The following is a 72,089-nucleotide window of genomic DNA, read 5'->3' as shown; positions in this document are numbered from 1 at the left end:
AAGTCTGAGGAGCCAAGGAAGGTTCGCATCTGTGGGGACTTCAAGGTGACTGTGAACCCAATCCTTCACACAGTACAGTATCCTCTTCCGAGGATAGAAGATACTTTTGCCTCACTATCTGGAGGGAAACGTTTTACAAAAATTGACCTAGTGCAAGCATATTTGCAGATGGAGGTTGAAGAATCCTCTAGGAAATATCTCACGATAACCACTCACAAAGGTCTTTACCAGTATAATCGACTGGTATTCGGAGTTGCATCAGCTCCGGCTATATGGCAAAGAGCGATGGAACAAGTCCTGCAAGGGATTCCGGGGACTCAGTGTTACTTGGACAACATCCTAGTGACAGGTGAAAATGACAGTGAACACCTTGCCAACGTAGAGCAGGTGCTCACTAGACTAAGAGAACATGGGCTACGAGCCAATCGCCCCAAGTGCGAGTTTTTTAAGAAACAAATATCGTATTGTGGCCACGTGATTGATGAAAAGGGGTTACATAAGTCCCCTGACAAAATTGAAGCGGTAGTTAAGGCTCCAGCGCCTGAAAATGTGTCGCAACTGAGGTCATTCCTCGGATTGGTGAATTACTACCATAAGTTTCTGCCGAATTTGTCCACAATTCTGCACCCACTGAATGCCCTGCTACAAACTGGAGTAGCATGGAAATGGAGTGATGAATGTAAGCGGGCCTTTCAGAAGTGTAAAGGCCTGATCACTTCAAGAGAAGTATTGGCTCACTACAACCCATCACTACCGATAAGACTGGCGCGCGATGCATCTCCCTACGGCGTTGGAGCGGTACTGTCACATAAATCCCTTGATGGTTCAGAGAGGCTGATAGCTTTTGCGTCACGCTCGTTAACTGCAGCCGAGCATAACTACACCCAGATTGACAGAGAGACCCTCAGCCTGGTGTGGGGGGTGAAGAAGTTCAATCACTACCTGCACGGACAGAAATTTACTCTACTAACTGATCATCAACCTCTTGTCTCCATTTTCAACCCTAAGAAGGGCGTCCCGATAATGACAGCACAACGGCTACAGAGGTGGTCCCTTTTCCTAGGGGCACACCAATATGACATCGAGTACAAAGGAACTAAACAGCATGGGAATGCTGATGGATTGTCGCACCTACCGTTGCCGACGGTTGAAGAAGCACCTGCAGTGGATCCTGTGGAGATATTCCACTCGACCATAGTCGAATGTCTACCTGTGACGAATGCAAACATAGAAAAGGAAACACGAAATGACCCGACACTCTCCAGGGTCTATGATTTAACGGTGAAGGGATGGCCAGCACATGGCGAACCACTGTTGCCAGCATTCTCGCCGAGAAGAGAACAGCTGTCAGTGTGCCGAGGAACCTTGATGTGTGGACCCAGAGTAGTAATTCCACCCAAATTGAAGGATAGAGTGCTCAATGAGCTTCATGAGGGTCATCTGGGTGGGGTAAAAATGAAGAACTTAGCCAGAGCGTTTATGTGGTGGCCGGGAATCGATAGAGAAATCGAAGAGATGACCAAGAGCTGTACAGGATGCCAGAAGGTCCAAAACGCCCCACCACAAGCCCCTCTACATCCATGGGAGTGGCCCTCATCTCCATGGCAAAGGGTATGTATTGACTTGTATGTGGGCTCAATGACGACACATTCATGAAAGAGAATGAGTTTTAATCTAAAGTCTGTTCAACTCTTTTTAACAGCTTTACAGGAGACATCATGCTAGTGATCCATCTAGAACGAAACTGAAACCAAACTCAACTGCTTGTCTCTGTCACATGCCCTCTGCTGGTCAGGCATAAGTAATCAATACATGCAAACATGCTGGTAAGGCATGATAATCAAATAGGCAAATAACATCACTATTTGCTGATATCATTACAGGGTACACATTGATTTTGCTGGTCCATTTATGGACTCGATGTTTTTAATTGCGGTGGATGCACATTCAAAGTGGCCAGAGGTAATAAAAATGTCCTCAACCACCACAGAAAAAATTATCACAGTCTTACGAACCATATTCGCCAGAAATGGGCTGCCTGAACAGATTTGCTCCGACAATGGACCACAGTTTGTGTCTGAAGAGTTCCAGAGGTTCTTAAAGAACAATGGTGTTAAGCATTACACATCCGCCCCATATCATCCAGCCACCAATGGATTGGCTGAGAGGTTCGTCAAACATTCAAGAAGGCTATCAAGGCAATGTGTAATGAAGACATACCCCTACAACACAAGGTGGATAACTTCTTGTTTGCCTACCGGAATGCGACACATGCGGTTACCAACCAAACTCCAGCCATGATGTTCTTCAATCGAAGACTAAGATACCACTTGGATTTCGTTAAGCCAAACATCAGAAGAGATGTGGAGAACAGGCAGTTTCAGAATATGAATGAAAGGCCAACCAGGAGTTTCAGGATAGGTCAACCAGTTTTGGCCCGGGACTACCGCACAGAGAAATGGCAGCCAGGAACGATCTGCACACAGCAAGGACCTCTAGTGTATGCCGTGGACGTTGGAGAGAGCATTGTAAGACGCCATGCTGACCAGATTCTAGAGTCACTGGAAAACATCAAATCTACACCATGATCCTATACACCTGGTGATGAAACCGAAGTACCAATTGCATCTACCTCAGAATCGGTGATATTGGAAGCAGACGAACCAAACAACGACGTTGATCCCGAATCAACTTTGCCAGAAGAACCTGATACCCCAAAGAGGCGTTATCTGGACAGAATCAGGGAGCCTCCTCAAAGACTGAATTTATAATTGATTAACTTCAGCTAATGTATATAGCAACTGTAATTGTAAATATGTTATTTAATTATTAATCAAATGTTATGTACTGTTTAGCTAAAAGGGGAGGAATTGTAGTGTATGTACCTTGAAGAAGGAACTGTATTCTGCAGCCCCTGTATACTGCAGTACCAGTAGTGACCACCCCTGTATATAAGCCTGTGTAGTAACTTTGTATAGTAGTTCCAGTTTTGTCTCCATTCAGTAAACACCTGTTATAACCAACTTCTGCAGTCCGTGTCTCAATTACACACGGACGTTACATTTTCATGAGAGCCTGTATGTGTATTTGTGTTAGATTGTTCTGGTGGTGAGTGACAAGATTCAGTTGCGGCATTGTCATCGATTTGCTCTTCGATAGTCTCTTGTGTTTTTAGGAGGGAACGGCGGTTCCTCCTGAGAATCTGTCCATCCTCAGTTCTAACAGTGTATGACCTTGGTCCTACTTCCTCAAGACCTGTAGCTTTCCTGTTCCATGCATCTGGATCTTCAATCCTGACAACATCATCCCTTGTCAATGGTTTCAGAGTTTTGGATGACTTGTCATAGTATGATTTCTGCTTCAGCTTTAACAGTTGAAGTCTCTGTCTCAGTTCCTTACTCTGCTTTTCTTTTGTACAGCAGGGTAGCGTGGTACGCAACTTGCGACCCATTAGGAGTTCAGCAGGTGAAGAACCAGAGTCTAAAGTTGAGGCTCGGTAGCTCAGCAGGCCGAGATAAGGATCAGACTTGCTTTCTGTCACTTTCTTCAGTAGCTGCTTGAGAACTTGAATACCTTTCTCTGCCTTACCATTCGACTGAGCATACAAAGGACTGGATGTGATGTGTTGAAAGTCATAATGTGCTGCAAACTGTTGCCACTCCTTACAGTTGAAGCACGGACCATTGTCACTAACGGCAATCCTGGGAATTCCATGTCTGGCGAAGATGGATTTCACATGCATTATGACATTGCTTGCTGTGGTGCTTGAGAGCAGCGCCATCTCAGGATAGTTAGAATAGTAGTCAATCACTATTAGATAGTCTTTACCATTTAAATGAAAAAGGTCCATACCAACCTTTTGCATGGTGCTGTTGGTATGTCAGCTTCTATCATTGGTTCCTTTGCTTGTTTGTTTTGGTGTTTCTGACATGTCTCACATTTGCCTATCATGTTCTCAATGTCCTTATTTATGCCAGGCCAATAAACAGTGTCTCTTGCTCTCCTTTTGCATTTTTCAATTCCGAGGTGTCCCTCATGAATCCTTTTGAGCATGTCTTGACGTAGAGCCTGTGGAATGACTATTCTGTTCTGTTTTAGTAATAGTCCAATTGCGACACTCAATTCTGACCTTATGTGAAAATATTTTGGACAGGAACCTTTTGGCCAACCATGATGAATGTTCTCTATTACTGTTTGTAATATTGTATCTTTTACTGTTTCTTCTGCTATTTGCTTTGATTTTGTGTCTGACACGGGCAGCGCAGCAGTGACCATACTCACATGAACATCCACGTCTTCTTCAGTAGAGCTCACATGACTCATTGTGGGTGCTCGGGATAGTGCATCTGCTAACACTATGTATTTGCCTGGTGTGTAGATCAGTTCAAAGTCATATCTTTGCAGCTTCATCATGAGTCGTTGAATCCTTGGAGACATCTCATTCAGGTTCTTTTTTATGATGGCGACCAGCGGGCTGTGGTCTGTCTCAACTGTGAAGGTGGGGAGTCCATATATGTAGCCATGAAACTTTTCTAGTCCAACTACCAAGCCTAGACATTCCTTTTCAATCTGGGCGTATCGACACTCAGTATCGGTCATAGACCTGGAGGCATAGGCAACAGGCTTCCAACCTTCACCCTCTGCTTGTAGCAAGACCGTACCTAGGCCATCTTTTGATGCATCCGTTGACACTTTGATTCTTTTTGTTGGGTCAAAGAAGGTGAGTACAGGTGTGGTTGTCAGCACTGTTTTGAGGTTTATCCACTCTTGTTCATGTCTTTCTGTCCATGCGAACTCATTTGTTTTACATAGCAGGTCTCGCAGACAGGCTGTCTTGGCTGACAAGTTAGGAATGAGCTTTCCAATGAAGTTTATCATCCCCATGATGCGTAGCACTCCTTTTTTGTCAGTGGGTCGGGGCATTTGAGTATGGCATTTACTTTTTCCATATCTGGCTCTATTCCTTTACCAGATAGATTATCTCCTAGGAAAGTGACTTCCTGGACGCCAAACTGACACTTGGCTTTGTTGAGCTTCAGTCCATTCCGGCGTATGCTCTGTAGCACTTTAGTCAGTCTCTCATTGTGTTCTTTCAGTGTGGAGCCCCAGATGATGATGTCATCAACATAGACCCGAACTCCTTCCAGACCTTCAATTATGTGTTCCATCGCTCTATGAAAGATTTCAGATGCAGATATTATCCCGAAAGGCATTCTGAGGAAACAATACCTGCCAAATGGTGTGTTGAAGGTACAGTATTTGGTGCTCTCTTCATCCAGTTTTAGTTGCCAAAATCCTTGTGAGGCATCGAGGTTTGTAAAGTATCTGGCACCTGACATTTCACTGGTGATTTCTTCTCGCTTGGGAATCTGGTAGTGTTCACGTTTCATGTTTGCATTTAAGTCCTTTGGATCCATGCATATTCTTAGATCATTGTTCTTTTTCTTTACACATACCATGGAGTTAACCCAGTCTGTTGGCTCTTCGACTTTCCTGATGACTCCTAGTGTGGTCATTCTGTCCAGTTCTTTCTTGAGCCGGTCACGCAGGGGTGCTGGAACTCTTCGTGGAGCAAGTACCACTGGCTGTGCATCCTCCTTTAGCTGGATCTTGCAAGTGAATGGTAGAACTCCAAATCCTTTGAACACATCCTGGAAATTACTCACTACAGAATCCAGTGAGTCATCTGGTCTGTTTATGGCACAGTTTATACGGTAGACTCTCTTGACCAGTTCTAAGTCCTCACAAGCTTTGTCACCCAGTAGTGAATCAAGTCCTTCAGCCACAACAGAAAACATGAGATAATGCACTTTGTCTTTGACTGTCACTTTAAGTCTGCATACACCTAAGCTATCTATTTTCTGTCCCTTATAGCTCTTCAGTAGTACTGACTTTTTCTGTATTTTGGGCTTTTCTTTCATGTTTTTAATGTCACTCATACTGATTAAATTTGCTTTTGCCCCAGTGTCGAGTTTCAATGTAACTAATGCTCCATTTACCTGCAGTGGGATCATCCATTTGTCCTCTTTTACTGCATTGACGTTATGTTCAGCATTGTTTATTCCTGAGGGCTGCACATTTTCTGTATCCTTTTCTATATTGTCACATGACACCATTCTTACAAAAAATGTCTCACTTAAATCAGTGTCCTCAATCACATTAACTCGTTGCCCTTTCTTTGTTTTTACTTTTGAAAAGCATTGTTTGGCAAAGTGATTCTTTCCATTACACTTTGTGCACATTTTTCCAAATGCTGGGCATTGTCTTAACTGGTGTTTGTAACCACAGCATTTACAATTAAAAATTTCATCCTCCGATTGCTTTTCATTTCGGTTCTGCCCACGTTTCTTCCCCTTGTAGGACACAGCACCGACAGCAGCATTATCACTCATTAGAATCGCATCATTATTGATTTCACTGAAAGTCTTCGCATGCTTTCGCGCTCGCTCACTGGCTTGGCATATTTTCACACCAATTTCCAATGTTAGTTTGGTTTCTCTCAACAGATGTTCCCTGACATTTTTATCATGAATACCAAACATAATCTGGTCATGAATCATGGATGCTTTCAGCTCAGAGAAATTACATGTCTGTGCTTTCAGTTTCAGATCAGTCATAAAGCTATCAAAAGTCTCATTTTGCTGCTGTGTCTGAGAACAGAAGATGTACCTCTCATAGGTTTCATTCTTTTTGGGAGAACAATGTGTATCAAACTTCTTTAGCACATCGTCTAATTTTTCTCTGTTCTCCTCTGGATTAAATACAAATGTATTAAATACCTCTCTCGCCTGTGGGCCTGCAACCGTAAGCAGCAATGCTATTTTCCTTGCATCTGGCTTCGTACCGTACCCGATGGCAGCAATGTAGAGTTCGAATTGTTGTTTAAAATCTGCCAATTGTAGTCGATATTTCCTGTGAGTTTCAAACGCTCTGGTGGCTTCAAATTCTCCATGTCGCATTGCACAATATTCAGCAGATCTTACCCCACTCCTGGTACCATGTTATGTTCATTAATAAATAGTCGTTTTTATTAAGAACAGCTAGCTTTTGCTAAACACTTTATTGAGCACATGTGGACTAGGTACAGTATCTGTAGAGGCATCCATCTTGACTGCTGCCTTGTGGGCTGCCTGGTGCATCATGGGTAGCCCACTCTTATAGCACCACCTAGTGTACCATTCCAGAATGACAGGTTACTGATCATTACAGGTACAGCACGGGTTAGATAAAGCTCCCACTACACTTTCCCATCAAACACTCCCAGGGCAGGAACAGCACAAGTGTGCTACACAGTATAGCTCCCTCTACACTGTCCCATCAAACACTCCCACGGCAGGTAGAGGGCAGATTAGATACAGCGTAAAGTTTCGTCTACACTATCCCATCAAACACTCCCAGGGCAGGTACAGCATGGGGTAAATACAGAGTAAAGCTCCCTCTACACTGTCCCATCAAACAATCCCACAGCAGGTACAGTATGGGTTAGCTACAGAGTAAAGCTCACTTTACACTGTCCCATCAAACACTCCCACGGGAGGTACAGCACGGGTTAGATACAGAGCAAAACTCCCTCTACACTGTCCCATCAAGCACTCCCAGGCCTGGTACATCATGGGTTAGATACAGAGTGATGCTCCCTTTACACTGTCCCATCAAACACTCCCAAGGCAGGTCCAGTATGGGTTGGCTACAGAGTAAATCTCCTTCTACACTGCCCCATCAAACACTCCCAGGGGACGTACAGAACGGGTTAGATACAGAGTAAAGATCCCTCTACACTGTCCCATCAAACACTCCCAGGGCAGATACAGCACAGGTTAGATACAGAGTAAAGCACCCTCTACACTGTCCCATCAAACACTCCAAGGGCAGGTACAAAACAGGTTAGATACAGAATAAAGCTCCCTCTACATTGTCCCATCAAACACTCCCAGGGCAGGCACAGCATGGGTTAGATACAGAGTAAAGCTCCCTCTACACTGCCCCATCAAACACTCCCAGGGTAGGCACAGCACGGGTTAGATACAGAGTAAAGCTCCAAGTACACTGTCCCATCAAACATTCCCAGTGCAGGTACAGCACGGGTTAGATACAGAGTAAAGCTCCCTCCATACTGTCCCATCAAACACTCCCAGGGCAGGTACAAAATGGGTTAGATACAGAATAATGCTCCCTCTACACGATCCAATCAAAGTCTCCCAAGGCAGGTACAGCAGGGTTAGATACAGAGTAAATCTCACTCTACACTGTCCCATCAAACACTCCCAGGGCAGGGACAGCACGTGTGTGCTACATCGTACAGCTCCCTCCACACTGACCCATCAAATACTCCCACGGCAGGTACAGCACAGGTTAGATACAGAGTAAATTATTGTCTACACGGTCCAATCAAACACTCCCAGGGCAGAGACAGCATGTGTGTGTTACATAGTATAGCTCCCTCTATGCTGTCCCATCAAACACTCCCAGGGCAGGTACAGAATGGGTTAGATACAGAGTAAAGCTCCCTCTACACGATCCAATCAAAGTCTCCCAGGGCAGGTACAGCAGGGTTAGATACAGAGTAAAGCTCCCTCTACACTGTCCCATCAAACAGTACCAGGGCAGGTACATCATGTTTCAGATACAGAGTAAAGCTCCGTCTACACTGTCCCATCAGACACTCCCACTGCAGGTACAGAACAAGTGAGATACAGAGTAAAGCTTCGTCTACACTGTCCCATCAAACACTCCATGCGCAGGCACAGCAAGGGTTAGATACAGAATAAAGCACCCCCTACACATTCCAATCAATCACTCCCACGGCAGGAGCAGGACAGGTTTGATAGAGTAAAGCTCCCTCTACTCTGTCCCATCAAACACTCCCAGGGCAGTTACAGCACCAGTTTGATACACAGTAAAGTTCTCTCTACACTGTGCCATTGAGCACTCCCAGGGCACATACAGTATGGGTCAGATACAGAATAAAGCTCACTCTACACTGTCCCATCAAACGCTCCCAAGGCAGGTACAGCACGTGTTAGATATAGAGTAATGCTCCCTCTACACTGTCCCATCAAACACTCCCAGGGCAGGTACAGCACGGGTTAGATACAGAGTAAATCTCACGCTACACTGTCCCATGAAACACTCCCAGGGCAGGTACAGAACGGGTTAGATGCAGAGTAAAGCTCTCTCTACATGCTCCCATCAAACACACCCAGGGCAGGTACAGCACGGGTTAGATACAGAGAAAAGCTCCCTCTACACTGTCCCATCAAACACCCCCAGGGCAGACAGAGCACGGATTAGATACAGAGTATAGCCCCAAGTACACTGTCCCATCAAACACTCCCAGGGCAGGTGCACCACATGTTAGACATAGAGTAAAGCTCCCTCTACACTGTCCAATCAAACTCTCCCAGGGGGGCACGGTGGCATAGTGGTTAGCACTGTTGCCTCACAGCGCCAGGGACCCGGGTTCAAATCTGGCCTCGGGCGACTGTCTGTGTGGAGTTTGCACATTCTCCCTGTGTCTGCATGGGTTTTCTCCGGGTGCTCCGGTTTCCTCCCACAGTCCAAAAATGTGCAGGTTAGGCTGATTTGGCTATGATAAATTGACCCTTAGTGTTAGGGGATTAAATACGTGGGGTTACGGGGATAGGGTGGGATATGTGTCGGTGCAGGCTTGATGGGCCGAAATGGCCTCTATCTGCACTGTTGTTTCTGTGAATCTGTGAACCAGGTACAGCAGGGTTAGATACAGAGTAAAGCTCCCTCTACACTGTCCCATCAAGCACTCCCAGGGCAGGTACAGCATGAGTTAGATACAGAGTAAAGCTCCCTCTACACTGTCCCATCAAACACTCCCAGGGTAGGCACAGCACGGGTTAGATCCAGAGTAATGCTCCAAGTACACTGTCCCATCAAACATTCCCAGCGCAGGTACAGCACGGGTTAGATACAGAGTAAAGCTCCCTCTACACTATCCAATCAAAGTCTCCCAGTGCAGGTACAGCAGGGTGAGATACAGAGTAAAGCTCCCTCTACACTGTCCCATCAAACACTCCCACGGCAGGGACAGCACGTGTGTGCTGTATAGTGTAGCTCCCTCTACACTGACCCATCAAACACTCCCACGGCAGATACAGCACGCGTGTGCTACATATTATAGCTCCCTCTACACTGACCCATCAAACACTCCCACAGCAGGTACAGCACAGGTTAAATACAGAGTAAAGTTTTGTCGACACGGTCCCATCAAACACTCCCATGGGAGGTACAGCACGGGTAAGAGACACATTAATGCTCCCTCTACACTGTCCCATCAAACACTTCCAAGGCATGTACAGTATGGGTTAGCTACACAGTAAAGCACCCTCTACACTGCCCCATCAAACAATCCCAGGGCAGGTACAGCACGGGTTAGATACAGAGTAAAGCTCCCTCTACACTGTCCCATGAAACAATCCCAGGGCAGGTACAACACGGGTCAGATACAGAGTAAAGCTCCCTGAACAATGTCCCATCAAATACTCACAGGGCAGGGACATCACGGGTTAGATACAGAGTAAAGCTCCCTCTACACTGTCCCATCAAACACTCCCAGGGCAGGAACAGCACAAGTGTGCTACATAGTATAGCTCCCTCAAAACTGTCCCATCAAATACTCCCATTGCAGGTACAGCACAGATTAGATAAAGAGTAAATCTCCCTCTAAACTGTCCCATCAAATACTCCCAGGTCAGGGACATTATGGGTCAGATACAGCGTAAAGCTCCATCTAAACTGTCCCATCAAACACTCCCAGAGTTGCAGCAGCACGGGTCAGGTACAGAGTAAAGGTCCCACTACACTGTCCCAACAAACACTCCCAGGGCAGGTACAGCACATGCTAGATATAGAGTAAAGCTCCCTCTACACTGTCCCATCCAACAGTCCCACGGCATGTACAGCAGGTGTTAGAAACAGAGTAAATCTCCCTTTACATTGTCCCATCAAACACCACCATGGCAGGCACAGCACAGGTTGATACAGAGCAAAGATTGCTCTACGCTGTCTCATCAAACATTCCCAGGGCAGCTACAGCATGGTTAGATACAGAGTAAAGCTCCCTCTACACTGTCCCATGAAACAATCTCAGGGCAGGTACAACACGTGTCAGATACAGAGTAAAGCTCCCTTAACACTGTCCCATCAAACACCCCCAGGGCAGGTACAGCGCAGATCAGATACAGAGTAAAGGTCCCAATACTCTGTCCCAACAAACACTCCCAGGGCAGGTACAGAATGGGTTAGGTACAGAGTAAAGCTCCCTCTACACTGTCCCAGCAAACACTCTCAGGGCAGCTACAGCACAGATTACATACAGAGTAAAGCTTCGTCTACACTGTCCCAGCAAACAATACCAGGGCAGGTACAGCACGGGTTAGATACAGAGTAAAGCTACCTTTACACTGTCCCATCAAACAATACCAGGGCAGGTAAATCACGTTTCAGATACAGAGTAAAGCTACGTCTACACTGTCCCATCAAACAATACCAGGGCAGGTAAATCACGTTTCAGATACAGAGTAAAGCTACGTCTACACTGTCCCATCAAACAATACCAGGGCAGGTACATCATGTTTCAGATACAGAGTAAAGCTCCGTCTACACTGTCCCATCAGACACTCCCACTGCAGGTACAGAACAAGTGAGATACAGAGTAAAGCTTCGTCTACACTGTCCCATCAAACACTCCATGCGTAGGCACAGCAAGGGTTAGATACAGAATAAAGCACCCCCTACACATTCCAATCAATCACTCCCACGGCAGGAGCAGGACAGGTTTGATAGAGTAAAGCTCCCTCTACTCTGTCTCATCAAACACTGCCAGGGTAGGAACAGCACAAGTGTGATACATAGTATATCTCCCTCTACACTGTCCCATCAAACACTCCCACGACAGGTACAGCAAAGGTTAGATACAGAGTAAAGCTCCCTTTTCACTGTCCCTTCAAGTACTCCCAGGTCAGGGACATTACGATTCAGATACAGAGTAAAGCTACCTTAACAATGTCCGATCAAACTCTCCCAGGGCAGGTACAGCACGATTCAAATACAGATTAAAGCTCCATCTAAACTGTCCCATCAAACACTCCCAGAGTTGGAACAGCACGGCTCTGATACAGAGTAAAAATCCCACTAAACTGTCCCAACAAACACTCCCAGTGCAGGTACAGAACGGGTTAGATACAGAGTGAAGCTCCCTCTACACTGTCCCATAAAACACTCTGAGGGCAGGTACAGCCGGTGTTAGGTATAGAGTAAAGCTCCCTCTAAACTGTTGCATCAAACACTCCCAGGCCAGGTACAGCACAGGTAAGATACAGAGTAATGCTCCCTCTACACTGTCCCATCAAACACACGCAAGGCAGGTACAGTATGGGTTAGCTACAGAGTATAGCTCCCTCTACTCTGTCCCATCAAACACTCCCAGGGCAGTTACAGCACCAGTTTTGTGGTGTATGTAACCTGTTCCACCTTAAGAGAACTTAAGCCTGTTCCACCTTAAGAGATGTACTACTTTCTCTGGCTGCTGTATACGTAATACCGGTGGTGACCACCGGTATATAAGCACTGTGTAGTAAGATTGTATTTCATATAGTCCTGACCTCCAACCAGTAAAGACCTGTTGAACTTTAATCTTGTAGTCTGTGTGTTATTAATTACAACTGGAACACACAGACTTTACAGTGGCGACGAGTCAGATTCTTACCCTGTGGCAGTTATATCCACGGCGGCTTCGTCCACAGAACGGACGTCGAAGAGAGGCTTCCACACTCATCACCCTGCTGGAAGACACGTCGCGCGGCAGACATCGAGAAACCAGAGTGCAGAAGACATCCTGAACTTGAAGCCTTCATCAGCGGCTGTCAGCTATCTTCTTTCTACCTCGGTAGTGGGTAAGCCGGGCAGCGACGCGACCAGAAAGTCGGCCGTGTTGGCTGTACAGATGGGGAGGGAAGACGGAGGAATAAGGGCGGTGAGATCGATCGCGACCGGAGATAAGGGCCGGGCCGCATTCGGGCCGAAAGGCGCAACGCGGGGACATCGATCGCGGCTGGTGATAAGGGCCGGGCCGCATTCGGGCTAAAAAGGCACAGCGTCTGGGGGCAACTGAAGGCGCGAGAGCCGCGGTGAAGCGGAGACAGCGTCGGGGGAAGGGTGAAGACCGCCAAGCGCGGGAAAACCGCCATTTTGTAGGCGGAGGACGAAGACAAGAGCGCGGAAGCCGCAATCGTGGATAAAAATAAAAAAATTAAATTGCAACGATGCCTAAACATGGGAACATTAATACCTTTGATAGCGACATCAAAGATTGGGCTATGTATGTAGAACGCATACAAAATTATTGTAAAGCAAATAAAATCCCAGATGAAGAGAAAGCACTAACATTATTAAACTTAATGGGTGCAAAGACATACGGGCAATTGAAACACCTTTTATCACCAGATGAACCGGCGGATAAGACGTTCGGGGAGATTGTTACTGTCCTGAAAAATCACCTAAACCCCACGCCGCTGATGCTCGCGGAACGATTTAAATTTTACAGCAGAAGGCAGCTGAAGGATGAAAGCAATGCTGAATATTTAATGGAATTGCGTAAGCTAGCAAAGTACTGTCAATTCGGACCGAGATTGACAGAGGCGCTACGAGATAAATTTGTGTGTGGGTTATTAAAAGAAGATACACAAAAGCGATTGCTCGAGGAGAATGAGCTGATGCTTGAGAAAGCGGTCACTATGGCAGCAGCACACGAAGCCGCAGCGAGAGGCACGGCAGTAATGCAGCTACGGTCACCGGAACTCAGTACAAATAAATTGAGTTTGAGTACTGTAAAATGTTATCGTTGCGGAAAGACAACGCACGATCAGAACCAGTGTTGGTTTAAAAACCAAGAATGCAGAACGTGTGGCAGGCTTGGCCACATAGCTAAAGTATGCCGGTCAGGGAAGAAGGCCAGCAACAAAAAGTCACCGCAAGGAAAATACATAAAGGTACACAAGGTGACAAAGAACAGTTCGACCGAACAGAAGTCAGATTCAGACGCTAGCAGTAATGAACTGGGTAGCTTAAGAGTACACAACGTTGGTAAGGATGCAGATCTCCAGACAATTTGGGTCACCCTTCAGATAGCAGGAGTCCAAGTAAAGATGGAATTGGACACTGGATCGACATTGACGGTCATGAATAAGAAAGATTACAAAAGGTTATTCCAACATATTCCCCTATGGGATACGGAGATTATATTGAAAACATACACGGGGCAAAGAGTGTACCCCATCGGAAAGATAGAGGTAAAAGTGGTCCACAAGGGCGAAGAAAGCCAAGTAATGGACTTATATGTGCTACCTGAAGGAGGTCCACCACTACTGGGACGGGAGTGGATTAGGAAAATGAATATGGACTGGCACTCCTTGAAGGCACTAACGGTAGGTTCCGGGGAAACAGATGTCAAACCTAAACGATTGTCCAGAATATTGGATGATGCTAAAGAGGTGTTCCAGCAGGGACTGGGAACACTGAGAGGAATTACGGCAAACATCAAGATTGATGAACATGCACACCCAAAATTTTTTAAAGCCAGACCGGTACCCTATGCAATACGACCTACTGTAGAAGTGGAACTGGAAGCGCTAGAACGTTCAGGTGTACTGTCTAAGGTAGATTGGAGTGAGTGGGCTACGCCCATTATTCCCGTTATGAAACGTCCTTCGAGCAACAAGCCAGGAGAACCAGGGAAGGTTCGCATATGTGGAGATTTCAAAATCACCGTTAATCCGGTGCTTCACACGGTGCAGTATCCGCTTCCGCGGATTGAGGACATTTTTGCTTCGTTGTCTGGCGGGAAACACTTCACCAAGATAGACCTGGCGCAGACGTACTTGCAGATGGAGGTTGAAGAAGAGTCACGCCAATACCTCACGATCAACACGCATCGAGGTTTGTACCGGTACAATAGGCTGGTTTTTTGAGTGGCATCGGCTCCAGCAATTTGGCAGAGGGCCATGGAGCAGGTATTACAGGGAATTCCAGGCACACAATGTTACCTGGATGATATTCTGATTACAGGTGATGGTGATGAAGAACACCTCGCAAACTTGGAACTGGTGCTCAACAGACTGAAAGAGTATGGACTTAGAGTTAATCGGCAGAAATGTGAGTTCTTCCAGAAGCAGATCTCGTACTGTGGTCATGTCATTGACCGGGAGGGGCTTCATAAGTCTCCTGACAAGATAGAGGCAGTTGTAAAGGCTCCCGCTCCGGATAATGTCTCTCAGTTGAGGTCGTTTCTAGGATTGATTAATTATTACCATAAATTTCTACCAAATCTATCCACGGTACTGCACCCGCTAAACGCTCTTTTACAGAAGGGGGTACCATGGGAATGGAGCGAAAACTGTAAGAAGGCATTTCGCAAAAGCAAAGAATTGATCACCTCAGACGAAGTGTTGGCTCACTTCAACCCGACACTGCCTATTCGGTTGGCTTGTGATGCTTCTCCATATGGTATTGGGGCAGTACTCTCACACAAGTTGCCAAATGGCACGGAAAGGCCAGTCGCGTTTGCATCCAGATCATTGACCTCCGCTGAGCGCAACTATGCGCAGATCGATAGGGAGGCTCTCAGCCTTGTATGGGGAGTGAAGAAGTTACCTGCAGGGCCAAAAATTCACACTTCTGACAGACCATCAGCCGTTGGTATCCATTTTTAACCCTAAGAAGGGTGCTTCAGTGATGACAGCACAGCGTCTCCAGAGATGGTCCCTTTTCCTAGGGGCACATCAATATCAAATAGAATTCAAAGGTATGAAGCAGCATGGCAATGCTGATGGGCTGTCGTGCCTGCCACTACCTGAAGAAGAAGAAACGACGAAAGTTGACCCTGTTGAGTTATTTCATTCGACCATCATCGAGTGTTTACCAGTCACCAATGCAAGTATTGAAAGAGAAACCAGGAACGACCCGACACTGTCCAGAGTCTACGAGGTGACAGTGAAAGGATGGCCAACACGTGGTGATCCTCTGTTACCGGCATTCTCGGCAAGGCGAGACCAGCTGTCCGTCTGCCATGGTACTTTGATGTACGGGACAAGAGTGATTATTCCTCCCAAGTTAAGGGAAAGAGTTCTAAAAGAACTGCATGAAGGTCATCTGGGGGGAGTTAAGATGAAAAGTCTTGCTAGGGCTTATGTATGGTGGCCGGGTATTGACCAACAGATAGAGGAGTTGACGAAAAGCTGCGCTGGGTGCCAAAAAGTGCAAAATGCACCTCCGATCGCACCACTACACCCATGGGAATGGCCTTCAGCCCCATGGCAACGCGTACATATTGACTTTGCTGGTCCATTCATGGACTCCATGTTCCTAATTGCGGTGGACGCACATTCCAAATGGCCAGAAGTGATCAAGATGAATACCACTACTTCAGAAAAGACAATTGCGGTGTTAAGAACAATATTCGCAAGGAACGGATTGCCAGAACAGATCTGTTCGGACAACGGACCACAGTTCGTGTCGGAAGAATTCCAAAAATTCTTAAAGAAGAATGGGGTGAAACATTATACCTCGCCCCATATCATCCGGCGACAAACGGGTTGGCCGAGAGATTTGCCCAAACATTCAAAAAGGCAATAAAGGCCATGAACGATGGCCAGATTCCGCTACAGCACAAGGTGGACAATTTCCTAATGGCGTATCGAAACACCGCTCATGCAGTGACTAACCAAAGTCCTGCCATGAAGTTTTATAACAGGAGGTTGCGGTCCAGGTTGGACTTGTTAAAACCAAATGTGCGGAGGGAAGTGGAAAACAAACAGTTCCGGCATATTAATAACAAGTCCACTCGAAGTTTCGAAGTAGGACAACCAGTGTTGGCAAGGGGCTATGGAAACAAAAAATGGCAGTCCGGAACAATTCGGGCCAGACAAGGACCTCTGATGTACACAGTAGATATTGGTAACAATGTGATAAGGCGTCATGCGGATCAACTGGTAGAATCAAGAGCAAGGGTCGAACCCATGGTTGCGACAGAGACAACTGTGGAAGACGTTAATGAACCTGAAGCATCTACCTCGGCAGGGACTGTACCTGATGATGACGTCCAATGCATAGGAAACCAACAAGAAGAGTCACCTCAGCAACAAGAATCAGAGACCACTGAAAGGCGTTATCCAGACCGAATCAGAAGGCCTCCTGAGAGACTGAACCTTTGAACTGTTTATACCTGAAGTTATATATGTATATATGTTATGATGTTATGTTAAATGGGGATATGACTATTAAGCTAAAAAGGGAGGATTGTGGTGTATGTAACCTTTTCCACCTTAAGAGAACTTAAGCCTGTTCCACCTTAAGAGATGTACTACTTTCTCTGGCTGCTGTATACGTAATACCGGTGGTGACCACCGGTATATAAGCACTGTGTAGTAAGATTGTATTTCATATAGTCCTGACCTCCAACCAGTAAAGACCTGTTGAACATTAATCTTGTAGTCTGTGTGTTATTAATTACAACTAGAACACACAAACTTTACAAGTTTGATACACAGTAAAGTTCTCTCTACACTGTGCCATTGAGCACTCCCAGGGCACATACAGTATGGGTCAGATACAGAATAAAGCTCACTCTACACTGTCCCATCAAACGCTCCCAAGGCAGGTACAGCAAATGTTAGATATACAGTAAAGCACCCTCTACACTGTCCCATCAAACACTCCCAGGGCAGGTACAGCACGGGTTAGATACAGAGTAAATCTCACGCTACACTGTCCCATGAAACACTCCCAGGGCAGGTACAGAACGGGTTAGATGCAGAGTAAAGCTCTCTCTACATGCTCCCATCAAACACACCCAGGGCAGGTACAGCACGGGTTAGATACAGAGAAAAGCTCCCTCTACACTGTCCCATCAAACACTCCCAGGGCAGACACAGCACGGATTAGATACAGAGGATAGTCCCAAGTACACTGTCCCATCAAACACTCCCAGGGCAGGTGCACCACATGTTAGACATAGAGTAAAGCTCCCTCTACACTGTCCAATCAAACTCTCCCAGGGCAGGTACAGCAGGGTTAGATACAGAGTAACGCTTCCTCTACACTGTCCATTCAATCACTCCCAGGGCAGGTACAGCATGGATTAGATAGAGTAAAGCTCCCTCTACACTGTCTCATCAAACACTCCCAGGGCAGGTACAGCACGTGTGTGCTACATAGTATAGCTCCCTCTAAACTGACCCATCAAACACTCCCACGGCAGGTACAACACAGGTTAGATACAGAGTAAAGCTCCCTCTACACTGTCCCATCAAACACTCCCTGGACAGGTACAGCACGGGTCAGATACAGAGTAAAGCATCCTCTAAACTGTCGATTCAATCACTCCCAGGGCAGGTACAGCACGGGTTAAATAGAGTAAAGCTCCCTCTACACTGTCCCATCAAACACTCCCAGGGCAGGAACAGCACGAGGGTGCTACATAGTATAGCTCCCTATACACTGTCCCATTAAACACTCCCACGGCAGGTAGAGCGCAGATTAGATACAGCTTAAAGTTTTGTCTACACTGTCCCATCAAACACTCCCAGGGCAGGTACAGCATGGGGTAAATACAGAGTAAAGCTCCCGCTACACTGTCCCATCAAACAATCCCACGGCAGGTACAGTATGGGTTAGCTACAGAGTAAAGCTCACTCTACACTGTCCCATCAAACACTCCCGCGGGAGGTACAGCACGGGTTAGATACAGAGTAAAGCTCCCTCTACACTGTCCCATCAAACACTCCCAGGGCAGGTACAGCACGGGTTAGATACAGAGTAAAGCTCCCTCTACACTGTCCCATCAAGCACTCCCAGGGCAGGTACAGCATGAGTTAGATACAGAGTAAAGCTCCCTCTACACTGTCCCATCAAACACTCCCAGGGTAGGCACAGCACGGGTTAGATCCAGAGTAAAGCTCCAAGTACACTGTCCCATCAAACATTCCCAGCGCAGGTACAGCACGGGTTAGATACAGAGTAAAGCTCCCTCTATACTGTCCCATCAAACACTCCCAGGGCAGGTACAGAATGGGTTAGATACAGAGTAAAGCTCCCTCTACACTATCCAATCAAAGTCTCCCAGGGCAGGTACAGCAGGGTGAGATACAGAGTAAACTCACTCTACACTGTCCCATCAAACACTCCCAGGGCAGGGACAGCACGTGTGTGCTGTATAGTATACCTCCCTCTACACTGACCCATCAAACACTCCCACGGCAGATACAGCACAGGTTAGATACAGAGTAAAGTATTGTCTACACGGTCCAATCAAACACTCCCAGGGCAAAGACAGCACGTGTGTGCTACATATTATAGCTCCCTCTACACTGACCATCAAACACTCCCACAGCAGGTACAGCACAGGTTAAATACAGAGTAAAGTTTTGTCGACACGGTCCCATCAAACACTCCCATGGGAGGTACAGCACGGGTAAGAGACACATTAATGCTCGCTCTACACTGTCCCATCAAACACTCCCAAGGCAGGTACAGTATGGGTTAGCTACACAGTAAAGCACCCTCTACACTGCCCCATCAAACACTCCCAGCGGAGTTACAGAACGGGTTAGATTAGAGAAAAGCTCCCTCTACACTGTCCCATCAAACAATCCCAGGGCAGGTACAGCACGGGTTAGATACAGAGTAAAGCTCCCTCTACACTGTCACATGAAACAATCCCAGGGCAGGTACAATACGGGTCAGATACAGAGTAAAGCTCCCTTAACAATGTCCCATCAAACACCCCCGGGGCAGGTACAGCACAGAGTAGATACAGAGTAAAGCTCTCTCTGCACTGTCCCATCAAACACTCCCAGGTCAGGGACATTACGGGTCAGATACAGAGTAAAACTCCCTTAACACTGTCCGATCAAACACTCCCAGTGCAGGTACAGCACAGTTCAAATACAGATTAAAGCTCCATCGAAACTTTCCCATCAAACACTCCCAGAGTAGGAACACCACGGGTCAGATACAGAGTGAAGCTCCGTCTACATTCTCCCATCAAATACTCACAGGGCAGGGACATCACGGGTTAGATACAGAGTAAAGCTCCCTCTACACTGTCCCATCAAACACTCCCAGGGCAGGAACAGCACAAGTGTGCTACATAGTATAGCTCCCTCAAAACTGTCCCATCAAATACTCCCATTGCAGGTACAGCACAGATTAGATAAAGAGTAAATCTCCCTCTAAACTGTCCCATCAAATACTCCCAGGTCAGGGACATTATGGGTCAGATACAGCGTAAAGCTCCATCTAAACTGTCCCATCAAACACTCCCAGAGTTGCACCAGCAGGTGTTAGAAACAGAGTAAATCTCCCTTTACATTGTCCCATCAAACACCACCATGGCAGGCACAGCACAGGTTGATACAGAGCAAAGATTGCTCTACGCTGTCTCATCAAACATTCCCAGGGCAGGTACAGCACATGCTAGATATAGAGTAAAGCTCGCTCTACACTGTCCCATGAAACAATCTCAGGGCAGGTACAACACGTGTCAGATACAGAGTAAAGCTCCCTTAACACTGTCCCATCAAACACCCCCAGGGCAGGTACAGCACAGATCAGATACAGAGTAAAGGTCCCAATACTCTGTCCCAACAAACACTCCCAGGGCAGGTACAGAATGGGTTAGGTACAGAGTAAAGCTCCCTCTACACTGTCCCAGCAAACACTCTCAGGGCAGCTACAGCACAGGTTACATACAGAGTAAAGCTTCGTCTACACTGTCCCAGCAAACAATACCAGGGCAGGTACAGCACGGGTTAGATACAGAGTAAAGCTACCTTTACACTGTCCCATCAAACAATACCAGGGCAGGTAAATCACGTTTCAGATACACAGTAAAGCTACGTCTACACTGTCCCATCAAACAATACCAGGGCAGGTACATCATGTTTCAGATACAGAGTAAAGCTCCGTCTACACTGTCCCATCAGACACTCCCACTGCAGGTACAGAACAAGTGAGATACAGAGTAAAGCTTCGTCTACACTGTCCCATCAAACACTCCATGCGCAGGCACAGCAAGGGTTAGATACAGAATAAAGCACCCCCTACACATTCCAATCAATCACTCCCAAGGCAGGTGCAGCACAGGATAGATAGAGTAAATCACCCTCTACTCTGTCCCATCAAACACTAACAGGGTAGGAACAGCACAAGTGTGATACATAGTATAGCTCCCTCTACACTGTCCCATCAAACACTCCCACGGCAGGTACAGCAAAGGTTAGAGACAGAGTAAAGCTTCCTCTACACTGTCCCATCAAATACTCCCAGGTCAGGGACATTACGTGTCAGATACAGAGTAAAGCTACCTTAACACTGTCCGATCAAACACTCCCAGGGCAGGTACAGCACGGCTCAGATACAGAGTAAAAGTCCCACTACACTGTCCCAACAAACACTCCCAGGCCAGGTACAGAACGGGTTAGATACAGAGTGAAGCTCCCTCTACACTGTCCCATCAAAAACTCTGAGGGCAGGTACAGCACGTGTTAGATATATAGTAAAGCTCCCTCTAAATTGTTGCATCAGACACTCCCAGGAAAGGTACAGCACGGGTTAGATACAGCGTAAAGCTCCCTCTACACAGTCCCATCAAACACTCCCAAGGCAACTGCAGTATGGGTTAGCTACAGAGTAAAGCTCCCTCTCCACTGTCCCATCAAACACTCCCACGGGAGGTACAGCACGGGTTAGATACAGTGTAAAGCTCCCGCTACACTGTCCCATCAAACACTCCCACGGCAGGTACAGAACGGGTTAGATACAGAGTAAAGCTCCCTCTACACTGTCCCATCAAACACTACCAGGGCAGGTACAGCACGGGTTAGATACAGAGTAAAGCTCCCTCTACACTGTCCCATCAAGCACTCACAGGCCAGGTACAGCACGGGTTAGATACAGAGTAATGCTCCCTCTACACTGTCCCATCAAACACTCCCAAGGCAGGTACAGTATGGGTTAGCGACAGAGTAAATCTCCCTCTACACTGCCGCATCAAACACTCCCAGGGACATACAGAACAGGTTAGATACAATGTAACGATCCCTCTACACTGTCCCATCAAACACTCCCAGGGCAGCTACAGCACGGGTTAGATACAGAGTAAAGCACCCTCTACACTGTCCCATCAAACACTCCAAGGGCAGGTACAGAACAGGTCAGATACTGAGTAAAACTCCCTCTACACTGTCCCATCAAACACTCCCAGGGCAGGTACAGCATGGGTTAGATACAGGGTAAAGCTCCCTCTACACTGTCCCATCAAACACTCCCAGTGCAGGAACAGCACAAGTGTGCTACATAGTGTAGCTTCCTCTACACTGTCCCATCAAACACTCCCAGGGCAGGTACAGCATGGGTTAGGTACAGAGTAAAGCTCCATCTAAACTGTCCCATCAAACACTCCCAGAGTTGGAACAGCACGGGTCAGATACAGAGCAAAAGTCCCACTACACTGTCCCAACAAACACTCCCAGGGCAGGCACAGCACATGCTAGATATAGAGTAAAGCTACCTCTACACTGTCCCATCAAACAATCCCACGGCATGTACAGCAGGTGTTAGAAACAGAGTAAATCTCCCTTTACATTGTCCCATCAAACACCACCATGGCAGGCACAGCACAGGTTGATACAGAACAAAGATTGCTCTACGCTGTCTCATCAAACATTCCCAGGGCAGCTACAGCATGGTTAGATACAGAGTAAAGCTGGCACTACACTGTCCCATGAAAGAATCTCAGGGCAGGTACAACACGTGTCAGATACAGAGTAAAGCTCCCTTAACACTGTCCCATCAAACACCCCCAGGGCAGGTACATCACAGGTCAGATACAGTGTAAAGGTCCCAATACCCTGTCCCAACAAACACTCCCAGGGCAGGTACAGAATGGGTTAGATACAGAGTAAAGCTCCCTCTACACTGTCCCAGCAAACACTCTCAGGGCAGGTGCAGCACGTGTTAGATATAGAGTAAAGCTCCCTCTGCACTGTCCCATCAAACAGTCTCAAGGCATGTTCAGCACAGGTTACATACAGAGTAAAGCTTCATCTACACTGTCCCAGCAAACAGTACTGTTGTGTCCGTCAGTAGTAAGACACAGACTGCAGGAGAACGGTACAACAGGTGTTTACTCAACGTGGCTCACTCTGGAACTGAACTGTACAGATTACTACTCAGTGCTATATACAGGTGTGGTCACTGCCGGTACTACAGTGTACATGAGCTGTAAAAAGTAGTTCCCCCCTTAAAGGTATATACATTACAGTTCCTCCCCTTTTAGATTAACAGTACCATAACACTGATTTAACAATTAAATATCAAACTAATTACAATTAACACTTTTAACATACAACGTTAGCTGAAAATAGTCCATTTATATATTCAGTCTTTGGGGAGGCTTTCTGATCCTTTCTGGATAGCGCCTTTCCCGAGTGCCTCGCTCTTGGTGCGGAGGCGATTCTGGCACCCTGTCGTCGGTTGGGTCATCAGCTTCCGATGCAACTGTTTCTGGGGTAGATGCGACCTGTACGTCGGGTTCCTCACCAGGCACGTATGGGCGAGGCATGGGTCGACTTGTTCCTGTGACTCTAGGATCTGGTCAGCGTGGCATCTCACGATGTTCTCCCCAACGTCCACTGTGTACATTAGTGGGCCCTGCCGTGTGCATATCGTTCCTGGCTGCCATTTTTCTGTTCGGTAGTCGCGGGCCAAGACTGGTTGCCCTACATTGAAGCTCCTTGTTGGCTTCTCATGGATGTGCTGGAATTGCTTATCAACATCTCTTCGTACGTTTGGCCTGAGCAAATCCAGGTGAGATCTTAACATTCGGTTAAAGAACATCATGGCCGGGGCCTGGTTGGTGACTGCATGTGTCGCATTCCGGTAGACAAACAGGAAATTGTCCACCTTGTGCTGCAGCGGAATGTTGTCATTGTACATAGCCTTTATTGCCTTCTTAAAGGTTTGTACGAACCTCTCAGCCAATCCATTTGTGGCTGGATGATACGGGGCGGATGTGTAATGCCTTACCCCATTCTTCTGCATAAACCTCCGGAACTCTTCGGACACAAACTGTGGTCCGTTATCGGAGCAAATCTGTTCTGGCAAGCCGTTCCTGGCAAAAATGGTCCATAGGACTGCAATAGTTTTCTCCGTGGTGGTGGAGGACATTTTGATGACCTCAGGCCATTTCGAGTGCACATCCACGGCTATTAAAAACATTGAGTCCATGAATGGACCAGCAAAATCAATATGCACCCGTTGCCATGGAGGGCCACTCCCATGGGTGTAGAGGGGCATGTGGTGGTGCATTTTGGACTTTCTGGCATCCTGAGCAGCTCTTGGTCAGGTCCTCGATTTGTTTATCGATTCCCGGCCACCACACATAAGCCCTGGCAAGGCTTCCCAGATGACCCTCATGAAGCTCATCGAGCACTCTCTCCCTTAACTTGGGTGGAATTACCACTCGGGATCCACACATCAAGGTCCCCTGGCACACTGACAGCTGTTCTCTTCTTGTCGAGAATGCTGGCAACAGTGAGTTGCCATGTGCTGGCCATCCCTTCACCATCAAATCATATACCCGAGACAGTGTCGGGTCATTTCGGGTCTCCTTTTCTATACGAGCGTTAGTTACCGGTAGGTATTCAACTATAGTCGAATGAAATATTTCAACAGGATCCACTGCTGGTGCTTCCTCCGCAGTAGGCAGTGGCAGGCGTGATAGCCCATCAGCATTTCCATGCTGTTTCATGCCCTTATATTCAATCTCATAGTGGTGCACCCCTAGAAAGAGTGAACATCTTTGTAGTCGTTGCGCAGTCATCACCGGAACGCCCTTCTTCAGATTAAAAATGGAGACAAGAGGCTGGTGGTCAGTCAGCAAGGTGAGTTTCTGCCCGTGCAGATAGTGATTGAACTTTTTCACTCCCCACACTAGGCTGAGGGCCTCCCTGTCAATCTGGGCGTAGTTACGCTCGGCTGAGGTTAGTGATCGTGACGCAAAGGCTATTGGCCTCTCTGAGCCGTCCGAGAATTTGTGCGACGGCACCGCTCCAATGCCGTAAGGTGACGCATCACACGCCAACCGAATTGGTAGTGCTGGGTTGAAATGGGCCAATACCTCTTTTGATGTGATTAGTGTTTTGCTCTTCTGGAAAGCTCGTTTACATTCGTCACTCCACTTCCATGGCACTCCAGTTTGCAGTAGGGTGTTCAGTGGGTGTAGTATTGTAGACAAATTTGGCAAGAACTTATGGTAGTAGTTTACCAGCCCGAGGAACGACTTCAGTTGTGACACGTTTTCCAGTGCTGGAGCCTTGACTACTGCCTCAATCTTTTCTGGGGACTTATGTAACCCCTCTTTATCGATAACGTGGCCACAATACAAGATCTGTTTTTTAAGAAACTAGCATTTGTGGCAGTTAGCTCGGAGCCCATATTCCTTCAATCTAGTGCGCACCTGCTCCAGGTTGGCGAGGTGATCACTGTCATTTTCGCCCATGACCAGGATGTCGTCCAAATAACACTGGGTCCCTGGGATCCCTTGCAGGGCTTGTTCCATTGCCCTTTGCCAAATAGCCAGAGCTGATGCTACCCCGAATACCAGCCGGTTGTATTGGTAGAGACCTTTATGGGTGTTGATTGTGAGGTATTTTTTTGATGCTTCTTCTACCTCCATTTGCAGATACGCCTGGGCCAGATCAATCTTAGTGAAACGTTTCCCTCCAGATAGCGAGGCGAAAATACCTTCAATCCGCGGAAGTGGATATTGCACGGTGTGAAGGACTGGGTTCACTGTTACCTTAAAGTCCCCACAGACGCGAACCTTCCTTGGTTCCCCAGGCATCCTGCTCAACGACTTTTTCATCACAGGGATGATGGGTGTAGCCCACTCACTCCAGTCTACCTTGGACAGTACTCCTGAACGTTCCAAACTCTCCAGCTCTGCTTCGACAGCTGGCCTTAAAAAATTTTGGGCTTGTGTTTTCTTCGCTTTTAATTGTTGCTGTCATGCCTTTTAGTGTTCCGAGTCCTTGCTGGAACACTTCTTGCGCGTCGGTTAGGATCTTTGACAGTCTCCCAGGTGTGACGTCATCATCCTTTTTGGCAGCCACAGTCAGTGCTTGTATGGAATGCCAATCCAGCTGAATTTTCCGGATCCATTCACGGCGCAGTAATGGTGGTCCTCCATCTTGCAATACATACAGGTCTAGTTTTGGTGTTTCCTTACCATTATATATAACGGTCACCCTTATTTTTCCTTTGGGGTAGACTTTTTGCCCCGTGCACGCCTTCAAAATAATTTTTGTATCTCTCAAGGGTATGTGTAAGAATAGCCGCTCATAGTCCCGTCGGTTTATGACTGTTAGGGCTGATCCTGTGTCCAATTCCATTTTTTCCTGGACTCCTGCTATCTTGAGAGTGACCCAAATGGTTCGGTGATCCTCCGTTTTGATCACATTATGTAGTTTCAGTCAACTCAGCTCCCTGTTTTCGGAGTCGGTATCACTCTTTTGTTTGTCTGAACTATTCTCCGTCACCTTATGTACCTTCTTGTACTTTTCTTTTGGAGATTTCTTATTGCTTGTTTACTTTCCCAACCTGCAGACTCGTGCTATGTGTCCTACTTTTCCACACTGTCTGCACACTTTGTCTTTGAACCAGCAATCATTGTGGTCATGTGTTGTTCTGCCGCAGCGATAGCGCTTCTCTGCTCTGTATGACATTTCGTTTGTGCCATATTCTTGCGGTCTCTGTTGTATCTCTGCAGCACCCCGTGCTGCTGCTTCATATGATACCGCAATGCTGAAAGCCTTGTCCAGTGTAAGGTCCTTTTCAGATAAAAGCCATTTCTGGGTTCCCTCACTTTGAAGCCCACACACAAACTTGTCCCTTAAGGTATCTGCCAATCCCATTCCAAACTGGCACTGTTTCGATAGTTTGCGCAGTTCTGTTAAATATTCAGCATTGCTTTCAGCCTTATGCTGGTTCCGTTTGTGAAACTTGAATCTTTCTGCTATCAGCAGCGGTGTGGGATTTAAATGTTCCTGTAGTATCATCACTATGTCTCCAAAACTCTTTTCCACTGGCTTCGCTCGGGTTACTAGATTTTGTAATAAGCCATACGTCTTTGCACCCATTAAATTTAACAATACCGGCACTTTCTTGTCATCTGACACCTCATTTGCCTTGCAGTGTACCTCTATTCGTTCGACATATGTAGTCCAATCATTGTCAAATGCGGTGATACTGCCACTCTTCCGCATTTTGGGTGTGGTTTAAAATGGCTTAAAATGGCGTCTCCCGCACTTTCCTTCCTCCCCCGCTGCTCCCAACGCCGCTTTCGGCGGTCCTCGTGGCAATGGCGGCGCCCTGTAGGTTTCGCGCGCTTCTCCTGCGCTGCTGCCAAAGCCGCTCTCAGTGGTCCTAGTGGCAATGGCGGCACCTCGCGGGTTTCTGCGCGTCTCTCTCTCTCTGCTCGACGCTGCTCAGCCCCTGAACACCGGCTGCGCCCTATGCGCTCTGCCCTCTCTCTCTCTCTCTCTCGTCGATGCTGCTCGGCCCTTTGCTGTGCCGCTCGGTCGGGCTCTAGCCCGCCGCTGTTCGGGAAGGGTCTGCGCACTACCTGTTGCCAGCCCGTTTCGCTGGACCACCGCGACTGGAAAGCCAAGCCTAGCTCTCAACAGCCTCCCCCACAATTCTCGAGTCTCTGCTGGATGACAGGGTGGTTGCCCATGGTCGACGCCCGTGTCTCTGGCCTTGACCTCCAATCTACTGGTCTCCAGGAACGAATCCCTGGGAGGTGATGCAGAGTTGCAGCTAGGATCGAACTTGCCTCGTCGCCAATGTTGTGTCCGTCAGTAGTAAGACACAGACTGCAGGAGAACGGTACAATGGGTGTTTACTCAACGTGGCTCACTCTGGAACTGAACTGTACTGATTACTACTCAGTGCTATATACAGGTGTGGTCACTGCCGGTACTACAGTATACATGAGCTGTAAAAAGTAGTTCCCCCCTTCAAGGTATATACATTACAATTACCAGGGCAGGTACAGCACGGGTTAGATACAGAGTAAAGCTACCTTTACACTGTCCCATCAAACAATACCAGCGCAGGTAAATCAGGTTTCAGATAGAGAGTAAAGCTACATCTACGCTGTCCCATCAAATACTCCCACAGCAGGTACAGCAAAGGTTAGATACAGAGTAATGCTTCCTCTACACTGTCCCATCAAATACTCCCAGGCCAGGGACATTATTTGTCAGATACAGAGTAAAGCTACCTTAACACTGTCCGATCAAACACTCCCAAGGCAGGTACAGCACGGGTTAGGTACAGAGTAACGCACCCTCTACACTGTCCCATCAAACACTCCAAGGGCAGGTACAGCATGATTCAAATATAGATTAAAGCTCCATCTAAACTGTCCCATCAAACAATCCCAGAGTTGGAACAGCACGGCTCAGATACAGAGTAAAAGTCCCACTACACTGTCCCAACAAACACTCCCAGGCAAGGTACGCAACGGGTTAGATACAGAGTGAAGCTCCCTCTACAATGTCCCATCAAAAACTCTGACGGCAGGTGCAGCACGTGTTAGATATAGAGTAAAGCTCCCTCTAAACTGTTGCATCAGACACTCCCAGGAATGGTACAGCACGGGTTAGATACAGCGTAAAGCTCCCTCTACACAGTCCCATCAAACACTCTCAAGGCAACTACAGTATGGGTTAGCTACAGAGTAAAGCTCCCTCTCCACTGTCCCATCAAACACTCCCACGGGAGGTACAGCACGGGTTAGATACAGCGTAAAGCTCCCGCTACACTGTCCCATCAAACACTCCCACGGCAGGTACAGAACGGGTTAGATACAGAGTAAAGCTCCCTCTACACTGTCCCATCAAACACTTCCAGGGCAGGTACAGCACGAGTTAGATATAGAGTAAAGCTCCCTCTACACTGTCCCATCAACACTCCCAGGCCAGGTACGGCACGGGTTAGATACAGAGTAATGCTCCCTCTACACTGTCCCATCAAACACTCCCAAGGCAGGTACAGTATGGGTTAGCGACAGAGTAAATCTCCCTCTACACTGCCCCATCAAACACTCCCAGGGGACGTAGAGAATGGGTTAGATACAGTGTAAAGATCGCTCTACACTGTCCCATCAAACACTCCCAGGGCAGGTACAGCACGGGTTAGATACAGAGTAAATCACCCTCTACACTGTCCCATCAAACACTCCAAGGGCAGGTACAGAACAGGTCAGATACTGAGTAAAGCTGCCTCTACACTGTCCCATCAAACACTCACAGGGCAGGTGCAGCATGGGTTAGATACAGAGTAAAGCACCCTCTACACTGCCCCATCAAACACTCCCAGGGAAGGTACAGCACATGCGAGATATAGAGTGAAGCTCCCTCTACACTGTCACATCAAACAATCCCACGGCATGTACAGCAGGGGTTAGAAACAGAGTAAATCTCCCTTTACATTTGTTCCATTAAACACCACCATGGCAGGCACAGCACAGGTTGATACATAGCAAAGATGGTCCTACGCTGTCCCATCAAACATTCCCAGGGCAGCTACAGCATGGTTAGATACAGAGTAAAGCTGGCACTACACTGTCCCATGAAACAATCTCAGGGCAGGTACAACACTTGTCAGATACAGAGTAAAGCTCCCTTAACACTGTCCCATCAAACACCCCCAGGGCAGGTACAGCACAGGTCAGATACACAGTAAAGGTCCCAATACTCTCTCCCAACAAACATTCCCAGGGCAGGTACAGAATGGGTCAGATACAGAGTAAAGCTCCCTCTACACTGTCCCAGCAAACACTCTCAGGGCAGGTACAGCATGTGTTAGATATAGAGTAAAGCTCACTCTACACTGTCCCAGCAAACAATAACAGGGCAGGTACAGCACGGGTTATATACAGAGTAAAGCTACCTTTACACTGTCCCATCAAACAATACCAAGGCAGGTACATCATGTTTCAGATACAGAGTAAAGCTACGTCTACACTGTCCCATCAAATACTCCCACAGCAGGTACAGCACAAGTTAGATACAGAGTAAAGCTTCGTCTACACTGTCCCATCAAACACTCCATGGGCAGGTACAGCAAGGGTAAGATACAGAGTAAGGCACCCCCTACACATTCCAATCAATCACTCCCAGGGCAGGTGCAGCACAGGATAGAGAGAGTAAATCACCCTCTACTCTGTCCCATCAAACACTAACAGGGTTGGAACAGCACAAGTGTCATACATAGTATAGCACCCTCCACACTGTCCCATCAAACACTCCCACGGCAGGTACAGCAAAGGTTAGATACAGAGTAAAGCTCCCTCTACACTGTCCCATCAAATACTCCCAGGTCAAGGACATTACGTGTCAGATACAGAGTAAAACTACCTTAACACTGTCCGATCAAACACTCCCAGGGCAGGTACAGCATGATGCAAATAAAGATTAAATCTCCATCTAAACTGTCCCATCAAACACTCCCAGAGTTGGAACAGCACGGCTCAGACACAGAGTAAAGTCCCACTACACTGTCCCAACAAACACTCCCAGGGCAGGTACAGAACGGGTTAGATACAGAGTGAAGCTCCCTCTACACTGTCCCATCAGAACTCTGAGGGCAGGTACAGCACGTGTTAGATATAGAGTGAAGCTCCTTCTAAACTGTTGCATCAGACACTCCCAGGAAAGGTACAGCACGGGTTAGATACAGCGTAAAGCTCCCTCTACACAGTCCCATCAAGCACTCCCAAGGCAACTACAGTATGGGTTAGCTACAGAGTAAAGCTCCCTCTCCACTGTCCCATCAAACACTCCCACGGGAGGTACAGCATGGATTAGATACAGCATAAACCTCCCGCTACACTGTCCCATCAAACACTCCCACGGCAGGTACAGAACGGGTTAGATAGAGAGTAAAGCTCCCTCTCCACTGTCCCATCAAACACTCCCAAGGGAGTTACAGCACGGGTTAGATACAGCGTAAAGCTCCCGCTACACTGTCCCATCAAACACTCCCAAGGCAGGTACAGTAAGGGTTAGCGACAGAGTAAAGCGCCATCTAAACTGCCCCATCAAAAACTCCCAGGGGACGTACAGAACTGATTAGATACAGTGTAAAGATCCCTCTACACTGTCCCATCAAACACTCCCAGGGCAGGTACAGCACGGGTTACATACAGAGTAAAGCTCCCTCTACACTGTCCCATCAAACACTCCCAGGGTAGGCACAGTACGGGTTAGGTACAGAGTAAAGCTCCAAGTACACTGTCCCATCAAACATGCCCAGGGCAGGTACAGAACGGGTTAGATACAGAGTAAAGCTCCCGCTACACTATCCAATCAAACTCTCCCAGGGCAGGCATAGCAGGGTTAGATACAGAGTCATGCGCCCTCTACACTGTCCATTCAATCACTCCCAGGGCAGGTACGGCACGGGTGAGATAGAGTAAAGCTCACTCTACACTGTCCCATCAAATACTCCCAGGGCAGGGACAGCACGTGTGTGCTACATAGTATTGCTCCCTCTAAACTGACCCATCAAACACTCCCATGGCAGGTACCGCACAGGTCAGATACAGAGTAAGGTTTTGTCAACACTGTCCCATCAAACACTCCCAAGGCAGAGACAGCACGTGTGTGCTACATAGTACAGCTCCCTCTACACTGACCCATCAAACACTCCCACGGCAGGTACAGCACAGGTTAGATACAGAGTAAAGTTTTGTCGACATGGTCCCATCAAACACTCCCAACGGAGGTACAGCACGGGTAAGATATACATTAATGCTCCCTCTACACTGCCCCATCAAACACTCCCAGTGGATTTACAGAAAGGGTTAGGTTAGAGAAAAGCTCCCTCTACACTGTCCCATCGAACACTCCCGGGGCAGATACAGCACGGGTTAGATACAGAGTAAAGCTCCCGCTACACTGTCCCATCAAACACTCCCAGGGCAGACACAGCTCGGGTTAGATACATAGTAAATCTCCAAGTACACTGTCCCATCAGACACTCCCAGGGCACGTACAGAGCGGGTTAGATACAGAATAAAGCTTCCTCTACACTGTCCCATCAAACACTCCCAGGGCAGGCACAGTATGGGTTAGATACAGAGTAAAGCTCCCTCTACACTGTCCCATCAAACACTCCCACGGCAGGTACACAACGGGTTAGATACAGAGTAAATCTCCCTCTCCACTGTCCCATCAAACGGTCCCAGGGCAGGCACATCACGTGTTAGATATAGAGTAAAGCTGCCTCTACACTGTCCCATCAAGCACTCCCAGGCCAGGTACAGCACGGGTTAGATACAGAGTAATGCTCCCTCTACACTGTCCCATCAAACACTCCCAAGGCAGGTACAGTATGGGTTAGCTACAGAGTAAATCTCCCTCTGCACTGCCCCATCAAACACTCCCAGTGGAGTTACAGAAAGGGTTAGATTAGAGAAAAGCTCCCTCTACACTGTCCCATCGAACACTGCCAGGGCAGATACAGCATGGGTTAGATACAGAGTAAAGTTCCCTCTACACTGTCCCATCAAACACTCCCAGGGCAGACACAGCTCGGGTTAGATACATAGTAAATCTCCAAGTACACTGTCCCATCAGGCACTCCCAGGGCAGGTACAGAACGGGTTAGATACAGAGTAAAGCTTCCTCTACACTGTCCCATCAAACACTCCCAGGGCAGGCACAGCATGGGTTAGATACATAGTAAATCTCCAAGTATACTGTCCCATCAGACACTCCCAGGGCAGGTACAGAACGGGTTAGATACAGAGTAAAGCTTCCTCTACACTGTCCCATCAAACACTCCCAGGGCAGACACAGCTCTGGTTAGATACATAGTAAATCTCCAAGTACACTGTCCCATCAGACACTCCCAGGGCAGGTACAGAATGGGTTAGATACAGAGTAAAGATTCCTCTACACTGTCCCATCAAACACTCCCAGGGCAGGCACAGCATGGGTTAGATACAGAGTAAAGCTCCCTCTACACTGTCCAATCAAACACTCCCACGGGAGGTACAGCACCGGTTAGATACAGAGTAAAGCTCCCTCTACACTGTCCCATCAAACGCTCCCAGGGCAGGTACAGCACGAGTTAGATATAGAGTAAAGCTCCCTCTACACCGTCCCATCAAGCACTCCCAGGCCAGGTACAGCATGGGTTAGATACAGAGTGATGCTCCCTCTACACTGTCCCATCAAACACTCCCAAGGCAGGTACAGTATGGGTGAGCTACAGAGTAAATCTCCGTCTACACTGCCCCATCAAACAATCCCAGGGGACTGTAATGATCAGTAACCTGTCATTCTGGAATGGTACACTAAGTGGTGCTGTATGTATATAAGAGTGGGCTACCCACGATGCACTAGGCTACCAAAAGGCAGCAGTCAAGATGGAGGCCTCTACAGATACTGTACCTAGTCCACATGTGCTCAATAAAGTGTCTAGCAAAAGCTAGCTGTTCTTAATAAAAATGACTAGTTATTAATGAACATAACATGGTACCAGGATTGGTAAGATCTGCTGAATATTGTGCAACGCGACATGGAGAATTTGAAGCCACCAGAGCGTTTGAAGCTCACAGGAAATGTCGACAACAATTGGCAGACTTTTAAAAAACAATTCGAACTCTACATTGCTGCCATCGGGTACGGTACGAAGCCAGACACAAGGAAAATAGCGTTGCTGCTCATGGTTGCAGGCCCACAGGTGATAGAGGTATTTAACACATTTGTATTTAATCCAGAGGAGAACAGAGAAAAATTAGACGATGTGCTAAAGAAGTTTGATACACATTGTTCTCCCAAAAAGAATGAAACGTATGAGAGGTACATCTTCTGTTCTCGGACACAGCAGCAAAATGAGACTTTTGATAGCTTTTTGACTGATCTGAAACTGAAAGTACAGACATGTAATTTCTCTGAGCTGAAAGCATCCATGATTCTTGACCAGATTGTGTTTGGTATTCATGATAAAAAAGTCAGGGAACGTCTGTTGAGAGAAACCGAACATTGGAAATTGCTGTGAAAATATGCCAAGCTAGCGAGCTAGCTCAAAAGCATGCCAAGACTTTCAGTGAAATCAATGATGATGCGATTGTAGTAAGTGCTGCTGTCGGTGCTGTGTCCTACAAGGGGAAGAAACATGGGCAGAACAGAAGTGAAAAGCAATCGGAGGAAGGAATTTTTAATTGTAAACACTGTGGTTACAAACACCAGTTAAAACAATGTCCAGCGTTTGGAAAAATGTGCACAAAATGTCATGGAAAGAATCACTTTGCCAAACAATGCTTTTCAAAAGTAAAAACTACGAAACGGCAACGAGTTAATGTGATTGAGCACACTGATGTTTTGTAGGAATGGTGTCATGTGACAATATCAAAAAGGATACAGAAAATGTGCAGCTCTCAGGAATTAACAATGCTGAACATAAAGTTAATGCAGTAAAAGAGGACAAATGGATGATCCCACTGCAGGTAAATGGAGCATTAGTTACATTGAAACTAGACACTTGGGCAAAAGCAAACTTAATCAGTATGAGTGACATTAACAATATGAAAGAAAAGCCCAAAATACAGAAAAAGTCAGTACTACTGAAGAGCTATAATGGACAGAAAATAGATAGCTCAGGTGTATGCAGACTTAAAGTGACAGTCAAAGACAAAGTACATCATCTCATGTTTTCTGTTGTGGCTGAAGGACTTGATTCACTACTGGGTGACAAAGCTTGTGAGGACTTAGAACTGGTCAAGAGAGTCTACCGTATAAACTGTGCCATAAACAGACCAGATGACTCAGTGGATTCTGTAGTGAGTAATTTCCAGGATGTGTTCAAAGGATTTGGAGTTCTACCATTCACTTACAAGATCCAGCTAAAGGAGGATGCTCAGCCAGTGGTACATGCTCCACGAAGAGTTCCAGCACCCCTGCGTGACCGGCTCAAGAAAGAACTGGACAGAATGACCACGCTAGGAATCATCAGGAAAGTCGAAGAGCCAACAGACTGGGTTAACTCCATGGTATGTGTAAAGAAAAAGAACAATGATCTAAGAATATGCAGGGATCCAAAGGACTTAAATGCAAACATAAAACGTGAACACTACCAGATTCCCAAGTGAGAAGAAATCACCAGTGAAATGTCAGGTGCCAGATACTTTACAAACCTCGATGCCTCACAAGGATTTTGGCAACTAAAACTGGATGAAGAGAGCACCAAATACTGTACCTTCAACACACCATTTGGCAGGTATTGTTTCCTCAGAATGCCTTTCGGGATAATATCTGCATCTGAAATCTTTCATAGAGCGATGGAACGCATAATTGAAGGTCTGGAAGGAGTTCAGGTATATTTTGATGACATCATCATCTGGGGCTACACACTGAAAGAACACAATGAGAGACTGACTAAAGTGCTACAGAGCATACGCCGGAATGGACTGAAGCTCAACAAAGCCAAGTGTCAGTTTGGCGTCTAGGAAGTCACTTTCCAAGGAGATAATCTATCTGGTAAAGGAATAGAGCCAGATATGGAAAAAGTAAACGTCATACTCAAATGCCTGACCCACTGACAAAAAAGGAGTGCTACGCATCATGGGGATGATAAACTTCATTGGAAAGTTCATTCCTAACTTGTCAGCCAAGACAGCCTGTCTGCGAGACCTGCTACGTAAAACAAATGAGTTTGCATGGACAGAAAGTCATGAACAAGAGTGGATAAACCTCAAAACAGTGCTGACAACCACACCTGTACTCACCTTCTTTGACCCAACAAAAAGAATCAAAGTGTCAACGGATGCATCAAAAGATGGCCTAGGTGCGGTCTTGCTACAAGCAGATGGTGAAGATTGGAAGCCTGTTGCCTATGCCTCCAGGTCTATGACTGATACTGAGTGTCGATACGCCCAGATTGAAAAGGAATGTCTAGGCTTGGTAGTTGGACTAGAAAAGTTTCATGGCTACATATATGGACTTCCCACCTTCACAGTTGAGACAGACCACAGCCCACTGGTCGCCATCATAAAAAAGAACCTGAATGAGATGTCTCCAAGGATTCAACGACTCATGATGAAGCTGCAAAGATATGACTTTGAACTGATCTACACACCAGGCAAATACATAGTGTTAGCAGATGCACTATCCCGAGCACCCACAATGAGTCATGTGAGCTCTACTGAAGAAGACGTGGATGTTCATGTGAGTATGGTCACTGCTGCGCTGCCTGTGTCAGACATAAAATCAAAGCAAATAGCAGAAGAAACAGTAAAAGATACAGTATTACAAACAGTAATAGAGAACATTCATCATGGTTGGCCAAAAGGTTCCTGTTCAAAATATTTTCACATAAGGTCAGAATTGAGTGTCGCAATTGGACTATTACTAAAACAGAACAGAATAGTCATTCCACAGGCTCTATGTCAAGACATGCTCAAAAGGATTCATGAGGGACACCTCGGAATTGAAAAATGCAAAAGGAGAGCAAGAGACACTGGCCTAGAAATTGAGTTTTGGCGCTGCCAGGGCTTTAGCGCCGGAAGTTAGTGCCGGAGCTAAGTCGCGCTGGTCGGGCCCAAAATTCACTGGTTCTGCGCCCAAACGGCTGCCGGCGCAGCTGAAAGCTGTTAGCGCCTGAAAACTGGCGCTATGCGCTGAATTTCGGCGCTATTCCGGCGCTGCGGTGCGGCAGGTTCGGGAAGTGCATGCCTCCTCCTTCCCTTAAGGAGGAGCTGCCTGCACCCGGCCGCGGCCCGCGATAATCTTATTAAAAATGAGCCCGGCACCTCGGACAAGTGCCGGGCTTGCTTCTGTTCCGGGGGGGGGGGGGGGAAGTCCGGGGAGGGAGCTGCGGCCAGGCGGGCGGCGGGAAAGCGGCCGGCCGCCGCGGGGCCTTTAATGCGCCGGCGCAAACTTGTGCAAGGCACCTCTGCCAGAACGTTGCTTGCGGCTGCCACGGGCGAGGCGGCCGCAAGTCAATTTCGGCGCTGGGGCCCGTCACCACGGCAACCGGGACGCTGCGCACACCGATGACGTCATCGGTGCCGGCGCAGCGCTACCGGTCTACCGCGGCAGAAGGGCCCCAGGCAATTTAGGCGCCGGCGCCAATTGCAGCGCTAGGCCCTCTAGCGCCGCAAAATCGGCGCTAAGGGCACTGAATTTCTAGGCCACTGTTTATTGGCCTGGCATAAATAAGGACGTTGAGAACATGATACGCAAATGTGAGACATGTCAGAAACACCAAAACAAACAAGCAAAGGAATCAATGATAGTAGCTGACATACCAACAGCACCATGGCAAAAGGTTGGTATGGACCTTTTTCATTTAAATGGTAAAGACTATCTAATAGTGATTGACTACTATTCTAACTATCCTAAGATGGCGCTGCTCTCAAGCACCACAGCAAGCAGTGTCATAATGCATGTGAAATCCATCTTCGCCAGACATGGAATTCCCTGGATTGCCGTTAGCGACAATGGTCCGTGCTTCAACTGTAAGGAGTGGCAACAGTTTGCAGCACATTATGACTTTCAACACATCACATCCAGTCCTTTGTATGCTCAGTCGAATGATAAGGCAGAGAAAGGTGTTCAAGTTCTCAAGCAGCTACTGAAGAAAGTGACAGAAAGCAAGTCTGATCCTTATCTCGCCCTGCTGAGCTACCGAGCCTCACCTTTAGACTCTGGTTCTTCACCTGCTGAACTCCTAATGGGTCACAAGTTGCGTACCACACTACCCTGCTGTGCAAAAGAAAAGCAGAGTAAGGAACTGAGACAGAGACTTCAACTGTTAAAGCTGAAACAGAAATCATACGATGACAAGTCATCCAAAACTCTGAAACCATTGACAAGGGATGATGTTGTCAGGATTGAGGATCCAGATGCATGGAACAGGAAAGCTACAGTTCTTGAGGAAGTAGGACCAAGGTCATACACTGTTAGAACTGAGGAAGGACAGATTCTCAGGAGGAACCGCCGTTCCCTCCTAAAAACACAAGAGACTATCGAAGAGCAAATTGATGACAATGCCGCAACTGAATCTTGTCACTCACCACCAGAACAATCTAACACAAATACACATACAGGCTCTGATGAAAACACATCGGACTCACCTGTGCTGAGAAGATCCACACGTGAAGTAAAAAAGCCTGATAGACTTAATCTTTGAGTACAAATAAAACTACATTGAAAATGTATTGACTGTTGAAGATGTTTATGTTGTTATTGATTGATATTGATTGATACTGATTTTGTTTAATCTCAAAGAAAGGGGGATGTAATGATCAGTAACCTGTCATTCTGGAATGGTACACTAGGTGGTGCTGTATGTACATAAGAGTGTGCTACCCACGATGCACTAGACTACCCACAAGGCAGCAGTCAAGATGGAGGCCTCTACAGATACTGTACCTAGTCCACATGTGCTCAATAAAGTATCTAGCAAAAGCTAGCTGTTCTTAATAAAAACGACTAGTTATTAATGAACATAACAGAGACGTACAGAATCGGTTAGTTACACTGTAAAGATCCCTCTACACTGTCCCATCAAACACTCCCTGGGCAGGTACAGCACGGGTTAGATATAGAGTAAAGCACCCTCTACACTGTCCCATCAAACACTCCAAGGGCAGGTACAAAACAGGTTAGATACAGAGTAAAGCTCCCTCTACACTGTCCCATCAAACACTCCCAGGGCAGGTACAGCATGGGTTAGATACAGAGTAAAGCTCCCTCTACACTGTCCCATCAAACACTCCCAGGGTAGGCACAGCACAGGTTAGGTACACAGTAAATCTCCAAGTACACTGTCCCATCAAACATTCCCAGCGCAGGTACAGCATGGGCTAGATACAGAGTAAAGCTCCCTCTATACTGTCCCAGCAAACACTCCCAGGGCAGGTACAAAACGGGTTAGACACAGAGTAACGCTCTGTCTACATTGTCCATTCAATCACTCCCAGGGCAGCTACAGCACGGGCGAGATAGAGTAAAGCTCACTCTACACTGTCCCATCAAACACTCCCAGGGCAGAGACAGCACGTGTGTGCTACATATTATAGCTCCCTCTACACTGACCCATCAAACACTCCCAGGGGAGGTTCAGCACGGGTAAGATACACATTAATGCTCCCTCTACACTGTCCCATCAAACACTCCCAAGGCAGGTACAGTATGGTTTAGCTACAGAGTAAAGCTCCCTCTACACTGCCCCATCAAACACTCCCAGGGCAGGTACAGCACGGGTTAGATACAGAGTAAAGCTCCAAGTACACTGTCCCATCAGACACTCCCAGGGCAGGTACAGCACGGGTTAGATACAGAGTAAAGCTTCCTCTACACTGTCCCATCAAACACTCCCAGGGCAGGCACAGCATGGGTTAGATACAGAGTAAAGCTCCCTCTACACTGTCCAATCAAACTCCCAGGGCAGGTACAGCAGGATTAGATACAGAGTAACGCTCCCTCTACACTGTCCATTCAATCACTCCCAGGGCAGGTACAGCACGGGTTAGGTAGAGTAAATCTCCCTCTACACTCTCCCATCAAACACTCGCAGGGCAGGGACAGCACGTGTGTGCTACACAGTATATCTCCCTCTACACTGACCCATCAAACTCTGCCACGGCAGGTACAGCACAGGTAAGAAACAGAGTAAAGTTTTGTCTTCACCGTCCCATCAAACACTCCCAGGGCAGGTACAGCACGGGTTAGATAGAGTAAATCTCCCTCTACACTGTCCCATCAAACAATCTCACGAGAGGTACAGCACGGTTTAGATACAGAGTAAAGCTCACTTTACATTGTCCCATCAAACACTCACATGGCAGGCACAGCACAGGTTAGATACAGAGTAAATCTCCCTTAACACTGTCCCATCAAACAATCCCACGGCTGGTACAGCACGGGTTAAATACAGAGTAAAGCTAACTCCCTACTGTCCCATCAAACACTCCCAGGGCAGTGACATCACGGGTTAGATACAGAGTAAAGCTCCCCTAACACTGTCCCATCAAACACTCCCAGGGCAGTGACATCACGGGTTAGATACACAGTAAAGCTCCCCTAACACTGTCCCATCAAACACTCCCAGGGCAGGGACATCATCTGTTAGACACAGAGTATAGCTACCTCTACGCAGCCCATCAAACACATCCAGGGCAGGTAAAGCACGGGTTAGAGACAGATTAAAGCTCCCTCTATGCTGTCCCATCAAACACTCCCACGACAGGTACAGCAGAATGTTAGTTACAGAGTAATGCACCCTCTACAGTTTCCAATCAATCACTCCCAGGGCAGGTACAGCACGGGTTAGATAGAGTTAAGCTGCCTCTACTGTGTCCCATCAAACACTCCCACGGCAGGTACAGCACAGGTTAGATACAGAGTAAAGTTTTGTCTACACTGTCCCATCAAACACTCCCATGGCAATAACATCACGTTTCAGATACAGAGTAAAGCTCCCTCTACACTGTCCCATCAAACAATCCCAGGGCAGATGCAGAACGGGTTAGATACAGAGTAAAGCTCCCTCTACACAGTCAGATTAAACACTCTCAGGGCAGGTACAGCACTGGTTAGAAACAGAGTAAAGCTCCCTCTACACCTTCCCATGAAGCACTCTCAGGGCAGGTACAGCATGGGTAAGATACTGAGTAAATCTCCCTCTACACTGTCCTATCAAACAGTCCCAGGGCATGTACAGCATGGGTTAGATCCAGAGTAAGGCTCCCTCTACACTGTCCCATCAAACACTCTCAGGGCAAGTACAGCACGGGTTAGATACAGATTAAAGCACCCTCTACACTATCCCATCAAACACTCCAGGACAGGTATAGCACGGGTTAGGTACAGAGTAAAGCTCCCTCTACACTGTCCCATCAAACACACCCAGGGCAGGTACAGCACGGGTTAGATACAGAGTAAAGCTCCCTCTGCACAGTCCCATCAAACATTCCCAGGGCAGGAACATCACGGCGCAGATACAGAGTAAAGCTCCCTCTACACTGACTCATCAAACACACCCAGAGCAGGGACAGCATGGGTTAGATATAGAGTAAAGCTCACTCTACACTCTCCCATCAAACATTCCCAGGGTAGGGACATCACGGGTTAGATACAGAGTAACGCTCTCACTACACTGACCATTCAATCACTCCCAGGGCAGGTAGAGCACGGTTTAGATAGATTAAAGCTCCCTCTACACCGTCCCATCAAGCACTCCCAGGGCAGGAACAGCACGAGTGCGCTACATAGTATAGCTGCCTCAACACTGTCCCATCAAACACTCCCATGGCAGGTACAGCACAGGTTAGATACAGCGTAAAGTTTCGTCCACACTGTCCCATCAAACACCCCCAGGGCAGGTATAGCATGGGTCAGATAAAGAGTAAAGCTCCCTCCACACAGTTCCTTCAAACAATCCCACGGCAAGTACAGCACAGGTTAGATTCAGAGTAAAGCACCATTTCTACTGTCCCATCAAACACTCCCAGGTCAGGTACAGCACGGGTTAGATACAGACTAAATATTCCTCTACGCTGTCCCATCAACCACTGCCAAGGTAGGTCCAACATGTGTTAGATACAGAGTAAAGCTCCCTTCCTACTGTCCCATCAAACTCTCCCAGGGCAGGTACAGCACGGGTTAGATAGAGAGTAAAACTCCGTCTACACTAGCCTATCAAACGCTCCCAGGGCACATACAGCACAGGTTAGATACAGAGTAAAGCTCCCTCTACACTGCCCATCAAACTATCCCAGGGCAGGAATAGCATGGGTTAGATACAGTACAAAGTAAAGCTCCCTCGACACTGTCCCATCAAACACTCCCAGGGCAGGAATGGCATGGGCTAGATACAGAGTAATGTATCCTCTGCACACTCCCATCAAACACTCCCACGTCAGCTACAGCACGGTTTAGATACAGAGTAAAGCTCCCTCTAAATTGTCCCATCAAACACTCCCAGAGCAGGTACAGCACTGGTTAGATACAGAGTAAAGCTCCTTCTACGCTGTCCCATCAAACACTCCCAGGGCAGGTACAGCATGCGGGAGATACAGAGTAACGCTCCCTCACAACTCTCCCATCAAACACTCCCAGGGCAGGGACAGCACGGGTTAGATACAGACTAAACATTCCTCTACACTGTCCCATCAAACACTGCCAAGGTAGGTCCAACATGTGTTAGATACAGAGTAAAGCTCCCTTCCTACTGGCCCATCAAACTCTCCCAGGGCAGGTACAGCATGGGTTAGGTACAGAGTAAAGCTCCCTCTACACTGTCCCGTCAAACAATCCCAGGCAAGTGTAGCAGGGGTTAGGTAAAGAGTAAAACTCCCTCGACACTGTCCCATCACACACTTCAAATGCAGGTCCAGCACGGGTTAGATACAGACTAAAGCTCCCTCTACACTGTCCCATCAAACACTCCCAAGGTAGTCCAGCATGTGTTAGATACAGATTAAATCATCTCTACACTAGCCCATCAAACCCTCACAGGGCACGTACTGCATGCGTTAGATATAGACTAATGCTCTCTCTACACTGTCCCATCATACACTCCAAAGGCAGATCCAGCAACGGTTAGATACAGAGTCAACCTCCCTCTACACTGCCCATCAAACACTCCCAGGGCATGAATAGCACGGGGGTGAGACATGGTAAAGCTCCTTCTACGCTCTCCCATCAAACACTCCCAGGGCAGGTACGGCATGGGTTAGATACAGAGTAAAGCTCTCTCTACACTGTCCCATCAAACACTCCCAGGGCAGGTACAGCATTGGTTAGATACAGAGTAAAGCTCCCTCTACACTGTCCCATCAAACACTCCCAGGTTAGGTACAGCACGGGTTAGATACAGATTAAAGCTCCTTCTACACTGTCCCATCAAACACTCCCAGGGCATGAACAGCACAGGCAAAATAGAGAGTAAAGCTCCCTCTGCAATGCACCATCAAACGCTCCCAGGGCCAATAAAGTATAGGTTAGATACAGAGTAAAGCTCCCTCTACACTGCCCATCAAACAATCCCAGGGCAGGAATAGCACGGGTTAGATACAGTACAAAGTAAAGCTCCCTCGACACTGTCCCATCAAACACTCCCAGGGCCAATAAAGTATAGGTTAGATACAGAGTAAAGCTCCCTCTACACTGCCCATCAAACAATCCCAGGGCAGGAATAGCACGGGTTAGATACAGTACAAAGTAAAGCTCCCTCGACACTGTCCCATCAAACACTCCAAAGGCAGATCCAGCAACGGTTAGATACAGAGTCAACCTCCCTCTACACTGCCCATCAAACACTCCCAGGGCATGAATAGCACGGGGGTGAGACATGGTAAAGCTCCTTCTACGCTCTCCCATCAAACACTCCCACGGAAGCTACAGCATGGGTTAGATACAGAGTAAAGCTCCCTCTACACTGTCCCATCAAACACTCCCAGGTCAGGTGCAACACGGGTTAGATACAAAGTATAGCTACCCCTACACTGTCCCATGAAACACTCCCAGGGCAGGTACGGCATGGGTTAGATACAGAGTAAAGCTCCCTCTGCACTGCCCATCAAACAATCCCAGGGCAGGAATAGCACGGGTTAGATACAGTACAAAGTAAAGCTCCCTCGACACTGTCCCATCAAACACTCCCAGGGCAGGAATAGCATGGGTTACATACAGAGTAATATATCCTCTACACACTCCCATCAAACACTCCCACGTCAGCTCACAGCACGGGTTAGATACAGAGTAAAGTTCCCTGTAAATTGTCCCATCAAACACTCCCAGAGCAGGTACAGCACTGGTTAGATACATAGTAAAGCTCCTTCTATGCTGTCCCATCAAACACTCCCAGGGCAGGTAGAGCACGGGGGAGATACAGAGAAACGCTCCCTCTACACTCTCCCATCAAACACTCCCAGGGCAGGAACAGCACGGGTTAGATACAGACTAAACATTCCTCTACACTGTCCCATCAAACACTGCCAAGGTAGGTCCAACATGTGCTAGATACAGAGTAAAGCTCCCTTCCTACTGTCCCATCAAACTCTCCCAGGGCAGGTACAGCACGGGTTAGGTACAGGGTAAAGCTCCCTCTACACTGTCCCATCAAACACTCCCAGAGCAGCTACAGCACGGGTTAGGTACAGAGTAAAGCTGCCTCTACACTGTCCCATCAAACACTCCCAGGGCAGCTACAGCACGGGTTAGGTACAGAGTAAAGCTCCCTCTGCACTGCCCCATCAAACACTCCCAGGGCAGCTACAGCACGGGTTAGGTACAGAGTAAAGCTGCCTCTACACTGTCCCATCAAACACTCCCAGGGCAGCTACAGCACGGGTTAGGTACAGAGTAAAGCTCCCTCTGCACTGCCCCATCAAACTCTCCCAGAGCAGCTACAGCATGGGTTAGATACAGAGTAAACCTCCCTCTACACTGTCCCATCAAACACTCCCAGGGCAGGAACAGCATGGGTCAGATACAGATGGAAGTTCCCTCTACACTGTCCCATCAAACAATCCCAGACAAGTGTAGCAGGGGTTAGGTAAAGAGTAAAACTCCCTCGACACTGTCCCATCACACACTTCAAATGCAGGTCCAGCACGGGTTAGATACAGACTAAAGCTCCCTCTACACTGTCCCATCAAACACTCCCAAGGTAGTCCAGCATGTGTTAGATACAGATTAAATCATCTCTACACTAGCCCATCAAACCCTCACAGGGCACGTACTGCATGCGTTAGATACAGACTAATGCTCTCTCGACACTGTCCCATCACACACTCCAAAGGCAGATCCAGCAACGGTTAGATACAGAGTCAACCTCCCTCTACACTGCCCATCAAACACTCCCAGGGCATGAATAGCACGGGGGTGAGACATGGTAAAGCTCCTTCTACGCTCTCCCATCAAACACTCCCACGGAAGCTACAGCATGGGTTAGATACAGAGTAAAGCTCCCTCTACACTGTCCCATCAAACACTCCCAGGTCAGGTGCAACACGGGTTAGACACAAAGCATAGCTACCCCTACACTGCCCATCAAACACTCCCAGGGCAGGTATCGCACGGGTTAGATACAGAGTAAAGGTCCCTCTACACTGTCCCATGAAACACTCCCAGGGCAGGTACAGCATGGGTTAGATACAGAGTAAAGCTCTCTCTGCACTGTCCCATCAAACACTCCCAGGGCAGGTACAGCATTGGTTAGATACAGAGTAAAGCTCCCTCTACACTGTCCCATCAAACACTCCCAGGTTAGGTACAGCACGGGTTAGATACAGATTAAAGCTCCTTCTACACTGTCCGATCAAACACTCCCAGGGCATGTACAGCACAGTCAAAATAGAGAGTAAAGCTCCCTCTGCAATGTACCGTCAAACGCTCCCAGGGCCAATAAAGTATAGGTTAGATACAGAGTAAAGCTCTCTCTACACTGTCCCATCAAACATTCCCAGGGCAGGTACAGCACAGATTAGATACAGAGTAAAGCTCCCTCTACAACGTCCCATCAAACTCTCCCGGGGCACGTACAGCACGGGTTAGATAGAGAGCAAAGCTTCTTCTAAACCATCCCATCAAACACTCCCAGGTCACGTACAGCACGGGTTAGTTACAACGTAAAGCTCGCTCTACACTGTTACATCAAACACTTCCAGGGAAGGTACAGCATGTGTTAGATACAGAGTAAAGCTCCCTCTACACTGTCCCATCAAACACTCCCAAGACACGTACTGCACGGGTTAGATACAGAGTAAAGCTCCCACTACACTGTCCCATCAAACACTCCCAGGGCAGGTACAGCACGGGTTAGATACAGTGTAAAGCTCCTTCTACACTGTCCCATCAAACACTCCCAGGGCAGGTACAGCACGGGTTAGATACAACGTAAAGATCCCTCTATAAAGACCCCTGGGGAACACCCCTCCAGTCTGAAAATCGACCACTGACAAATCACCACTAGACTCTGCTTTCTGTATCTTAGCCAATTTTGTATACACGCCTCCACTGTCCGTTTAATCACATGGGCGTCAATTTTGCTAACAATGTGTTCCTTTATAAAACGCCTTTTGAAAGTTCATATACGCATCAACCCCTTCTGTTACTTCATCAAAGAACTCAATCAAGTTTGTCAAAGACGATTTACCTTTAACAAATGAGCGCTGGCTGTCATTTATTGACCCATATTTTTCAAATGTGCATTGTAAACTAACACCATATCACCAAACTATATGTCAGCATACTTACATTGGCAAGCTTATGTCGCCCAGTTGATTTCTTACTCACCTGCTCCCAGGTTCAGGCCACTTGCTTCCTCACCTCCAAAAACAGCCACATCTTCTCTGCTGGGTCATCTTGCGTCAGGACGTCCAATGCATTGACACTGAGTGGAGCAGTGTTCCTCCCTTGTGAGCTGTCAGCCATTTTTGAACATTTTTTAGTGAACAGAAGCCCTTTAGGATCTTCTGGCGCCTGATGATTGTTGAGTCTGTGTTTTTCCCAATGTAGTTATGCTGAATAACTGTACACAGACAACAGAATACTTAAACAGGTCTTTAGTAATTGAGGGTCAGGGCTGAACTGAAATACAAACTGCTCCACAGGGTTTATATACCGGTGTGGTCACCACCGGTACTACAATATACAGGAGCCATCAGAAAGTAGTTCATCACCTTAAGGTAGTCTCTTAAGGTGGTACAGGTTACATACACTACAATTCCTCCCCTTTTAGCTTAACAGTGTACACCCCAATTTAAACATAACATGGATAACATATATACAACTTTCATACAAAACTGTTCAAAGATTCAGTCTCTGAGGAGGCCTCCTGATCCGGGCCGGATAACGCCTTTCAGGGGTCTCTGGTTCTCGTTGCTGGGGTGACTCATCCATTTGATCTCTTATGGATTGAACATCATCATGTACGTTCGAGTCTGAGGTAGATGCTACAGGCTCAATAACTTCTTCAACTGGTGTCTCTGCCGTAGACATGGGGTCGACCCTTGTTCTCGATTCCACAAGTTGGTCAGCATGACGTCGTATTATGTTCTCACCAACGTCTACCGTGCACATCAAGGGTCCTTGTCGGGCATGAATTGTTCCAGATTGCCATTTATCATTCCTATAGTCCCTGGCCAACACTGGTTGTCCTATTTCGAAACTCCGAGTGCCCTTGTTATTTACATGCTGGAATTGTTTGTTTTCGACTTCCCTACGCACATTGGGTTTTAACAAATCCAACCAGGACCGCAACCTCCTGTTATAGAACATTATGGCAGGACTTTGATTTGTCACTGCATGCGTGGCGTTTCGATTTGCCATCAGGAAATTGTCCACCTTGTGTTGTAGTGGAATATGGTCTTCGCTCATGGCCTTTATCGCCTTTTTGAACGTTTGTACAAATCTCTCGGCCAACCCATTTGTAGCCAGATGATATGGGGCAGATGTATAGTGTTTCACCCCATTCTTCTTCATGAATTTCTGGAATTCTTCTGACACGAACTGTGGTCCGTTGTCTGAACATATTTGTTCCGGCAACCCATTCCTTGCAAATATGGTTCTTAGAACTGCGATCGTCTTTTCAGAGGTAGTGGTTGACATCTTAATCGCTTCTGGCCATTTAGAATGTGCATCTACCGCTATCAAAAACATGGAATCCATGAATGGACCTGCAAAGTCGATATGCACACGTTGCCATGGGGTTGAAGGCCATTCCCACGGATGCAGCAGTGCAATTGGAGGTGCATTTTGAACTTTTTGGCACCCTGAGCAGCTTTTAGTCAGATCCTCTATTTGTTTGTCGATACCTGGCCACCACACATAAGCCCTAGCAAGGCCTTTCATCTTGACTCCCCCCAGATGACCTTCATGCAGTTCCTTCAGAACTCTCTCCCTTAATTTAGGAGGAATAATCACCCTTGTTCCATACATCAATGTTCCTTGACAGACGGACAGCTGCTCTCGTCTGGCTGAGAATGCAGGTAACAGTGGTTCGCCATGTGTTGGCCATCCCTTCACTGTCAAATCGTAGACCCGAGACAGTGTCGGGTCGTTCCTGGTCTCTCTCTCAATACTCGCATTGGTGACTGGTAAGCATTCGATGATAGTCGAGTGAAATATCTCGACAGGGTCAACTGCCGGTGCCTCTTCCGCTGTAGGTAGTGGCAGGCGCGACAGCCCACCAGCATTACCATGTTGCTTTGTACCTTTGAATTCAATATCATATTGATGTGCCCCTAGGAAAAGGGACCATCTCTGAAGCCTCTGCGCCGTCATAACCGGAACACCCTTCTTAGGGTTAAAAATGGAAACCAATGGCTGGTGATCTGTCAGCAGCGTAAACCTTTGGCCTTGCAGGTAATGATTAAATTTCTTAACTCCCCACACGAGGCTGAGAGCCTCCCTATCTATCTGAGCATAGTTTCGCTCAGCGGAGGTCAATGATCTGGATGCAAACGCGACTGGCCTTTCCAAGCCATTTGGCAACTTATGTGAGAGCACTGCCCCGATACCATATGGAGAAGCATCACAAGCTAAACGAATAGGCAGCGTTGGGTTAAAGTGAGCCAACACTTCCTTAGAGGTGATCAGTGCCTTGCTTTTTTGAAAAGCCCGCTTACAGTCCTCGCTCCACTTCCATGGTACTCCTATTTGCAAAAGAGTGTTCAGCGGGTGTAACACCGTAGATAAATTTGGAAGAAACTTCTGGTAATAGTTAATCAACCCAAGGAACGACCTCAACTGGGATACATTTTCCGGAGCGGGAGCTTTCACAACAGCTTCGATCTTGTCAGGTGACTTATGAAGCCCCTCCTGGTCAATGACGTGACCGCAGTACGAGATTCGCTTCTGAAAGAACTCACATTTCTGGCGATTAACTCTGAGTCCATATTCTTTCAATCTGGTGAGCACCTGCTCCAAATTCGCGAGGTGTTCCTTATCATCATCTCCTGTAATCAGAATGTCGTCCAGGTAGTATTGTGTGCCTGGAATTCCCTGTAATACCTGCTCCATGGCCCTTTGCCAAATCGCTGGAGCCGATGCCACTCCAAAAACCAGTCTATTATACCGATATAAGCCCTTATGTGTGTTGATCATGAGATACTGGCGTGATGCTTCATCAACTTCCATCTGTAAGTACGCCTGCGCCAGGTCTATCTTGGTGAAGTGTTTCCCGCCAGACAGCGAAGCGAAGATATCCTCAATCCGTGGAAGCGGATATTGCACCATGTGAAGAACCGGATTAACAGTGATCTTGAAATCGCCACAGATGCGAACCTTCCCAGGTTCCCCCGGCTTGTTGCTCAACGAACGCTTCATGACGGGAACAATGGGCGTGGCCCATTCGCTCCAGTCCACCTTTGACAGTACTCCTGAACGTTCTAGCCCTTCCAGTTCTGCTTCCACAGCAGGTCGTATCGCATAAGGTACCGGTCTGGCTTTGAAAAATTTTGGGTTTGCATGTTCTTCAACCTTGATGTTTGCCGTAATTCCTTTCAGTGTTCCCAGTCCCTGTTGGAACATCTCCTTAGCATCGTCCAATATTTTGGACAGTCATTTAGGTTTGACGTCGTCCTTTTTACAGGAATCTACAGTTAGTGCTTGTAAGGAATGCCAGTCCATATTTATTCTCCGGATCCATTCCCGTCCCAGTAGTGGTGGACCTCCCTCAGGTAACACATACAAGTCCATTCCCTGACTTTCTTTACCATTGTAGACCACCTTTACCTTTATCTTTCCGATGGGGTATACTCTTTGCCCCGTGTATGTTTTCAATACAATCTCCGTATCCCTCAGGGGAATGTGTGAGAATAACCTTTTGTACTCTTGCTTATTCATGACCGTCAATGCCGATCCAGTGTCCAATTCCATCTTCACTTGGACTCCTGCTATCCGAAGCATGACCCAGATAGTTTGGTGGTCTGCTGTGTTACCCACATTATGTATTTTTAGACAACCCAGTTCCTTACTGCTGGAGTCTGAATCCGTCTTTTGTTCATCCGAACTGTTCTCTGTCACCTTGTGTACTTTCTTGTACTTCTCCTGTGGCAACTTTTTGTTGCTGGTCTTCTTTCCTGACTGGCATACTTTCGCTATGTGACCAAGTCTGCCACATTTCCTGCATTCTTTATCTTTGAACCAGCACTGGTTCTGATCATGCATTGTCCTTCCGCAACGATAACACTTTACTGCACCCAATGCCATTTCATTGGTGCTGAATTCCGATGGCCTTTGCTGCATTTCCGCAGTGCCTCGTGCTGCTGCCTCGTGCGATGCTGCAATGCTGAAAGCTTTGTCCAGCGTAAGATCCTTTTCCTCTAGCAGTCACTTCTGGGTTCCTTCCTTTAGTAGCCCACACACGAACTTATCTCTCAGAGCGTCTGCTAGTCCTGTACCGAACTGACAGTACTTTGATAACTTGCGCAGTTCGATTAAGAATTCAGTGTTGCTTTCCTCTTTAAGCTGAATTCTTTTGTAAAATTTAAATCATTCCGCTATCAGCAGCGGCGTGGGGTTTAAATGCTCTTGCAGGATAGTAACAATCTCCGCGAAACTCTTTCTTACCGGTATATCTGGTGTTAAAAGGTGCCTTAATAATCCGTACGTCTTCGCACCCCTCGAGTTTAATATGGTTAGTGCTTTCTTATCCGCCGGTACCTCATTCGCTGTACAGTAAACTTCAACGCATTCCACATAAGTGGCCCAATCTTCTACATCGCTATCAAAAGCAGTGGTGTTACCCGTTCTTGGCATCTTGTTGAGTTTCCTTTATTTTATTTATTTTCCAAAATGGCGGCTTCCCGCGCTTGGCGGCTTTTCCCGCGCTTGTCTTCTTCCCCCGCCGACTAAAATGGCGATTACCGCGCTGTTGCCGATCTCGCCTCCCAGTGGTCCTTTATTTCCCCCGACGCTGCTGCTCTTGTTCCCCGCCGCTCCCACAGTCCTCGTGGACATTAACGCTTCTCTGGCTGCTGCGCGTCTCTGCCCGATTGCAGTCCGGCCCCTTACACCGGCTGCGGTCGTGTTCTCCGCCCTTTTCTTCGGTTTCCCTCCCCTTCTCCCACTGACAACTCGGCCGACTTTCTCTCCATGTCGCTAGATCGGGCTTACCCGCCGCTGTCGTAGAAGGGATGATCACTGCCTGTTGCTGATGGTGGACTTCGTGGCCAGCAATTTCAAACCGGGTTCTCGATGCCTCCCGTGCGCTGCGGTGCTCAGCAGGATGATGAGGGCGGATGCCCCTTTTCGACGCCCGTTCTGAGGACGAAGCTTCCTTGGATGCACAACTGCCGCTAGGTACGATCAGACTCGTCGCCGCTGTTGAGTCTGTGTTTTTCCCAATGTAGTTATGCTGAATAACTGTACACAGACAACAGAATACTTAAACAGGTCTTTAGTAATTGAGGGTCAGGGCTGAACTGAAATACAAACTGCTCCACAGGGTTTATATACCGGTGTGGTCACCACCGGTACTACAATATACAGGAGCCATCAGAAAGTAGTTCATCACCTTAAGGTAGCCTCTTAAGGTGGTACAGGTTACATACACTACAATGATGCATCCCCTGACCTTGTGCGTGCCCAGTGTGCTAATATATAATCTGGCATTATAGCACGAGATCAGCAGGACATCCCATAAGCTCATGCAATGGAGCCACTGCTCGTCGTACCTCTGTGTATTACCCACACCACATGTATAGCAGAGGCATGATGGGCCGAATGGCCTCCATCTGTGCTGCATCATTCTATGAGAGTGATTAATTCCTACATAAATAAATCCTATTTGGCACTAATCCTGGGTCTATGACCCCTTCAGACCAGTTTGAAAATTGCTGAGTGCTTATTCTTAAAGTGGGACACCTAATTGTTCAGGTGAAGATCCCACTGATTCCGGTAGGTGGCAGTGTTCAGGGTGAGTGTTCCAGTGATTCCAGTAGGTGGCGGTGTCCAGGGTGAGTGTCCCACTGATTCCAGTACGTGGCGGTGTCCAGAGTGAGTGTCCCACTGATTTCAATAGGTGGCGGTGTCCAGAGTGAGTGTCCCACTGATTCCAGTAGGTGGCGGTGTCCAGGGTGAGTGTCCCACAGATTCTAGTAGGTGGTGCTGTCCAGGTTGAGTGTCCACTGATTTCATTAAGTGGTGGTGTTCAAGGTGAATATCCCACTGATTCCAGTAGGTTGCTGTGTCCAGGGAGTGTATCCCAATGAATCCAGTGGATGGCGATGTCCAGGGTGAGTGTCCCAGTGATACCAGTAGGTGGCGTTGTACACGGTGAGTGTTGCAGTGATACCAGTAGGTGGCGGTGTAGAGGGTGAGTGTCCCAGTGATACCAGCAGGTGGCGTTTTACAGGGTGAGTGTCCCACTGATTCCAATAGGTGGCGCTGTCCAGGGTGAGTGTCCCACTGTTTCCAGGAGATGGTGCTGTCCAGCATGAGTATCCCACTGATTCCAGTAGGTGGCGATGTCCAGAATGATTGTCCCACTGATTGCACGTCGGTGGCGGTGCCCAGGTTGAGTGTCCCACTGATTCCAGAAGGTTTCAGTGTCCAGGATGAGTGCACCACTGATTCCAGAAGGTGTCAGTGTCCAGGTTGAGTGTCCCACTGATTCGAGAAGGTGGTGGTGTCCAGGGTGAGTGTCCCACTGATTCCAGTAGGTGGTGGTGTCCAGGGTGAGTGTCCCACTGAATCAAGTATGTGTCAGTGACCAGGTTGAGTGTCCCACTGATTCCAGTAGGTGGCGGTGTCCTGGATGAGTGTCCCACTGATTTCAGTAAGTGGCGGTGTCCAGGGTGGGTGTCCCATTGATTCCAGTAGGTGGTGGTGTCCAGGGTGACTGTCCCACTGATTCCAGTCGGTGGTGGTGTCCAGGGTGACTGTCCCACTGAATCCAGTAGGTGTCAGTGTCCAGGATGAGTGTCCCACTGATTCCAGTAGGCGGCTGTGTCCAGGTTGAGTGCCCCACTAATTCCAGTAGGTGTCAGTGTCCAGGATGAGTGTTGCACTCATTCCAGTAGGTGACGGTGTCCAGGTTGAGTGTCCCAATTATTCCAGTAGGTGTCAGTGTCCAGGATGAGTGTCCCACTGATTCCAGTAGGTGGTGGTGTCCAGGGTGAGTGTCCCACTGATTCCAGTAGGTGGTGGTGTCCAGAGTGACTGTCCCACTGAATCCAGTAGGTGTCAGTATGCAGGATGAGTGTTCCACTGATTTCAGTAGGTGGTGGTGTCCAGGTTGAGTTTCTCAATGTTTCCAGTAGGTGGTGGTGTCCAGGGTGAGTGTCTTACTGATTCCAGTAGGTGGTGGTGTCCAGGGTGACTGCCCCACTGAATCCAGTATGTGTCAGAGTCCAGGGTGTGTATCCCAATGAATCCAGTAGGTGGCGGTGTCCAGGGTAAGTGCCCCACTGATTCCAGTAGGTGGCGATCTCCAGGGTGAGTGTCCCGGTGATACCAGTAGGTGGCGTTGTACAGGGTGAGTGTCCCAGTGATACCAGGAGGTGCCATTGTACAGGGTGAGTTACCCCCTGATTCCAGTAGGTGGTGGTGTCCAGGTTGAGATTCCCAATCATTCCAGTAGGTGGTGGTGTCCAGGTTGAGTGTCCTTCTGATTCCAGTAGGTGGTGGTGTCCAGGGTGACTGCCACACTGAATCCAGTATGTGTCAGTGTCCAGGGTGTGTATCCCAATGACTCCAGTAGGTGGCGGTGTCCAGGTTGAGTGTGCCACTGATTCCGATAGGTCGTGGTGTCCAGGGAGAGTGTCCCACTGATTCCAGTAGATGGCGATGTCCAGGGTAAGTGTCCCAGTGATTCCAGTAGGTGGGGTTGTACAGGGTGAGTGTCCCAGTGATACCAGTAGGTGGCGTTGTACAGGGTGAGTGCCCCACTGAATCCAGTAGGTGGTGGTGCCCAGGGTGTGTTTACCACTGAATCCAGTAGGTGTCAGTTTCCAGGATGAGTGTCCCACTGATTCCAGCAGGTGGCGGTGTCCAGTTTGAGTGTCCCACTGATTCTAGTAGGTGGTGGTGTCCAGGTTGACTGTCCCACTGAATCCAGTAGGTGTCAGTATCCAGGATGAGTGTCCCACTGATTCCAGTAGGTGGCGGTGTCCAGGTTGAGTGCCCCAATGATTCCAGTAGGTGGTGGTGTCCAGGGTGAGTGTCCTACTGATTCCAGTAGGTGGTAGCGTCCAGGGTGACTGTCCCACTGAATCAGGTTGAGTGTCCCACAGATTCTAGTAGGTGTCAGTCTCCAGGGTGTGTATCCCAATGTATCCAGTAGGTGGCGGTGTCCAGGTTGAGTGTCCCACTGATTCCGGTAGATAGCGGTGTCCAGTGTAAGTGTCCCACTGATTCCAGTAGGTGGCAATGTCCAGAGTGAGTGTCCCAGTGATACCAGTAGGTGGCGTTGTACAGGGTGAGTGTCCCGGTGATACCAGTAGGTGGCATTGTACAGGGTGAGTGTCCCAGTGATACCAGTAGGTGGCATTGTACAGGGTGACTGTCCCACAGATTCCAGTAGTTGGCGGTTTCCAGGCTGAGTGTCCCACTGATTCCAGTAGGTGGCGGTGTCCTGGGTGACTGTCCCACTGATTTCCTTAAGTGGCGGTGTTCAAGGTGAGTATCCCACTGATTCCAGTAGGTTGCTGTGTCCAGGGTGTGTATCCCAATGAATCCAGTAGATGGCGATGTCCAGGGTGAGTGTCCCAGTGATACCAGTAGGTGGCGTTGTACACGGTGAGTGTTGCAGTGATACCAGTAGGTGGCGGTGTAGAGGGTGAGTGTCCCAGTGATACCAGCAGGTGGCGTTTTACAGGGTGAGTGTCCCACTGATTCCAATAGGTGGCGCTGTCCACGGTGAGTGTTCCACTGTTTCCAGGAGATGGTGCTGTCCAGCATGAGTATCCCACTGATTCCAGTAGGTGGCGATGTCCAGAATGATTGTCCCACTGATTGCACGTCGGTGGCGGTGTCCAGGTTGAGTGTCCCACTGATTCCAGAAGGTTTCAGTGTCCAGGATGAGTGCACCACTGATTCCAGTAGGTGTCAGTGTCCAGGTTGAGTGTCTCACTGATTCTAGAAGGTGGTGGTGTCCAGGGTGAGTGTCCCACTGATTCCAGTAGGTGGTGGTGTCCAGGGTGAGTGTCCCACTGAATCAAGTATGTGTCAGTGACCAGGTTGAGTGTCCCACTGATTCCAGTAGGTGGCGGTGTCCTGGATGAGTGTCCCACTGATTTCAGTAAGTGGCGGTGTCCAGGGTGGGTGTCCCACTGATTCCAGTAGGTGGCGGTGTCCAGGGTGAGTGTCCTACTGATTCCGGTAGGTAGCAGTGTCCAGGTTGAGTGTCCCACTGATTCCAGTAGATGGCGATGTCCAGGGTGAGTGTCCCAGTGATACCAGTAGGTGGTGCTGTCCAGGGTGAGTGTCCCACTGATTCCAGTGGGTGGCGGTGCAAAGGGTGAATGTCCCACTGATTCCAGTAGACGTCCAGTGTGAGTATCTCACTGATTCCAGTCGGTGGCGGTGTCCAGGGTGAGTATCCCAGTGATAACAGTAGGTGGCGTTGTACAGGGTGAGTGTCCCACTGATTCCAGTAGGTGGCGGTGTCCAGGATGGGTGTCCCACTGATTCCAGTAGCTGGCGGTGCAAAGGGTGAGTGTCCCACTGATTACAAGAGATGGCGCTGTCCACGGTGAGTATCCCAGTGATACCGGTAGGGGGCGATGTCCAGGATGAGTGTCCCACTGATTTCAGTAGGTGGCGATGTCCAGGATGAGTGTCCCACTGATTCCAGTAGGTGGCGGTGTCCAGGGTAGGTGTCCCACTGTCTCCAGAAGGTGTCCGTGTCCAGGTTGAGTGTCCCACTGATTCTAGTAGGTGGTGGTGTCCAGGGTGAGGGTCCCACTGATTCCAGTAGGTGGTGGTGTCCAGGTTGACTGTCCCACTGAATCCAGTAGTTGTCAGTGTCCAGGATGAGTGTCCCAATGGTTCCAGTAGGTGGTGGTGTCCAGGGTGAGTGTCCTACTGATTCCAGTATGTGCTGGTGTTCAGGGTGAGTGTCCCACTGAATCCAGGAGGTGTCAGTGTCCAGGATGAGTGTCGCACTCATTCCAGTAGGTGACGGTGTCCAGGTTGAGTGTCCCAATGATTCCAGTAGGTGGTGGTGTCCAGGGTGAGTGTCCCACTGATTCCAGTAGGTGGTGGTGTCCAGAGTGACTGTTCCACTGAATCCAGTAGGTGTCAGTATGCAGGATGAGTGTTCCACTGATTTCAGTAGGTGGCGGTGTCCAGGTTGAGTTTCCCAATGAATCCAGTAGGTGGCGGTGTCCAGAGTAAGTGCCCCACTGATTCCAGTAGGTGGTGATCTCCAGGTTGAGTGTCCCGGTGATACCAGTATGTGGCGTTGTACAGGGTGAGTGTCCCAGTGATACCAGTAGGTGGCATTGTACAGGGTGAGTTACCCACTGATTCCAGTAGGTGGTGGTGTCCAGGTTGAGTTTCCCAATGATTCCAGTAGGTGGGGGTGTCCAGGTTGAGTGTCCTTCTGATTCCAGGAGGTGGTGGTGTCCAGGGTGACTGCCCCACTGAATCCAGTATGTGTCAGTGTCCAGGGTGTGTATCCCAATGACTCCAGTAGGTGGTGGTGTCCAGGTTGAGTGTGCCAATGATTCCGATAGGTAGAGGTGTCAAGGATAAGTGCCCCACTGATTCCAGTAGGTGGCGTTGTACAGGGTGAGTGTCCCAGTGATACCAGTAGGTGGCATTGTACAGGTTGAGTGTCCCAGTGATACCAGTAGGTGGCGTTGTACAGCGTGACTGTCCCAGTGATACCAGTAGGTGGCATTGTACAGGGTGAGTTACCCACTGATTCCAGTAGGTGGCGGTGTCCAGTCTGAGTGTCCCACTGATTCCAGTAGGTGGCGGTGTCCTGGGTGAGTGTCCCACTGATTTCAGTAAGTGGCAATGTTCAGGGTGAGTATCCCACTGATTCCAGTTGGTTGCTGTGTCCAGGGTGAGTGTCCCACTGATTCCAGTAGATGGCGATGTCCAGGGTGAGTTTCCCATTGATACCAGTCGGTGTCATTGTACAGGGTGAGTGTCCCAGTGATACCAGTAGCTGGCGGTGTACAGACTGAGTGTCCCAGTGATACCAGTAGGTGGCATTGACCAGGGTGTGTGTCCCACTGATTCCAGTAGGTGGCACTGTCCAGGGTGAGTGTCCCACTGATTCCAATAGGTGGTGGTGTCCAGGATGTATTTACCACTGAATCCAGGAGGTGTCCGTGTCCAGGATGAGTGTCCCACTGATTCCCGTAGGTGGCGCTGTCCAGGGTGAGTATCCCACTGATTCCAGTAGGTGGTGGCGTCCAGGGTGAGTGTCCCACTGAATCCAGTAGGTGGTGGTGTCCAGGATGTGTTTACCACTGAAGCCAGTAGGTGTCAGTGTCCAGGATGAGTGTCCCACTGATTCCAGTAGGTGGCGGTGTCCAGGGTGAGTGTCGCAGTGATACCAGTAGTTGGCATTGGACAAGGTGAGTGTCCCACTGATTCCAATAGGTGGCGCTGTCCAAGGTGAGTGTCCCACTGATTCCAATAGGTGGCGCTGTCCAAGGTGAGTGTCCCACTGATTCCAGTAGGTGTCAGTGTCCACGATCAGTGTCCCACTGATGCCAGTAGGTAGCGGTGTCCAGTTTGAGTGCCCCACTGATTCCAGTGGGTGGTGGTGCCCAGGGTGAGTGTCCCACTGATTCTAGTAGGTGGTGGAGACCAGGGTGAGTGTCCCACTGATTCCAGTGCTGGTGGTGCCCAGGGTGAGTGTCCCACTGATTCCAGTAGGTGGTGGTGTCCAGGATGAGTGTCCCACTGATTCCAGTAGGTGTCAGTGTCCAGGTTGAGTGTCCCACTGATTCAAGTAGGTGGCGGTGTCCAGGTTGAGTGTCCCACTGATTCCAGTAGGTGGTGGTGTCCAGGGTGAGTGTCCCACTGATTCCAGTAGGTGGTGGTGTCCAGGGTGAGTGTCCCACTGAATCCAGTAGGTGGTGGTGTCCAGGGTGTGTTTACCACTGAATCCAGTAGGTGGTGGTGTCCAGGATGAGTGTCCCACTGATTCCAGTAGGTGTCAGTGTCCAGGTTGAGTGTCCCACTTATTCAAGTAGGTGGCGGTGTCCAGGTTGAGTGTCCCACTGATTCCAGTAGGTGGTGGTGTCCAGGGTGAGTGTCCCACTGAATCCAGCAGGTGGTGGTGTCCAGGGTGAGTGTCCCAATGAATCCATTAGGTGGAGGTGTCCAGGCTGAGTGTCCCACTGATTCCAGTAGGTGGTGGTGTCCAGGGTGAGTGTCCCACTGAATCCAGTAGGTGGTGGTGTCCAGGGTGTGTTTACCACTGAATCCAGTAGGTGTCAGTGTCCAGGATGAGTGTCCCACTGATTCCAGTACGTGGCGGTGTCCAGCTTGAGTGTCCCAATCATTCCAGTAGATGGCGGTGTCCAGCGTGAGCGTCACAGTGATTCCAGATTGTGGTGGTGTCCAGAGTGACTGTCCCCCTGATTCCAGTAGGTGTCAGTGTCCAGAATGAGTGTCCCACTGATTCCAGTAGGTGGCGGTGTCCAGGTTGAGTGTCCCACTGATTCTAGTAGGTGTTGGTGTCCAGGGTGAGTGTCGCACTGATTCCAGTAGATGTTGGTGTCCAGGGTGACTGTCCCACTGAATCCAGTAGGTTTCAGTGTCCAGGATGAGTGACCCACTGATTCCAGTAGGTGGTGGTGTCCAGGTTGAGTGTCCCACTGTTTCCAATGGTTAGCTGTGTCCAGGGTGAGTGCCCCACAGATTCCAGTAGGTGGCGATGTCCAGGATGAGTGTCCCAGTGATACCAGTATGTGGCATTGTAAAGGGTGAGTGTCCCAGTGATACCAGTAGGTGGCGTTGTACAGGATGAGTGTCCCGGTGATACAAGTAGGTGGCATTGTACAGGGTGAGTTACCCACTGATTCCAGTAGGTGGTGGTGTCCAGGCTGAGTGTCCCACTGATTCCAGTAGGTGGCGGTGTCCTGGGTGAGTGTCCCACTGATTTCAGTAAGTGGCGGTGTTCAGGGTGAGTATCCCACTGATTCCAGTAGGTTGCTGTGTCCAGGGAGTGTATCCCAATGAATCCAGTAGGTGGCGGTGTCCAGGTTGAGTGTCTCACTGATACCAGTAGGTAGCGGTGTCCAGGGAGAGGGTCCCACTGATTCCAGTAGATGGCGATATCCAGGGTGAGTGTTCCAGTGATTCCAGTAGGTGGCGTTGTACAGAGTGAGTGTCCCAGAGATACCAGTAGGTGGCATTGTCCAGGGTGAGTGTCTCACTGATTCCAGTAGGTGGCACTGTCCATGTTGAGTGTCCCACTGATTCCAATAGGTAGCAGTGTCCAGGGTGAGTGTCCCACTGAATCCAGTAGGTGGTGGTGTCCAGGGTGTATTTACCACTGAATCCAGTAGGTGTCAGTGTTCAGGATGAGTGTCCCACTGATTCCAGTAGGTGGCGCTGTCCAGGGTGAGTATCCCACTGATTCCAGTAGGTGGTGGTGTCCAGGGTGAGTGTCCCACTGAATCCAGTAGGTGGTGGTGTCCAGGGTGTGTTTACCACTGAAGCCAGTAGGTGTCCGTGTCCAGGATGAGTGTCCCACTGATTCCAGTAGGTGGCGGTGTCCAGGTTGAGTGTCCCACTGATTCTAGTAGGTGGTGGTGTCCAGGGTGAGTGTCCCACTGATTCCAGTAGGTGGTGGTGTCCAGGATGAGTGTCCCACTGATTCCAGTAGGTGTCAGTGTCCAGGGTGTGTTTACCACTGAATCCAGTAGGTGTCAGTGTCCAGGATGAGTGTCCCACTGATTCCAGTAGGTGGCGGTGTCCAGGTTGAGTGTCCCAATGATTCCAGGAGGTGGCGGTGTCCAGCGTGAGTGTCCTACTGATTCCAGTAGGTAGTGGTGTCCAGGGTGACTGTCCCACTGAATCCAGTAGGTGTCAGTGTCCAGGTTGAGTGTCCCACTGCTTCCAGTAGGTGGCGGTGTCCAGGTTGAGTGTCACATTGATTCCAGAATGTGGTGGTGTCCAGAGTGACTGTCCCCCTGATTCCTGTAGGTGTCAGTGTCCAGGATGAGTGTCCCACTGATTCCAGTAGGTGGCGGTGTCCAGGTTGAGTGTCCCACTGATTCTAGTAGGTGGTGGTGTCCAGGGTGAGTGTCGCACTGATTCCAGTAGGTGGTGGTGTCCAGGGTGACTGTCCCACTGAATCCAGTAGGTGTCACTGTCCAGGTTGAGTGTCCCACTGATTCCAGTAGCTGGCGGTGTCCAGATTTAGTGACCAATGAATCCAGCAGTTGGTGGTGTCCAGGGTGAGTGTGCTACTGATTCAAGTAGGTGGTGGTGTCCAGGGTGACTGTCCCACTGAATCCAGTAGGTGTCAGTCTCCAGGATGAGTGTCCCACTGATTCCAGTAGGTGGCGGTGTCCAGGCTGAGTGTCCCACTGTTTCCAGTGGTTAGCGGTGTCCAGGGTAAGTGCCCCACTGATTCCAGTAGGTGGCGATGTCCAGGTTGTGTGTCCCAGTGATAGCAGTAGGTGGCATTGTACAGGGTGAGTGTCCCGGTGATACTAGTAGGTGGCATTATTCAGGGTGAGTGTCCCAGTGATACCAGTAGGTGGTGGTGTCCAGGCTGAGTGCCCCACTGATTCCAGTAGGTGGCGGTGTCCTGGGTGAGTCTCCCACTGATTCCAGTAGTGGTGGTGTCCAGGGTGAGTGTCCCACTGATTCCAGTAGGTGGTGGTGTCCAGGATGAGTGTCCCACTGATTCCAGTAGGTGTCAGTGTCCAGGTTGAGTGTCCCACTGATTCCAGTAGGTGGCGGTGTCCAGGTTGAGTGTCCCACTGATTCCAGTAGGTGTCAGTGTCCAGGTTGAGTGTCCCACTGATTCCAGTAGGTGGCGGTGTCCAGGTTGAGTGTCCCACTGATTCCAGTAGGTGTCAGTGTCCAGGTTGAGTGTCCCACTGACTCCAGTAGGTGGTGGTGTCCAGGTTGAGTGTCCCACTGAATCCAGAAGGTGGTGGTGTCCAGGTTGTGTTTACCACTGAATCCAGTAGGTGTCAGTGTCCAGGATGAGTGTCCCACTGATTCCAGTAGGTGGCGGTGTCCAGGTTGAGTTTCCCACTGATTCCAGTAGGTGGCGGTGTCCAGCTTGATTGCCCCACTGATTCTAGAAGCTGGTGGTGTCCAGGGTGAGTGTCGCACTGATTCCAGTAGGAGGTGGTGTCCAGGGTGACGGTCCCACTGAATCCAGTAGGTGTCACTGTCCAGGTTGAGTGTCCCAATGATTCCAGTAGGTGGCGGTGTCCAGATTTAGTGACCAACGATTCCAGTAGGTGGTGGTGTCCAGGGTGAGTGTGCTACTGATTCCAGTAGGTGGTGGTGTCCAGGGTGACTGTCCCAATGAATCCAGTAGGTGGCGATGTCCAGGGTGGGTGTCCCAGTGATACCAGTAGGTGGCGGTGTACAGGGTGAGTGTCCCGGTGATACCAGTAGGTGGCGTTATACAGCATGAGGGTCCCAGTGATACCAGTAGGTGGCAATGTACAGGGTGAGTTACCCAATGATTCCAGTAGGTAGTGGTGTCCAGGCTGAGTGCCCCACTGATTCCAGTAGGTGGCAGTGTCCTGGGTGAGTGTCCCACTGATTTCAGTAAGTGGTAGTGTTCAGGTTGAGTATCCCACTGATTCCAGCAGGTTGCTGTGTCCAGGGTGTGTATCCCAATGAATCAGTAGGTGGCGGTGTCCAGGTTGAGTGTCCCACTGATTCCGGTAGGTAGCGGTGTCCAGGGAGAGGGTCCCACTGATTCCAGTAGATGGCGATATCCAGGGTGAGAGTCCTATTGATTCCAGTAGGTGGCGTTGTACAGGGTGAGTGTCCCACTGATACCAGTTGGTGGCATTGTACAGGGTGAGTGTCTCACTGATTCCAGTAGGTGGCGCTGTCCAGGGTGAGTGTCCCACTGATTCCCATAGGTAGCAGTGTCCAGGGTGAGTGTCCCACTGAATCCAGTAGGAGGTGGTGTCCCGGTTGTATTTACCACTGAATCCAGTAGGTGTCAGTGTCCAGGATGAGTGTCCCACTGATTCCAGTAGGTGGCGCTGTCCAGGGTGAGTATCCCACTGATTCCAGTAGGTGGTGGTGTCCAGGATGAGTGTCCCACTGAATCCAGTATGTGGTGGTGTCCAGGGTGTTTTTACCACTGAAGCCAGTAGGTGTCAGTGTCCAGGATGAGTGTCCCACTGATTCCAGTAGGTGGCGGTGTCCAGGTTGAGTGTCCCACTGATTCCAGTAGGTGTCAGTGTCCAGGACGAGTGTCCCACTGATTCCAGTAGGTGGCGCTGTCCAGGTTGATTGCCCCACTGATTGCAGTAGGTGGTGGTGCCCAGGTTGAGTGTCCCACTGATTTCAGTGGTGGTGGTGTCCAGGGTGAGTGTCCCACTGATTCCAGTTGGTGGTGGTGTCCAGGATGAGTGTCCCACTGATTCCAGTAGGTGGCAGTGTCCAGGTTGAGTGTCCCACTGATTCCAGTAGGTGGCGGTGTCCAGGTTGAGTGTCCCACTGATTCCAGTAGGTGGTGGTGTCCAGGGTGAGTGTCCCACTGAATCCAGTAGGTGGCGGTGTCCAGGGTGAGTGTCCCACTGATTCCAGTAGGTGGTGGTGTCCAGGGTGAGTGTCCCACTGAATCCAGTAGGTGGCGGTGTCCAGGGTGAGTGTCCCACTGATTCCAGTAGGTGCTGGTGTCCAGGTTGAGTGTCCCACTGAATCCAGTAGGTGGTGGTGTCCAGGGTGTGTTTACCACTGAATCCAGTAGGTGTCAGTGTCCAGGATGAGTGTCCCACTGATTCCAGTAGGTGGCGGTGTCCAGGTTGAGTTTCCCACTGATTCAAGTAGGTGGCGGTGTCCAGCTTGAGTGTCCCACTGATTCTAGAAGCTGGTGCTCTCCAGGATGATTGTCGCACTGATTCCGGGAGGAGGTGGTGTCCAGGGTGACTGTCCCACTGAATCCAGTAGGTATCACTGTCCAGGTTGAGTGTCCCACTGATTCCAGTAGGTGGCGGTGTCCAGATTTAGTGACCAATGATTCCAGTAGGTGGTGGTGTCCAGGGTGAGTGTGCTACTGATTCCAGTTGGTGGTGTCCAGGGTGACTGTCCCACTGAATCCAGTAGGTGTCAGTGTCCAGGGTAAGTGCCCCACTGATTCCAATAGGTGGCGATGTCCAGGGTGGGTTTACCACTGAATCCAGTAGGTGTCAGTGTCCAGGATGAGTATCCCACTGATTCCAGTAGGTGGCGGTGTCCAGGTTGAGTTTCCCACTGATTCCAGTAGGTGGCGGTGTCCAGCTTGAGTGTCCCACTGATTCTAGAAGCTGGTGGTGTCCAGGGTGAGTGTCCCACTGATTCCAGTAGGTGGCGGTGTCCAGATTTAGTGACCAATGATTCCAGAAGGTGGTGGTGTCCAGGGTGAGTGTGCTATTGATTCCAGTAGGTGGTGGTGTCCAGGGTGACTGTCCCACTGAATCCAGTAGGTGTCAGTCTCCAGGGTAAGTGCCCCACTGATTCCAGTAGGTGGAGATGTCCAGGGTGGGTGTCCCAGTGATACCAGTAGGTGGCGGTGTACAGGTTGAGTGTCCCGGTGATACCAGTAGGTGGCGTTATACAGCATGAGTGTCCCAGTGATACCAGTAGGTGGCAATGTACAGGGTGAGTTACCCACTGATTCCAGTAGGTGGTGGTGTCCAGGCTGAGTGCCCCACTGATTCCAGTAGGTTGCGGTGTCCTGGGTGAGTGTCCCACTGATTCCAGTAGGTGGTGGTGTCCAGGATGAGTGTCCCACTGATTCCAGTAGGTGTCAGTGTCCAGGTTGAGTGTCCCACTGATTCCAGTAGGTGGCGGTGTCCAGGTTGAGTGTCCCACTGAATCCAGTCGGTGTTAGTGTCCAGGATGAGTGTCCCACTGATTCCAGTAGGTGGCGCTGTCCAGGGTGAGTATCCCACTGATTCCAGTAGGTGGTGGTGTCCAGGATGAGTGACCCACTGAATCCAGTATGTGTTGGTGTCCAGGGTGTGTTTACCACTGAAGCCAGTAGGTATCAGTGTCCAGGATGAGTGTCCCACTGATTCCAGTATGTGGCGGTGTCCAGGTTGAGTGTCCCACTGATTCCAGTAGGTGTCAGTGTCCAGGATGAGTGTCCCACTGATTCCAGTAGGTGGCGCTGTCCAGGTTGATTGCCCCACTGATTGCAGTAGGTGGAGGTGCCCAGGTTGAGTGTCCCACTGATTTCAGTGGTGGTGGTGTCCAGGGTGAGTGTCACACTGATTCCAGTAGGTGTTGGTGTCCAGCATGAGTGTCCCACTGATTCCAGTAGGTGGCGGTGTCCAGAGTAAGTGCCCCACTGATTCCAGTAGGTGGTGATCTCCAGGTTGAGTGTCCCGGTGATACCAGTATGTGGCGTTGTACAGGGTGAGTGTCCCAGTGATACCAGTAGGTGGCATTGTACAGGGTGAGTTACCCACTGATTCCAGTAGGTGGTGGTGTCCAGGTTGAGTTTCCCAATGATTCCAGTAGGTGGGGGTGTCCAGGTTGAGTGTCCTTCTGATTCCAGGAGGTGGTGGTGTCCAGGGTGACTGCCCCACTGAATCCAGTATGTGTCAGTGTCCAGGGTGTGTATCCCAATGACTCCAGTAGGTGGTGGTGTCCAGGTTGAGTGTGCCAATGATTCCGATAGGTAGAGGTGTCAAGGATAAGTGCCCCACTGATTCCAGTAGGTGGCGTTGTACAGGGTGAGTGTCCCAGTGATACCAGTAGGTGGCATTGTACAGGTTGAGTGTCCCAGTGATACCAGTAGGTGGCGTTGTACAGCGTGACTGTCCCAGTGATACCAGTAGGTGGCATTGTACAGGGTGAGTTACCCACTGATTCCAGTAGGTGGCGGTGTCCAGTCTGAGTGTCCCACTGATTCCAGTAGGTGGCGGTGTCCTGGGTGAGTGTCCCACTGATTTCAGTAAGTGGCAATGTTCAGGGTGAGTATCCCACTGATTCCAGTTGGTTGCTGTGTCCAGGGTGAGTGTCCCACTGATTCCAGTAGATGGCGATGTCCAGGGTGAGTTTCCCATTGATACCAGTCGGTGTCATTGTACAGGGTGAGTGTCCCAGTGATACCAGTAGCTGGCGGTGTACAGACTGAGTGTCCCAGTGATACCAGTAGGTGGCATTGACCAGGGTGTGTGTCCCACTGATTCCAGTAGGTGGCACTGTCCAGGGTGAGTGTCCCACTGATTCCAATAGGTGGTGGTGTCCAGGATGTATTTACCACTGAATCCAGGAGGTGTCCGTGTCCAGGATGAGTGTCCCACTGATTCCCGTAGGTGGCGCTGTCCAGGGTGAGTATCCCACTGATTCCAGTAGGTGGTGGCGTCCAGGGTGAGTGTCCCACTGAATCCAGTAGGTGGTGGTGTCCAGGATGTGTTTACCACTGAAGCCAGTAGGTGTCAGTGTCCAGGATGAGTGTCCCACTGATTCCAGTAGGTGGCGGTGTCCAGGGTGAGTGTCGCAGTGATACCAGTAGTTGGCATTGGACAAGGTGAGTGTCCCACTGATTCCAATAGGTGGCGCTGTCCAAGGTGAGTGTCCCACTGATTCCAATAGGTGGCGCTGTCCAAGGTGAGTGTCCCACTGATTCCAGTAGGTGTCAGTGTCCACGATCAGTGTCCCACTGATGCCAGTAGGTAGCGGTGTCCAGTTTGAGTGCCCCACTGATTCCAGTGGGTGGTGGTGCCCAGGGTGAGTGTCCCACTGATTCTAGTAGGTGGTGGAGACCAGGGTGAGTGTCCCACTGATTCCAGTGCTGGTGGTGCCCAGGGTGAGTGTCCCACTGATTCCAGTAGGTGGTGGTGTCCAGGATGAGTGTCCCACTGATTCCAGTAGGTGTCAGTGTCCAGGTTGAGTGTCCCACTGATTCAAGTAGGTGGCGGTGTCCAGGTTGAGTGTCCCACTGATTCCAGTAGGTGGTGGTGTCCAGGGTGAGTGTCCCACTGATTCCAGTAGGTGGTGGTGTCCAGGGTGAGTGTCCCACTGATTCCAGTGCTGGTGGTGCCCAGGGTGAGTGTCCCACTGATTCCAGTAGGTGGTGGTGTCCAGGATGAGTGTCCCACTGATTCCAGTAGGTGTCAGTGTCCAGGTTGAGTGTCCCACTGATTCAAGTAGGTGGCGGTGTCCAGGTTGAGTGTCCCACTGATTCCAGTAGGTGGTGGTGTCCAGGGTGAGTGTCCCACTGATTCCAGTAGGTGGTGGTGTCCAGGGTGAGTGTCCCACTGAATCCAGTAGGTGGTGGTGTCCAGGGTGTGTTTACCACTGAATCCAGTAGGTGGTGGTGTCCAGGATGAGTGTCCCACTGATTCCAGTAGGTGTCAGTGTCCAGGTTGAGTGTCCCACTTATTCAAGTAGGTGGCGGTGTCCAGGTTGAGTGTCCCACTGATTCCAGTAGGTGGTGGTGTCCAGGGTGAGTGTCCCACTGAATCCAGCAGGTGGTGGTGTCCAGGGTGAGTGTCCCAATGAATCCATTAGGTGGAGGTGTCCAGGCTGAGTGTCCCACTGATTCCAGTAGGTGGTGGTGTCCAGGGTGAGTGTCCCACTGAATCCAGTAGGTGGTGGTGTCCAGGGTGTGTTTACCACTGAATCCAGTAGGTGTCAGTGTCCAGGATGAGTGTCCCACTGATTCCAGTACGTGGCGGTGTCCAGCTTGAGTGTCCCAATCATTCCAGTAGATGGCGGTGTCCAGCGTGAGCGTCACAGTGATTCCAGATTGTGGTGGTGTCCAGAGTGACTGTCCCCCTGATTCCAGTAGGTGTCAGTGTCCAGAATGAGTGTCCCACTGATTCCAGTAGGTGGCGGTGTCCAGGTTGAGTGTCCCACTGATTCTAGTAGGTGTTGGTGTCCAGGGTGAGTGTCGCACTGATTCCAGTAGATGTTGGTGTCCAGGGTGACTGTCCCACTGAATCCAGTAGGTTTCAGTGTCCAGGATGAGTGACCCACTGATTCCAGTAGGTGGTGGTGTCCAGGTTGAGTGTCCCACTGTTTCCAATGGTTAGCTGTGTCCAGGGTGAGTGCCCCACAGATTCCAGTAGGTGGCGATGTCCAGGATGAGTGTCCCAGTGATACCAGTATGTGGCATTGTAAAGGGTGAGTGTCCCAGTGATACCAGTAGGTGGCGTTGTACAGGATGAGTGTCCCGGTGATACAAGTAGGTGGCATTGTACAGGGTGAGTTACCCACTGATTCCAGTAGGTGGTGGTGTCCAGGCTGAGTGTCCCACTGATTCCAGTAGGTGGCGGTGTCCTGGGTGAGTGTCCCACTGATTTCAGTAAGTGGCGGTGTTCAGGGTGAGTATCCCACTGATTCCAGTAGGTTGCTGTGTCCAGGGAGTGTATCCCAATGAATCCAGTAGGTGGCGGTGTCCAGGTTGAGTGTCTCACTGATACCAGTAGGTAGCGGTGTCCAGGGAGAGGGTCCCACTGATTCCAGTAGATGGCGATATCCAGGGTGAGTGTTCCAGTGATTCCAGTAGGTGGCGTTGTACAGAGTGAGTGTCCCAGAGATACCAGTAGGTGGCATTGTCCAGGGTGAGTGTCTCACTGATTCCAGTAGGTGGCACTGTCCATGTTGAGTGTCCCACTGATTCCAATAGGTAGCAGTGTCCAGGGTGAGTGTCCCACTGAATCCAGTAGGTGGTGGTGTCCAGGGTGTATTTACCACTGAATCCAGTAGGTGTCAGTGTTCAGGATGAGTGTCCCACTGATTCCAGTAGGTGGCGCTGTCCAGGGTGAGTATCCCACTGATTCCAGTAGGTGGTGGTGTCCAGGGTGAGTGTCCCACTGAATCCAGTAGGTGGTGGTGTCCAGGGTGTGTTTACCACTGAAGCCAGTAGGTGTCCGTGTCCAGGATGAGTGTCCCACTGATTCCAGTAGGTGGCGGTGTCCAGGTTGAGTGTCCCACTGATTCTAGTAGGTGGTGGTGTCCAGGGTGAGTGTCCCACTGATTCCAGTAGGTGGTGGTGTCCAGGATGAGTGTCCCACTGATTCCAGTAGGTGTCAGTGTCCAGGGTGTGTTTACCACTGAATCCAGTAGGTGTCAGTGTCCAGGATGAGTGTCCCACTGATTCCAGTAGGTGGCGGTGTCCAGGTTGAGTGTCCCAATGATTCCAGGAGGTGGCGGTGTCCAGCGTGAGTGTCCTACTGATTCCAGTAGGTAGTGGTGTCCAGGGTGACTGTCCCACTGAATCCAGTAGGTGTCAGTGTCCAGGTTGAGTGTCCCACTGCTTCCAGTAGGTGGCGGTGTCCAGGTTGAGTGTCACATTGATTCCAGAATGTGGTGGTGTCCAGAGTGACTGTCCCCCTGATTCCTGTAGGTGTCAGTGTCCAGGATGAGTGTCCCACTGATTCCAGTAGGTGGCGGTGTCCAGGTTGAGTGTCCCACTGATTCTAGTAGGTGGTGGTGTCCAGGGTGAGTGTCGCACTGATTCCAGTAGGTGGTGGTGTCCAGGGTGACTGTCCCACTGAATCCAGTAGGTGTCACTGTCCAGGTTGAGTGTCCCACTGATTCCAGTAGCTGGCGGTGTCCAGATTTAGTGACCAATGAATCCAGCAGTTGGTGGTGTCCAGGGTGAGTGTGCTACTGATTCAAGTAGGTGGTGGTGTCCAGGGTGACTGTCCCACTGAATCCAGTAGGTGTCAGTCTCCAGGATGAGTGTCCCACTGATTCCAGTAGGTGGCGGTGTCCAGGCTGAGTGTCCCACTGTTTCCAGTGGTTAGCGGTGTCCAGGGTAAGTGCCCCACTGATTCCAGTAGGTGGCGATGTCCAGGTTGTGTGTCCCAGTGATAGCAGTAGGTGGCATTGTACAGGGTGAGTGTCCCGGTGATACTAGTAGGTGGCATTATTCAGGGTGAGTGTCCCAGTGATACCAGTAGGTGGTGGTGTCCAGGCTGAGTGCCCCACTGATTCCAGTAGGTGGCGGTGTCCTGGGTGAGTCTCCCACTGATTCCAGTAGTGGTGGTGTCCAGGGTGAGTGTCCCACTGATTCCAGTAGGTGGTGGTGTCCAGGATGAGTGTCCCACTGATTCCAGTAGGTGTCAGTGTCCAGGTTGAGTGTCCCACTGATTCCAGTAGGTGGCGGTGTCCAGGTTGAGTGTCCCACTGATTCCAGTAGGTGTCAGTGTCCAGGTTGAGTGTCCCACTGATTCCAGTAGGTGGCGGTGTCCAGGTTGAGTGTCCCACTGATTCCAGTAGGTGTCAGTGTCCAGGTTGAGTGTCCCACTGACTCCAGTAGGTGGTGGTGTCCAGGTTGAGTGTCCCACTGAATCCAGAAGGTGGTGGTGTCCAGGTTGTGTTTACCACTGAATCCAGTAGGTGTCAGTGTCCAGGATGAGTGTCCCACTGATTCCAGTAGGTGGCGGTGTCCAGGTTGAGTTTCCCACTGATTCCAGTAGGTGGCGGTGTCCAGCTTGATTGCCCCACTGATTCTAGAAGCTGGTGGTGTCCAGGGTGAGTGTCGCACTGATTCCAGTAGGAGGTGGTGTCCAGGGTGACGGTCCCACTGAATCCAGTAGGTGTCACTGTCCAGGTTGAGTGTCCCAATGATTCCAGTAGGTGGCGGTGTCCAGATTTAGTGACCAACGATTCCAGTAGGTGGTGGTGTCCAGGGTGAGTGTGCTACTGATTCCAGTAGGTGGTGGTGTCCAGGGTGACTGTCCCAATGAATCCAGTAGGTGGCGATGTCCAGGGTGGGTGTCCCAGTGATACCAGTAGGTGGCGGTGTACAGGGTGAGTGTCCCGGTGATACCAGTAGGTGGCGTTATACAGCATGAGGGTCCCAGTGATACCAGTAGGTGGCAATGTACAGGGTGAGTTACCCAATGATTCCAGTAGGTAGTGGTGTCCAGGCTGAGTGCCCCACTGATTCCAGTAGGTGGCAGTGTCCTGGGTGAGTGTCCCACTGATTTCAGTAAGTGGTAGTGTTCAGGTTGAGTATCCCACTGATTCCAGCAGGTTGCTGTGTCCAGGGTGTGTATCCCAATGAATCAGTAGGTGGCGGTGTCCAGGTTGAGTGTCCCACTGATTCCGGTAGGTAGCGGTGTCCAGGGAGAGGGTCCCACTGATTCCAGTAGATGGCGATATCCAGGGTGAGAGTCCTATTGATTCCAGTAGGTGGCGTTGTACAGGGTGAGTGTCCCACTGATACCAGTTGGTGGCATTGTACAGGGTGAGTGTCTCACTGATTCCAGTAGGTGGCGCTGTCCAGGGTGAGTGTCCCACTGATTCCCATAGGTAGCAGTGTCCAGGGTGAGTGTCCCACTGAATCCAGTAGGAGGTGGTGTCCCGGTTGTATTTACCACTGAATCCAGTAGGTGTCAGTGTCCAGGATGAGTGTCCCACTGATTCCAGTAGGTGGCGCTGTCCAGGGTGAGTATCCCACTGATTCCAGTAGGTGGTGGTGTCCAGGATGAGTGTCCCACTGAATCCAGTATGTGGTGGTGTCCAGGGTGTTTTTACCACTGAAGCCAGTAGGTGTCAGTGTCCAGGATGAGTGTCCCACTGATTCCAGTAGGTGGCGGTGTCCAGGTTGAGTGTCCCACTGATTCCAGTAGGTGTCAGTGTCCAGGACGAGTGTCCCACTGATTCCAGTAGGTGGCGCTGTCCAGGTTGATTGCCCCACTGATTGCAGTAGGTGGTGGTGCCCAGGTTGAGTGTCCCACTGATTTCAGTGGTGGTGGTGTCCAGGGTGAGTGTCCCACTGATTCCAGTTGGTGGTGGTGTCCAGGATGAGTGTCCCACTGATTCCAGTAGGTGGCAGTGTCCAGGTTGAGTGTCCCACTGATTCCAGTAGGTGGCGGTGTCCAGGTTGAGTGTCCCACTGATTCCAGTAGGTGGTGGTGTCCAGGGTGAGTGTCCCACTGAATCCAGTAGGTGGCGGTGTCCAGGGTGAGTGTCCCACTGATTCCAGTAGGTGGTGGTGTCCAGGGTGAGTGTCCCACTGAATCCAGTAGGTGGCGGTGTCCAGGGTGAGTGTCCCACTGATTCCAGTAGGTGCTGGTGTCCAGGTTGAGTGTCCCACTGAATCCAGTAGGTGGTGGTGTCCAGGGTGTGTTTACCACTGAATCCAGTAGGTGTCAGTGTCCAGGATGAGTGTCCCACTGATTCCAGTAGGTGGCGGTGTCCAGGTTGAGTTTCCCACTGATTCAAGTAGGTGGCGGTGTCCAGCTTGAGTGTCCCACTGATTCTAGAAGCTGGTGCTCTCCAGGATGATTGTCGCACTGATTCCGGGAGGAGGTGGTGTCCAGGGTGACTGTCCCACTGAATCCAGTAGGTATCACTGTCCAGGTTGAGTGTCCCACTGATTCCAGTAGGTGGCGGTGTCCAGATTTAGTGACCAATGATTCCAGTAGGTGGTGGTGTCCAGGGTGAGTGTGCTACTGATTCCAGTTGGTGGTGTCCAGGGTGACTGTCCCACTGAATCCAGTAGGTGTCAGTGTCCAGGGTAAGTGCCCCACTGATTCCAATAGGTGGCGATGTCCAGGGTGGGTTTACCACTGAATCCAGTAGGTGTCAGTGTCCAGGATGAGTATCCCACTGATTCCAGTAGGTGGCGGTGTCCAGGTTGAGTTTCCCACTGATTCCAGTAGGTGGCGGTGTCCAGCTTGAGTGTCCCACTGATTCTAGAAGCTGGTGGTGTCCAGGGTGAGTGTCCCACTGATTCCAGTAGGTGGCGGTGTCCAGATTTAGTGACCAATGATTCCAGTAGGTGGTGGTGTCCAGGGTGAGTGTGCTATTGATTCCAGTAGGTGGTGGTGTCCAGGGTGACTGTCCCACTGAATCCAGTAGGTGTCAGTCTCCAGGGTAAGTGCCCCACTGATTCCA

The sequence above is a fragment of the Somniosus microcephalus genome, chromosome 11 (genome assembly GCF_052327205.1).
Source record: "Somniosus microcephalus isolate GS21.2 chromosome 11, FLI_Smic_1.0, whole genome shotgun sequence".
In the NCBI taxonomy this organism is placed as follows: Eukaryota; Metazoa; Chordata; class Chondrichthyes; order Squaliformes; family Somniosidae; genus Somniosus; species Somniosus microcephalus.
The sequence above is the reverse complement of the archived record's forward strand: the minus strand, read 5'-3'. Positions refer to the sequence as shown.